At 45.1% G+C, this 63,532-nt stretch overlaps 5 protein-coding genes across 11 annotated transcripts in view; 1 reads left to right on the forward strand and 4 right to left on the reverse strand.

The window, feature by feature from the left end:
- The window catches only part of shank1 (SH3 and multiple ankyrin repeat domains 1), a 66,804-nt gene extending 55,179 nt beyond the window's left edge, over nucleotides 1-11,625 (reverse strand). For 4 of the 5 annotated variants that reach the window (XM_069717549.1, XM_069717548.1, XM_069717547.1 and 1 more), the window contains exon 1: nucleotides 11,214-11,625. The gene's annotated coding sequence lies outside the window, so the exon portion shown is untranslated. Of the gene's footprint in view, nucleotides 1-8,282; nucleotides 8,301-11,213 lie in introns of those variants that run through there. The other variant, XM_069717545.1, reaches the window with a different exon arrangement.
- A 7,529-nt stretch (nucleotides 11,626-19,154) lies between these two features.
- Nucleotides 19,155-31,176, reverse strand: kmt5c (lysine methyltransferase 5C). 2 transcript variants are annotated; one of them, XM_069717477.1, is made up of 9 exons: nucleotides 30,888-31,176; nucleotides 30,318-30,450; nucleotides 28,472-28,637; nucleotides 28,272-28,381; nucleotides 28,013-28,176; nucleotides 26,482-26,501; nucleotides 26,099-26,235; nucleotides 25,870-25,988; nucleotides 19,155-24,478 (listed from the first exon to the last, which is right to left on the reverse strand). In XM_069717477.1, exons 2-9 carry the CDS (start codon nucleotides 30,428-30,430, stop codon nucleotides 19,239-19,241), a joined length of 6,069 nt encoding a protein of 2,022 aa, XP_069573578.1. In that variant the 5' UTR covers nucleotides 30,431-30,450; nucleotides 30,888-31,176; the 3' UTR covers nucleotides 19,155-19,238. The 2 variants fall into 2 exon arrangements, with proteins under 2 accessions (XP_069573578.1, XP_069573577.1); XM_069717476.1 differs by having other exon boundaries at nucleotides 25,816-25,988; nucleotides 30,888-31,175.
- Nucleotides 31,177-37,981: 6,805 nt separating this feature from the next.
- On the reverse strand, nucleotides 37,982-47,274 carry ppp1caa (protein phosphatase 1, catalytic subunit, alpha isozyme a). The gene is made up of 8 exons (XM_069717505.1): nucleotides 47,095-47,274; nucleotides 46,744-46,850; nucleotides 41,181-41,312; nucleotides 40,236-40,466; nucleotides 40,041-40,145; nucleotides 39,733-39,956; nucleotides 39,068-39,202; nucleotides 37,982-38,961 (listed from the first exon to the last, which is right to left on the reverse strand). Exons 2-8 carry the CDS (start codon nucleotides 46,796-46,798, stop codon nucleotides 38,845-38,847), a joined length of 999 nt encoding a protein of 332 aa, XP_069573606.1. The 5' UTR covers nucleotides 46,799-46,850; nucleotides 47,095-47,274; the 3' UTR covers nucleotides 37,982-38,844.
- A 1,537-nt stretch (nucleotides 47,275-48,811) lies between these two features.
- On the forward strand, nucleotides 48,812-52,294 carry cldni (claudin i). The gene is made up of 3 exons (XM_069717486.1): nucleotides 48,812-49,184; nucleotides 50,670-50,802; nucleotides 51,003-52,294. The coding sequence occupies exons 2-3, from the start codon at nucleotides 50,671-50,673 to the stop codon at nucleotides 51,504-51,506; spliced, it is 636 nt and encodes a 211-aa protein (XP_069573587.1). The 5' UTR covers nucleotides 48,812-49,184; nucleotide 50,670; the 3' UTR covers nucleotides 51,507-52,294.
- A 53-nt stretch (nucleotides 52,295-52,347) lies between these two features.
- Nucleotides 52,348-60,401, reverse strand: coro1a (coronin, actin binding protein, 1A). 2 transcript variants are annotated; one of them, XM_069717484.1, is made up of 11 exons: nucleotides 60,297-60,401; nucleotides 59,017-59,220; nucleotides 57,420-57,542; nucleotides 57,200-57,329; nucleotides 56,171-56,352; nucleotides 55,652-55,771; nucleotides 54,879-54,983; nucleotides 54,635-54,780; nucleotides 53,610-53,667; nucleotides 53,300-53,515; nucleotides 52,348-52,698 (listed from the first exon to the last, which is right to left on the reverse strand). In XM_069717484.1, exons 2-11 carry the CDS (start codon nucleotides 59,212-59,214, stop codon nucleotides 52,606-52,608), a joined length of 1,371 nt encoding a protein of 456 aa, XP_069573585.1. In that variant the 5' UTR covers nucleotides 59,215-59,220; nucleotides 60,297-60,401; the 3' UTR covers nucleotides 52,348-52,605. The 2 variants fall into 2 exon arrangements, with proteins under 2 accessions (XP_069573585.1, XP_069573586.1); XM_069717485.1 differs by lacking the exon at nucleotides 60,297-60,401 and adding an exon at nucleotides 59,312-59,390.
- Nucleotides 60,402-63,532: the final 3,131 nt, after the last annotated feature.

Genomic DNA, 63,532 nt, shown 5'->3' on the forward strand with positions numbered 1-63,532 from the left:
GCTGTCGGTGTTGATACGCGCTGGACATCTTCTTGTGCAGTTTGTGGGAGCAGCTTCCTGTCATGAATTTCTGCTCTTCATAGGCACCAATAAAAAACCCTCACGGGTTTGTTTCATGTGCGTCTGATCCGTCCTCGTTCAGCAGTAATGTTTTGCTCTAAACTGGAAGTCTTGAACATATGAATTAATAGTAAAAACACAAAACCTTCATCATCAACTGATACAGCAGCTGAGCACTAAACATGAACAACTTTTTAAATCGAGGCTGAAAACATTTTTATTTGAGCTCAGTTTGAATCATTTTATACTCTGAATTCTTAGTGCACAAATAAATCAGGATTTATTGGGGCGGCACGGTGGTGCAGTGGTTAGCACCGTCACCTCACAGCAAAAAAGGTTCCGGGTTCGAATCCGGTCCTGGGCCTTTCTGTGCGGAGTTTGCATGTTCTCCCTGTGCTTGCGTGGGTTCTCTCCGGGTTCTCCGGCTTCCTCCCATCATCCAAAAACATGCACCTCAGGTCAGGTTACCTGGCGCTGCGCTAGTGGCAGCCTGCTGCAGCATCTCCCCCCTGAGAGCCCCCCTGCTGTAGTGAAGACATTTCCCCTCGGGGATTAATAAAGTGTATAAAATCCTAAAAATTATTTTTTGATTGTTTAATCATGTCTTTTATCTTTTTACATTTTTTTTAATATTTGATTGAATGTCTCCTCATAAAGCACTTTGGGTGGTCGCTTTGTACGAAAGGTGCTTTATAAATAAACTTGCCTTACGTTACCACCAAATCCTGATGTTCAACATCTCTTCTGAAAACACTTTTATCGGAGTCTCTGCTAGTTTTAGCTGATTTTAAGGATCCAATCTTATTTCTTTTATAACCCGTTTTAATTTGTTTTATAGTTATTTATACCATCATTGCGTTGTTGGATGTTGAAGGCTTGTTTGTTTTAATGGCTTATTTTATGTGAAGCACTTCAACGTTTAGAACATTCAAGTTCAAATAGAGTTTATTACTGAGGAAGAGGCTCAAACATCTGGAGCCGACGTCCCGTCAGAAGGAGCCCCCGAAAGGTTAAGACACGTTAGCGTTGGCTGGTCGCCGGAGCGCTCAGATGCATCGTTTGCAGAATTTACTCGAATCAACAACATTAACATCTGTTTTTATAAAAGGACGAAGAAGCTCTCAGGAGGAAAGTGGCACGTTGAGCAAAGCTGCGTTTTTGGCAAAGTGGGAATATTGGATTGTGATCTGTGTCTGTTAACTCGGTTACCAGGTGGAAACGTAATCCGTCTTAAATCCCGTCTCACACAAACAAACAAGTGTTGCGGATCGCTGGAAAGCGACGGGCCGGAGACGAGAGGTTTTCGTGGGACAGAAGTGAAGAATCGGAGGAGACTTGAGTCTCGACCTGCTTCCATCCAGCCGTCTGCGATGCCGTCAAACGACTGAGATCTCCTCCAAACACACGTATCCTCGCATGCTCTCTCTCTCTTCTTCACCCTCCCTTGTTATGTAGGACATAGTGTGGATATAGAGAGATATTTTCAGTGTCTTGGTCCCCAGGAAATTTCACTGGGAAACTTCCAAAGAACAGATCGCCCCACTTTCCTGCCACGAAACTGGAACGGCCAATTTTCCCTCCCCTCCTTGTTTGACATCGAGACACACACACACACACACACACACACACACACACACACACACACACACACACACACACACACACACACACACACACACACACACACACACACGAAAAAAGAAATCGCACCCTGTTGCAAGGGCTCACATGCACCGCCATGCACCCCCCCCTCCCTTTCTCCCCCCATGTAGCAGTAGGATACACATGGTGGAAAAAAAGCTAATGACGCGTGTGAACTCTGACCTCTCCGGTCATCCGGTGGGATCTGTTACGTCACACAAAAACCTGAACTACCCGAACTCGTGGGAGCTGCAGTGAAGCAGAGCGAGGCCACGTGCTCTACGCTCGCTCCGATGCAACTGACCCTCATGCAATTAAACTGGGGTGAGCGCCGGCGGAGGAGCCTGGCTGGAGTTTGAGAGGGGGGTGGGGGGAGAGGGGAGGAGAGGGGAGGGGACATAAAGCAGCGTCACAGCCGGTTTCATCACGCAAACTTGCAGCATCAGTGTCAGGACGACTCCAAAAAAAAGACATTTTGGTGCCCCAGAATCTCCAACGCACCGTCCATCTCGTACGCTCGACCCGCAGACAGGAACACCTGAAGCAGGTATAATCTTTACCATGCTCATAGTCCAAACGTTTGCAAGTAAACATTCACCCATTTTTGCACAACACACAAGTGACCATAGGGGGTCGATGGAAATGTCGACGTTTGAGGAAAATCCGAACAAACAGTTTTCATTTGGAGCGTATCACGAAGAAAACTACTCCAACAGCAGTGGTTCTCAGCTGCTGCTTATTTCAAGTGCATGAAAGCATTTTTCTATTTTGTTTATGAAATGGTTTTGAGTGGCTTAGTGAGGAAGAACAAATGTGAGTCCTGAGTGATAGGACACGATTGTCGAATATTTGAATAGTTGTTATAATATGATAAAAAAAAAACAACTATTAGTATCTGCGACAGTCGGCAGTTTTTACTGGCGCCTGGTTGTAATGCACCACTCCCGTCAGAAGGTGGCGGGAATCAACTAAACGCTGCCTGCCAGCCGCCATCACACAACATGAGAAGAAGAACAGGTTGCTGCCGGGCTCCGGAGATTTGTACGTAAAAATGTGAGCTCAAACGTTCTGGTGCGAAACATCCGAAGACGAGTACAGCTGTCAGAAAAGTTCTGTGAAACTCCTGGAAAAACTCTGCAGGTAAAGCTTATCGAAGTCAAGTCATCAAATCACAGAAGACCTCAGGACTCATCTTCTACCATGAGACGGTAATCCATCCAATACTTGTTGAGATATCTCCGTCCAGAGGTTTTACAGTGAAGATGTGAGTGAGTCTGAAACGACATAACGAGCGGAGAAAGGAAACGGAGCGTGAGCTCCTCCTGAGGGCCGAGACTGACCTCCTAGCCTGTTTTCTCCCTGTGGTTCAAACCGCGGTTACTTCGGGCTACCGAGGCCACGCCGTGACTTTTCTCGGGGAACTTTACAGTCCGAGCCGCGTTTTTATTTCCTCCAGACTATTAAGGTCAACGTGATGAATGTTAACCGCGAGCGACGACGGCGCGGTCGGACCGAAACATAATTAGCGACAGTAATTTATAAAGATGTTTTTTCTGCCCCGCAGCTGGAAACGTGGTGAGGTCACTCGTGATGGTGATTTGTACACAGATGTTTCTAGGAGACGTCCCTCAGCGACCGGGCGGCTCATTTGCTTTCCCCATCGATCACACCGAGGTCGGGTTGTTTACTTGTCAGATCCTGACAGCTGATGAATGTCAGATTCTCCGGTTTCACCGAGCAGCCGGATGCAACCAGAGCGAGTTGTAAAAGGTCCTCTGGTCCTGTTTTTAACGTTAAGAAGCTGAAAGGTTTTACTGCATCTGTTAAGACAAGACACTAAACTAAATATGGAAATGTTTGGCGATTTAAAAAGTCGTGCATTTGCGTTGCATTTTCCAAAGATTCGAATGAAACGTCATAATAAGAAAGTTTTTTTTTTTAGCGTGTAAGATTTTACACTGAGTTTTAGATTGCAGGTTAAACAGCATGAAGTCACACAAGTGTGTAAAAGAGGCCTGCATGTTTAAGAAAGCACAACAGGGAGTTACTTTTCAGATTTGTGCCACTTTAAAAACTCAAAAACACCCTCAGAATGAGATGGAAGCGTGTTTGGGAACCAGGAGATCCTTCATGGATCATTAAAACCATGAAAACACTGCAGCAGCTTTTTCCTATAAATCCATCGGGTGTCACAAGAGAAGAAATTGAAGATATCTTGTTTAATCCCATTTAAAAGAGTTTAAAACTCAAAGATATTTAATTAACAATCACACACGAGAGAGAAAAGCAGCAAGTAATCACCATCCATCAGCTTTGAAAAATGATCGTAGCGATGACTTTGTGTGGATGGATGAACTAAGTGTGACAGTATTTATCTCCAGGATGTGAACGAGGTCTCTGTGTTCGTTATAAAGCGACTCTATTCTCCACAGTCGATCAGCTGAGGGAGCCGCAGAGCCGAGATCGCAGTCAAACAGTCTGCTAATTAATTAGTTTTATTCGTCATCGCCACTAAATCTCTGCGGGACGGTACAGAATCCCATTTCTGCTAGCAGCTATCTGCACCGAGCTGAGTAACATCCCAGAATCACACTGATCTGAGGAGCCCGCTTCGATCTGGGGCCTCGCTGAGGGGCCAATATGGGGCTATTAGTTGGCAGCACAATGGGGGATGGAGGGGGGGGGGGGGGGTCCTGAATAAATAAAGCACAATGGGAGTAGCTGCAGGGGAGGAGACCGCCTGAACATATGAGGGGCCGTGAAATATTAAAAGGTGGATGCTGCTCCGCCCGCTCCGGGCGGCGGGCGGCGAGGACGACCATGTGACCACCTCCAGGTTCTCCCTTCTTTCTCCTTTTTCTAAAGAAAGCACTTCGCCGGTCACGTTCCCCGGAGCCGCCGCTCTGCTTTCTCTCCACGTCTTTCTGAAGTGTTGTCAGAAAGTGCCGAGCGTCAGCAGAGTCGACGTAAAGCGGCGGGGGAACGTTTGTTTTTGATCCGGACCCGCCGGGAGACGACCGGCGACGAGCGCTGCAGCTCGCACCAGTTTCAAAAAGGCAGCGTTTTATACGCGACGCCTTCCGAGCTAAAAATTTAAAAAAACAGGCGGGAAAAGAGGCGCCGACATCCGGACCGAGCTGTCACCGTTTAGTAAGAAAAAAAGTCTCGTCTGACCGACGCGCCGAGAGTTTCTTTAAGCTCCCGTGCGGCCCGAAGCAGCTGAGTCAGCGTTTCTTGCAGGAGGGTCGAGTCGTTTCAAGACTTCAGAACGAGGAAGAAAATGGATTCAGCATCACAAACGGGTCCATTACTGGGACGCCCCTTTAACCCCGACGTGGTTCCACGATCACTCACACCACGCGTTTCATATCCACCTCAAAACCTCTCTGCAGATTTCTACTATTTATTATAACACTGATACGACAATCAAATATCAAACCGGACGTTTTACTTAATATTTCCATGTTTACGTGAGAGGCGATTGTTACACCTTTTACTCCACATGTAGTTAACATCTGTTGGTTTCGTTTACGTTGCAGCATAACTGTTTTTACTAGAATGTGAAACATTTTATTTGCTTATAAATAAATTTAAATATATATAAATATACATATATATGTTGCGTAATAAACCGCTTCACCTCCTCGCCCTGCTCTCCAACACGTCACGTGACGGCTGTTTTAATCTAAGTTATGTAGGCCGATCAATATGTCCTCACATCACACGGCTCCTGTAGGTTGGATCTCCTTTAATGCGTGTCGTCCATTTGTTATCCGGTTTTATTCTCTTCCTCCTTCATGTCGGTCGGACTGAACTTTTCCAGTCATCAGTCGCTCTTCAATGAAACATGTCAGTATGTTGTGTAAATGTTTGTCCACTGAGCATTTTTGGGTATAAGCCCCGCCTCCTCTTCTCTCCTCTTTGCCCGCCATGAGGGAACCCCCCCCCCTCTCCCTCCACCCCCTCCTCCCCGATTCCACTGTTACTATAAATACAGCCAGCTGTGTTTCCATTATTAATGCAGCAAACCTCCTCTGGCCTCAACACCACCGACTCATCATCAAATCACAAAAACAGAGAGAGGACACGTCGCAGCTCGACGGCAGACCGGTTTACAAGTAAAGTGATCCGGAGGCAGAAAGGCCGAGCGCCGGTTCAACACCTCCAGAGGTGGCAGAGGGAGGAAAACTAAATGAATGGAGCACGCTGCATTTTCATTCTTTACCATCGGCTGCGGCCGTCGTCTCGGCGACAAAAAACAAAGGAGCTCGACAACCTCTCGATCACACGGAGAAAGTCACCGGTTGGAAGTTTCGCACAAAAGAATCCGACAAACGACGACATCAGCAGAAATCCCACAACAGCACCGCGAGAAGGAAACCGAGCTGACGGCACAAAACAATCCACAAATCTTAACATTCATTAGGTGACGAGCAGCAACGAGCTTCCATCTCTTCCTGCGTAGCAGAAACAAAGGCTTTTTGATTCCTGCAGCTCACACACACACACGGATCTCACACACTTCACTGTTTGGTTTAAATTTTTTAAAAATTAAAAAAAAGAGGCAGGAAAAGTCGTAGTTTGGAGGCGAGTCTTTTGAATGCTGCTCACGATCCCATCTGTAGTCTGTACCGCTGCACTTCAAGGCTTATGGGAATAACAGAACAAATTTAGGATTTCCAGCAGAAACATGGATGTGTTTGTGTGTTTGAACTCATTTCAGATCAAAGACGAAGAATCCAAATTGAGTTTTTGAGGAGGATTTTGGCTTCAACTTCGCTGTTAACAACAGTTTGTATTTCGCTGTTAATGCAACAAATCCACCGTTTCAAAGTCACTGACTCGTGGAAAATTCATTTACAGGGGCGTTCAAGTAAAAAAAAAAAGAGTAAAGATCAAAGACTTAAAGTCATTCATTTCATTTCGTGGATTAATGTTTCAGCTGCTGATTCCAGGAAGTCATTTTTTACCTCCTGAAAGCTGATAACTAAACAGGGCTTTAAAAGTAGCAGCCTCATATCTGCTGTTTTTCCCACATGACTTGAATGCAACATCAGATCTTCTTGGCAGATGCTTCAGTCGTGCGCACACACACACACACACACACACACACACACACACACACACACACACACACACACACACACACACATTACACCCCACCCTCCGCTCTGATCCGCCGTCGCCGCCGCCATGCATCTGCTGCTGCTGCTAAATATAGCAAACCCATTTTGATGATGCAGCGGTGACTGTGGGGAGGACTCAACCCCCCTCCTCCCCCTTCCCCTGCCCCTCCCCCTTCCCCCCTTCCCCCCTCCGCCTCTCGGTGGTGCAATTAGCCCCAATAAACTGAGAGTGCATTTTATGATGGCCGAAAGTCCTCCACCTCTTCAACCTCCAGAATCTTATTACTGTCAGCGATGTGAGTGTTTGTGACAGATGTGGTCTGTTTGTGAAGGGACAATTTAACAGAGTGGGCTGGGGGGGGGGGGGGGGTTGTCCGACTAAAAGACTTCCCTTTAAAAATATTTCAACAATCCTCAGAATAAATTTTTAAAAAGAGTTTTTGTGTTCCCAATAAAGTTTTTTGATCGAAATAATTAATTTGCTCAGTTCTTTGGTAGCCTGGCTCCGCCCACCTATCCTTTGGTAGCCTGGCTCCGCCCACCTATCGTGACACAGCTTGAGTCTTTGCTGTGATTATGGTGTGGAAACCCTGTTTGCATTAACGTCTCCTCAGCCACTCTGAAGGGAGGACCAATCAGCAACCAGCGCGGTGATGTTGAAGTCAATAGTTGCAGCGGTGGTAAAGTTTGGTCGATGCTGATTGGTTAAAGGCTGCTCCAGTAGTTTGTAAATGAACCCAAGGTCTACGGCCTGAAAGGATCCAACAACTGGAAACGATTCCCTCTGGAGTGTCACCAGACCCAAATATCTAAACAGTAAATTTGGGTCTGGAAACACCAAGTTATTTCAACAATTACGAGTTTTGGGGCAAAAAACATACGGTATATGGTGGTCGATGCTGATTGGTTAAAGGCTGCTCCAGTAGTTTCAACCTGAGGTCAACGAATTTAGGTGATAAACGGGTACTCAATACTGAACACAAGACTCTGACTTCACATCAGCCACGACTGCACTTTCAGTTTAGTGCAAATTAGCAAATGAGATGATGAACATACAAACAGCTCACCAACAGAGGAACGACCCGGCACTGTGGCTGAGAGTCCTCCATCACTCGGCCAATGTTCATCCTCATCAAAACTCTAAATTAGAGAGTAAACCTGTCTCGTAACAACAATGTCCCTGAACCTTTCCTCTCTACCAAATTCAATTCAATAAAAAAGAACCACAGCAAAGCTTCGCCTATTTAATCACTCCTAGCGGCCTCTTCTTGGAAAACGGTGCCACGTTCGGTGACCTTTGAAAAAATGGCTGCATTTTAATAACAGATCAGGACGGCCTGTTTCCAGGAAAAGGAAAATATATTCAACCAGATTTAATAAAACACATTAAAACTGTACCCCAGCCACAGCTCTCATTTCTGTTTTGCACATTTGCCAGCACAGATTCCCACCTACCCGTGATAAGCCGGTCTTAACCCATAACGCTGCTCTGCCAATATATCGTCCAGGAGCTCCAGCTAGCAGAGAAGTGGCTCAAACACGTTCCAACACACCAAAAAAAAAAAAAAAAAACCTGAAGCTGCACTTCCTCTTCGCCGTCACCTCCCTTCAAATCAAAGGGGAGGCGTTTCCTGACCGACGAGCATCAATTTTCCGCATCCCGCCAAATGGAGAAAAAAAAAAGTAGCGCAAGTGATGACAAGCGCCTCGATCTCCCAAACATCCCGCCGGCCTACTAACACCAGACAGACCCATCGCTCCGGAACGACGGAGCCGTCGCAGGACGGGGGGGAAATGATTAGTGGGGACGAGAGGGAGCGACGGGGAGGTACGAGGACGGAGGTAAAAGAGGATATAAAGGAGAAACAAGAAGAGAGGACAAACGCCGAAGTAGGACAGAGCGCAGGGGAGGCCCGTCTGTCCCAGATCGGTCGTTTACCGCCGGCAAGAAATGGAGAAGGAATGAGTGAGATGGAAAAAAAAAATAAAGAGAGAGAGAGAAAGAGGAGGGAGGGAACGAGATGGCTAAATCTGGAGTTATGAACTACATCTCCCCTCTGAGCGCTGGAGCAAATATTGAGAGGGAAAAAGTTGAGCTGCACTCGGGCAAATAAAACCAGGAGAGAGACAGGAAATGATGACCTCGGAGAAAACAGGAATCAGCTGTGTTTCCCGCCGCTGACGTGAGACGAACGCTGAATCGAGGCTCGTTGGTGCCAAAACGCCGTCTGCAGCATAAACGACTCGGACAGTCGAGTTAATCGACCCTCGACGCCGCGTCGGCCCGATGAGTCCAATCAACTCCATTTCCGCCGGCCGAATTCGCTGGAGCTCCGAGAGACACCAGAAAAAATTCAGCTGCTCAGATCTGAACCTCCAAACTTCAGAGTCTCGCTGGAGGCTTCGAGCATCGTGTTGATCGGCCGGTCAGAAGACGAGTTGAACAAACATCTGCTTGTTTCAGTGAAGAAACGGATTCATTAATTCATTAAAACTCGTCTTAAATCAAACTTCCTACTTTTTAACTTCTATCGGAAAACTGTTTCATAACTACACGGCTGAGTATCGTGAAAAAAAAAAGTTTGATACCGACACTTGACTTTGACACTTTTTTCGATACCAGTTTTATAAAATCCATTTTACGATTCAAATCTTAAATTTGCATGCACTTTAAAAGGGGAGACTGAAACATTATTGTTTTCTGTAGCTACAATTATCAAATGTCCCCTGAACGCCTCACAGGGAAGCTATCGGCAGATGCTACAATTCACCGATGTTCCCTAAAGGCCTCGCAGGCTATCAGTAGCTGCTGCTGCACGGAGATGCCTTCAGGTACTGCAGTACAGCTCAGACACGAGGCCAAAAATTATCATGAAAAGAGTGAAATAAAGTGTTCTGGAGAGATTTTATCGAGCAGCTGAGGCTACGTATGATAAACGCTGTCGATCAGTGATGCGGATCCGATTTAACCGTTCACAAATAGATCAATGAAATCATGTTCATGTGGATGGAAACTAGGTATGAAAGTTTGGTGCTAAATAAAAGCACCAATCAGAGCAGAGACTGAGTCGTGTGTGTGTGTGTGTGTGTGTGTGTGTGTGTGTGTGTGTGTGTGTGTGTGTGTGTGTGTGTGTGTGTGTGTGTGTGTGTGTGTGTGTGTGTGTGTGTGTGTTCACCAACATATGATCCATCAACACACTACAAGCTTCTCAAAAAAACAACATTAACGCACACTGATGGTGTTTTTGTTATTTTTTGGTTTCACTGGAATGAATTCAACGCCGGCTGTCTGGTTTGATGATCCGCTCTGCACACACACACACACACACACACACACACACACACACACACACACACACACACACACACACACACACACACACACACACACACACACAGCATGAATACTAGTATGTGTGAGCTACTATGACTGTGTGTCTGTCTCTCTTGGACCTCCAAAAACAACTTAAACTTCACTTCTCACTTCCGTAAACAGAAACATGGAATCATGTTGAGTTTAAAAACCGAGACAACAGACGATGGAGATGATGATGATGATGATGATGATGATGATGATGATGGACCAGAACACATGTTTCCTGCTGGAGGAGGGTGTGTGTGTGTGTGGGGGGGGGGGGGCTCAAAGTGAGAGGACAGCAGCTCCCGTTATGAAATCCAACACATGTTGTGGTGCATCAGAGCGTTTTTCAACGCCGAGGTTCACCTGCGTAAAGTCTGACTTACAGCCACATTTCTATGGTTACCTCTTTTCTTTTTCTTTTTTCTGAACACTGAGCAGCGAGCTGCAGCGTCGCCAGCAACATGCAGATGTATGTGGGTGGAACTCAGTTTGACAGATGAAATCTAAAAAAAACTAAAAAGCTGACAAAGTAGCTTTTATATCTGAAGCTCTGAACGTTCTCATTCTCCTCCTCCTCCTCCTCCTCTTCCTCTCCTCCTCCTCTCCTGCCTGCTGGACCCGGGATAGACGGAGTCGATCTGTTGGCATCAAGGAGGAAAATCCTCTGCAAACAGCACCTCCCTCTCTGAGGCCGTTTTATTAGATTTTCATTCAGTTTGTTTTGTGCTCCTTCTGTTCTCATCTGAAGCTGTTTTATTCCTTCACACAGCCATGTGGCAGCAGAATGAATGTTTCACATCAATGCAGTAAACTTGAACATGCAACCCCCCCCCGCCCCCCTCCCGCCCCCTCCCGCCCCCTCCCCTCCCTTCCCACCCCCCGCTGCACACACATACACCCTTTCCCCGACTATCATCTCCACAAACATCAAGAAAAGAGACGTCACGCTCTCCTCTGCTCTTTAGTTTAGTTTAAGAGAAACAGAAAAAAGAAAAGAAAAGAGAGACAAGGAAAAAGACTCTTACTGTCTTCTATACAATCCCGGATGAAACACGAGAAAACTCCTCCTTCAGGGAAAAAAATAAAAAGAAGTAGAAAAGAGAAGAGGAGGAGTTGGTGTGTGTGGGGGGGTGAGGGGGTCGCCCAGCGGTTTGCCAGTTGCAGAGGAATGAGGAGTGAGTACGAGGAAGATGTAATGAAAAGAAAAAATGACAATCACTGCTGCAACAATGAAGAGCCTTCTCCTCCTCCTCCTCCACCTCCTCCTCCTCCTCCTCCTCCTCTTCTTCTTCTTCTTCTTCCTCCGGAGCCGCCGCCACCACCACGACAAATTACGAGGCGTCCGGCGTGCCGCTGTACGCTGAGGGATGGAGCATTATCCTCGGCTCCCCGTCCTCCTCCTCCGGCAGCAGCAGCTCTGTAGTAACACTTCTATCTCCTCGGTCCGCCGATCTCCCCGTCCCTCCCTCCCTCCCTCCCTCCCTCCTCCCTCCTCCCATCTTGTTCAGAGCGCCCCCCTCTCCTCTCTCCTCTCTCTCTTTCTCTGTCCATGGTTGGCTGCCTCCTCCACCCCCCTCTCCTCCCCCCTCCCTCCCTCACCTCTCTGTCTCTCCTCCATCATTACCCGGATACAGGGCATACCCCTCCCCTCCTTTCTATCCCTACTCCCCCCCCCCTCCCTCCCTCCCCTCCTCGTCTTTGATGTTTTTTCAGAGTTTGACTCTTTTTGCTATGAAAAATAAATCTTCCTTTTTCTTCTTCTTTCTCACAGAATCTCAGAAACATATCAGAGGAAAAAAAAGGAAAAAGAAAAGATTATCCAGCAAATTACCAACAACACAAAATAACACGTCAATTAAAGCGAGCAATGTTTTTAACAGATTTCATTCCTATAATCCAACAATTACACCCCAAAATCAAAGCACGCACACACACACACACACACACGCACACACACACACACGCACACACACACGCACGCACGCACGCACACACACACACACACACACACACACACACACGCTGAAATATGAATAAGGAATGTGTATAAGAGGGATGAGGGAAGCCACTGCTGCAATGCTTATTATCATACACAGAGAGGGGGTGGTGTGTGGGGGGGGGGGGTGTAGGAGGGGGGGGGTGTAGGAGGGGGGTGTAGGGTGCTGTGGGTGGAGAAGGAGCTTTTCTCTTCTCTTTGTACTGAGGAGCTGAAGTGAGTAGCAACTAGAAAAGCGCAACACGCCAGCTGAGCGAGCTTTAATAGTCGGGGACGAGGGGGTTCAACTGGGGGGGGGGGGGTCCTGTGTTGGAGGATCACATGTTCCTCTTGTTGCTCGGGGTGATTAGTGCTGCTGATATATACGAATTAAGAAATACCCTCACGCTTTCCAGAAAAACAACCCGGTCGGTTCTGATCACGATGAAATCAACGGTTCTGGATCCAGTGATGAAAAACAAAACGAGCCCTCGGATTTACTTCGCCTCCATCTCACGGCCTCCGAGAGGACTTTCACCGCTCTTCCTCTAAATCTCACCGACTGTACATCCTAAACTGTTTGACACTTTATTGCTTTTTCTTTATGTGGTTTGGACTCCCTCCTGAAATTGTTTTTATGTCTGATATTGCAGAGAAAATATTTCTCCTTTTTATGGATTCTTCTTCCTTATCAAGAACAATGTGGGAGTTTGGGATCCGTTAACCTCGAACACGGTGCTCTTATTGGATTTAGAACCACGTCTTCCATTTTTCCACATCTTTCTCCTCGATCTTCGGATTTTGTTCGTAGCCATCTTTTGCTAGTTCGGAACAGGAAGTGACCATATTTGGACGAGCTGGGGGAGGAGCTAAGCGGTGAATCTAAGTGATCTGATTGGAAACCTGATGATACTACGTCCCGCCCACTGATAGTTGTAACCTGACTGCACCACAGGCCTGTCAATCAAACAGACACGCCCCCAAAAACAGGTCTTTTTGAAGCTCTAGTGGCACTCGGTGGTATTGCAGAAGCTACGAACACTTTTATAAACAGTCTAACATTCAAACTTTCAGCTATGATCCAGTGATGTCAATATCCACTGCCCCCTCCCCCCCCCCTCCTCATGAGCAAAAATGCCTCCTCACGGCATCGTACCTCGGCACGGTGGCGAGGCTTCCAGCTGAAAGGTCACGAGGTGAACTCTGACGTCGCCGCTCTTCGGAGTGGAAAACCTCCAGCAGCCTTCACTTCATTGTGCCTCATTAACATCATCCATTAGCACCAAGCTGCACATTTAGAAAATGGATGTGAATGAATCGGGGCCCCACACAGCGGGGGCTGTCCTCCTCTTCACTCGGTCCGTGACTCATGCGGACGGAAGTTTTTCTCACAAACACACACACACACACACGCACACACACACACACACACACACACACACACACACACACACACACACACACACACACACACACACACACACACACACACACACACACACACACACACACACACACACACACACACACACACACACACACACACACACGCACACACACACACACACACACGCACACACACACACACACACACACACACACACGCACACACACACTATTAAAAACTATTACACCATCAGATCTATCGGCTTTTTTTAAATTAGGTTTGCTCTGAATTGAGCATCTGCCGGCTCTGACTGATGGAGACCACGTATATCGACGGAGTGTTCAGCAGGTTTTTTTGCTCATCGGACTCGAGCTTCGGACCGACGCCGTTAATTGGATGAGAGTGAAGAAGCAGCGAGTTAAGAAAGGATTCATCAGGACGCGACGCGTGGCTTCTGCACAGGAGCCGGTGGAGTCGCCTTAATGGCCGACAGTCAGACTCAACAAAGAAAGATAGCCACGATAATGATGAGAGCGATATCCTGACATATTTATTCAGCCTCTCTGTGCCAGGACACACCGGGTGTTTTGTTCCACTCATAATTTACACTAATGCACTGACACCTCAGCCGGTAACGTCCCGTCACCTGGGAAATAAAGTGCGACGCCGCGGTCGCACCTCTGCAGCTCGCTCTCCTCTCAGGCTCGGTGTCTTGGGGGCTGAAAAAAAAAACCAAAAAAAACATTTACTTCCTGCTTCCACACAAAATCGCTCTACAGCAACTCAACACTGTCGGCCATTTTGTCGGGTCTACAGCTGCCGTGCAACGCTCACACCCCACGATGGGGGTTTATAATCCCCCGAACGGGAGATACAAAACTGTACATCCACTAGTTAGTGTTTAATGGAGTTGTGAGGTACACGAGATGTGCGGTGACGTATGAATAATTAAAAGAAAACAACTATCGGGGTTAAAATGGCAGGAAAATATTTAAGTGGAATTCCAATGTACTTTTTTTTTCATTAATAAAAAACGCTGCAGGGAGACGACAAAGTCAGAAGCTGTGCTACAAACTTGAGTCTTTATGAAATCTTTATGACTGAAACCAAGAGGTTGCAAAAACCTTCAACCGAAGGTCAACAGCCGACTCTTCATATGTAAATCTGCGACCTCTACTGTATATACGTCTGGATTTTTTTCCAAAACTATTAGGAGGATGTTAAAATACAGCGAAGTGTCACGTGACTACCTGTCGATGGTGACGTGGTGTTTCTAGACCGGCCTACGTTTTGTCACAACACAAGTTTGCTGCCATCTACTGGATTCAGTTCACTTGTGTTGGCATGGTGCCAAATGACAACACAAGTCACCTCAGGGCACTTCATGAAATACCTCCTGCTCTCCAAGAGGGAGGGTCCAGGTTCAAGAGGCGTTCAGGTGCCATCTCCCACTCGGAAGGTTGGAGCTTTTCCCGTCTCCCAGGTGCTCGTGAACACACCATTTACTAGGCCACGTTAATCTATCTAGGAAAGTTAAATGAAAGAAAATTATTCATGGATCTGCCTCGTGATTTGGATCCGCTCCAAAATTTCACAGGCTCTTCTTCAACCTGTGCGACACGCTTCCACCAAGTTTCATGAAAATCGGGCCGGAAGTTTTGCTGTAATCCTGCTGACAAACAAACAAACAAGTAAACAAACTTTTTCCTCTGTTATAGTTACTTTAAATATTATATCTGGACATAAAAAACATGATTATAAAAAAAACACATGGCTGGAGATGATTGAAAACCGTGTCATGTTGATTCATTCTTAGCGGTTCCTGTTTTTGGTTTATTTGCCCTCAAAATTTCTCATATGGTTTCATTTAAATAACAGTTAAAACCCCAGAGTTCAAATTATTGAATATTTTCACAAAAAGGCAAATATGTTTCTAAAAAGAAATTAATTCAACAATGCGTCACTGAACAGATTTGTCTTTCTCGTCCCATGAATCATCTCCCTTCAGATTTATTAACTTTAGATTCATGCACTTGTACTGACTTCATGTTTTCATCACTCTTGAACTAACGGGTGCATAAATCTAAGTGGGAAGCGCTGAAGTATTAAATATTCATCACGGTTATCTTTTCCTTTAACTGAACCGTCTCTGAGACTCTCGTTCCTTCGCCGCTGTAACAGGTAATCTCTCCCTCTCCTTTTCTTTCCGTCCTCATTATGAGAGAAACTGTTATAGTTGGCAACAGAATTAGCCGCTCGGCCGCCACTGAGAGCCAGAAAGAAAGTAAGAAGTGGGTCATAACGCTGAGGGGGAGGAGTGGGGGGAGGGGTGGGGGGAGGGTTGGATGAAAGCACAGGTAGAGAGGAAGTACATGAAGGCTGGGAACTAAACCAGGAGGGTTTACCCAGAGCTGAGGAATTAACCACATGAATATGTTAAAGCAGAGAGAGGAAATCCCTGAGACGTAAACACCAACTCATGATTTATGGATTTATAACGTCTTCTTCTGATTTGTGAAAAGACAACACCTCCTAATATGTAAACAATTCAAATTCATGTCTAATTAAGATTAGAAGAAATTACAGAGTTGCAGCTACAAGTGAAAAAAATCCTGCTTTCAATATATATTTATATATATCTGTTGACTAATTGATTATTGAGTTTGTTGTGTTTCAAGCAGAAATGTCAAAAGGTTTCCTGGTTACAGCTTCTTATTTGGGAAGATTTATCCTTTTTTCTTTCTCTTTTTGTGATTGGAAACTGAATAACTTGGACAAAACAAGCTGTATGAAGACGCTTTTGGAGATGTATCGGAATTTTGCAGCATTTGATTAACTGGTATCAAAATATTTATTAGCTTAATGCCAAATCAGAATACCGGAGACAATTGAAAGAAAGATTATGAGGCCCCAAGTTAAATAATACAGACCTGTGATATAACAACTGAGGCTGCAACCTTTAGATGTAACAGATGACTAATCGGCTAAATGATTATGCAATCTATCGATCAATACAACCTGCTGGTCTCAGCTGAAGTCATTTATATTAATGCTTATGTTTATTTTTACATTCCGATTCGAAACGATGTTTAAAATCATTTACTGCTCATGTACATCTTTGTGTTATTTGACATTATTGTTTTTAAGTTCTTTAATTATATTTCAATTGTTTAAATAATTAATAAAACGGATTGATTTATTATTATTGTTGTTGCTGTTAATATATCTTCTGTCTCTAAACTTGCCCCCTTTTTTAAGATTTATATACAAATATGTCTCTTTATGTTTAGAAAAAAAGATATACAATATTTATACTAACACAATATCCAATACATTTGTAAACAGCAGAAATAATACAATGTAAACAAACAAAGTTACTTTAAAAAGAAAAAAAGAGCCAAAGAGAGAAAATACCAAAAAAAGAATTAACTGTCTTTAATGATATAGGCTACATTTGTACATTTCTACAGCAGACTTTCAGTAAGACTAACTGCCAATTAGATAAAAAGACAGAACATTTTTACCTGTAACAACTGAAAAACTGGATAAGATGTCAAAGGCTTTGAAATTAAATACTCAATGTAAATACTCAGTTCATATTTTGTCCCATTAAATAATAAAAAAAACATTTCATATTTTGAACAAACAATGTGAAATATAAATTACATTAAAGCACCTTTTTCAAGAATGAGGATATTAAAATAAATAATTGGCCTTTCCATAACAAGACAGTACAATTTCATGGTAGTAATATGTAAGGCTGTGCAGTCACTCTGAACACTCCTGCCCGATGATGTAAAAGGGGTTCAACACATACAGTACATCATGACACGTGTGTGTGTGTGTGTGTGTGTGTGTGTGTGTGTGTGTGGGGGGGGGGGGGGGCTCACGTGACATCCACCATCAACCGCCAACAACTGTGGTTACATTAGAAACACCTGTGAACCTATGAATGTGTGGCTGCATCAGCAATATCAAAATAACAAACTATTGCGAGCGATGTACAAAATTTTATCCTTCTGTTCCGTCTTTGACAAAAAAAACAAAAAAAAGACCAAATAAATGTTTAAAGTGAAGAACTGAGAAGATTGTCACTTTTTTAGTTAATTCTTTTTAGCATGTAACTTGGTATTGCTGAAAAATCAGTGGTTCTCAACTGGTGGGTCGTGACCTAAAAGTGGGTCGGGGAGGGGTGGGTCCTGGATTTGTGCATTAAACAAAAAGGAGAAAAAACAAAAACATTGTATTTGGAAATGTAGAGAATTTCTGTTGTAGTGCTTTTATTTTGAAGGGCCCATTGTTTGCATGACGGGTAGTGTTCGCAGCAGTTGTTTTCCTGCCAGTGTTGTCATGACGCTAACGGCAAAAATGAAGGTAGTCGTATGAGTTGTTAGCTCTCAATTAAAGGTTCGTAAACCCCATTAGGATTTAATTAAAGCAGTTTAATTTCAATTCTTGAAACTTGATGAGCATCGCCAGTTAGAATTTCTTTAAAAAGTGCACGTGTAATTTAATACACGTCTTATGTTTTTAAGCCCCAGTTGCACTTCTTTTATACATTTTATGTACCTTAGAGCAGCTCCAAAAAATTTGGGTTGCAACTTAATGACTTAATGAGTCCTGAGGCGAGACCAAGTTGAGAACCACTAGTTTAAACGTGTTGTCTTAGTTTACCAGCTGGGAGAACTTCCACTACAGAGATATCTCGTGTTGTACTTTCCCTCGATCCATTAAGCACAACTGGCCTGGAAAAAAAAAAAAAAAAAAAAAAAACATATTGCAGTTTCTCCCACAGGTAATCGAGACTTCATGAAACACTTCTTCGTCCGAGAACACATCGTTTCGTGTCGAGAAATGAATTTTTCTGTACACTGTTCATGCACTAATGATCTTACTCAAATCTGGCAAAGCAACCGTCACATGATTCGGGGAGAACGACACCTTTCAGCTTTGATCCCTCAAGACCTGCCCGCCAAACAAACAAACAAACACACACACACACACACACACACACACACGCACACACACACACACACACACACGTACACACACACACACACACACACACACACACACACACAGAGAAAAGAGCTTACTGTGAGTATAAAAAAACGAGGGCTTCGACAAGTGCTTCAAAAAGTCACAAGAACATATCAAAGACCGAGGCACAAAGCTGCCTTTTTAAAACCCACCAACATGAGTAGCGGCGACCGGTCGGACGGCGGCTCCCGTCTCTACTGCCTCACACGGAATAGAAAAATTCATACATCTATGTTACAGTACAGTAAGAGGGCTGTCAATGTTTACAGGGCCTGCAAGCTTCAAACTCTGTCACAAATATATTTCAATTCTTTGTTCTCTTAATGCATTTGAAATTTGGTTTTCTAAGCAAATCGTCGTAGATATTCATTTCATTTTTGTTAAAAATCATACAGTAATTAAAACACTCCTGCTTTACATAAAGCCCTGTGCGACTCATTTGTAGATTTAACAGTCCATCAAAATAATGTTTTAGAAAAATGTCAGTCAGGGTGGCTTTAATAACTGGTAGGCTATGAATTATAATGTTTACAAAATAATTTTGTGTGTGTGTGTGTGTGTGCGTGTGTGTGTGGTAGATACTGTTTTTTAAATTCCCCCTCGCGCAAAAAAAACAACAACATCCGAATGTGTTCTGGGATTTGGAAATCAATCGGAGTACTGAAGGTCTAAGTCTACTGTGCCGTCCGTCACCACCAACCTCACTCGCTTGGGCTTGGTGGCCCCCATGGAGTGAGAGGTGGCCACGGGGCCGTAGTGCGACGCCCCCTGGTGCTCGCCGGCCTGGCACTGCTGCTGCATGTCCTTCCTGCAGTGCTCGTCCGGACCCTTGAGCCCCGAAAACCCGCCCAAGGAAAAAGACGGCGGGTTGGAGAGCTGCGGTCCGCAGGGCTCGAGGACCAGCCGGCCTTGCGTGCCCGACGGTTCCATCAGGCAGTGGTAGGTGTAGTTCGTCGGGCCCAGTCCCGAGCCCTCGGCCCCGTCCCGGAGACCCAGGGTCAGGGAGTGGTCTCCGCTGAAGTTCAGCACGTACGGAGGGCCTTGATATCCGTAAGGGAAGGAGGCCGTGGACTGAGTCTTGTTTGCTGGTGCTGGCGTACCAGGAGGTGTGCAGTGGATCACTTGGGGGCTGTTGTGCTGAGACATCGGCGACAGGGACGAGCCGAAGCTGAAATCGAAAGGGTCCTGCTGGGCGTAACATGGCTGGTGTTTGTCCGAGGTGGACGTGGCGGATTTGTCCTGTTTCAGGCTCTTGTCCTGCTGCATGGAGTAACCGTCCGACACTTTGCTGGGGAAGAAGAAGGGTCTCGGCAGCGCAGAGAAGTTTTTGTACGTCATGTTGGTTTCGACGCCGTCGTGTTTGTCGGCACACATCTTACTTTTAGCAAAAGACTGAGGAACAGAGGAGTTGGGTTTGCTGAAATGATTATTGGACCTGCCGGGGATGCCGAGATGACAGACATCCTTCCCAAAGCCGTGATGGGAAACGTTGCCTTTCTGATGGCCGTCTAAATTTACGCCATATTTCAGATTTTGCTGCGTCTTGTCAACAGCAACCGGTTTGGGAGCGAGAGTTCTGGAGGCGACGGTCGGGCTGCCAGCAGCCAGGGAGTCTTTACAAGGCGCACTGTACAAGTTCTGGCTCTGGTTCCCCCCCTGAAACTTGAGCACTCTGTGAATAACTGTGGAGGTTTTCTCGTGGAAGTTGAAAGGATTGTCGGGAGGATTGGGGTTTTTCACAGTGAACAGTTGAGGGGAGAGGAATTTGTTCGACGTCTGAGGTGGCGGGACGGACTTCGTCAAGCAGCTCGGCGACGCTCCTCGAAGCGCGTTCGGCTGACTGCTCGGAAACGACGGGGCTTTGCTGGGAACGGTCACGCGGTGGAAGGGGCCCTGGGGCTTAAAGTTCGCCGGGGGTTTCAGCTGGCTGGTGCTCGGCCTGATGTTGATGGAGGGTTGCGTTAAAGTGACGGGATTCTGAGACGCGACAGAAGACGATGACGAGCCAAACAAACGAGGTTTGCTGGCGAAAGACGAAGGCTGAAATTCTTTCGAGAGCCTCATTCCGGGATTTTTACTAATAATTCGGTCCTTCGCCGTGAAGTCTGAATTGCCCAGAGCTGAAAAACTAAAACTGGCGTTGGGTTGGTTTCTGTCTCTGGAGTTATCCTTCGCTTCACACTCCAGAGGAACGGAGTCACTTTTGGAAGAAATTAGACCTGGAAAAAACTGCAGATCCTCACTGGTGAAGTTGTTCCCCGGACTGGGAGGGCCGAGGTACGGCGTCTCGGTGGTCCAGGTGTCGGTGGGGCTGTGGGACAGGGGGCTGCTGAAAGGGTCCGTGGGCGGATCCAGCGAGCACAGATCCGACGGGGACGATGGAAGCATGTTGTGCGGCTGGTAGTACCCCTCGAAGTTCAGACACTGAAAGTCCAGGAGGTCGTCGCAGCAGTTGGTGAAGCTGGGCTCGCCGGCGAGCATGTTGTCGGCGGTCGGGAACGGAGGAGACTGGGACGGCGGCTGGACGACAGAATTGGAGGCGCCGGAGCAGGCGGCGGGTTTCTCCAACGTCTGAGACGAACACAAGCCTTCGGAGAGCCTGGACAGACTGTTGTCTATTTGCTGCAGAGTGTGACTGAGGCAGGTGGTGGGCGTTTCCACCGGACCACACTTGCGCGCTCGGTCTATTTTGTGCCGCTGCTTCCTTCCCCCGGCGTTCATCTCCGGCCTTTCGGGGATTCTGTCGGCGGCCGAGCATATGACTTCCGTTTTGTTGTCGTTGAGAGGCGACGACAGCGACAGCGGCGACAGAGACAAAGAAAACGGCGGCGGTTCTGTTTTCAGGGGGACGAGGTTGCTGCTCAGCTTCTGAGAAGACGGACACTCCTCCTTCAGCTTCCCTAAATCTAGACACCCGTTCCCTTGTTTCTCTAAAACGAGACCCTTCATCTCTTTCTTAACTTTGGGCTCCATCTTGAGCTCCGCCTGCACGAGCTCGTCTTTGCTGTCCACCTCCCAAATATCCTCCGTCTTCCTCCGTAGTTTAATTACTGGTAACTGGAGATCGTTTAAATCCAACTCCGGCTCCTTTTTTTGTTGCGAGCTGCTTTCGAACAAGCAGCAATTCTTTGAGAAACGATCTTCAATTTTTGTCTCCTGGCCTCCAGCTGACAACGTCTCACTGTCACTTTTTTGACTCTCCATTTTGTCCGACTGCTCTTTGACCGCGACCACCGGCTCCCCGTCAACCTTCCCTTTCGTTTCTACTTTGTTGTTTGGCGCTTCGGCGGGTCGGTGGACATTTTCAGCCGCCTCGCTGTCCTTGTCTGATTTGGTAACCGTGGTTACTTGCGCGGCTTGCTTGTCGTTCGGCTTCTTGCCTCTCTTTCTGAAACGATGCGACCTGCTCTTCGACCTCTTGTTCGCCTGCACGTGAGCCTGCGCCGCCTCCATCTCCATGTTCAGAACCGACACCGAGTCCATGATGGCTTTAAAAGGATCGCACGACACCAACTCGTCTCCCTTTTCCATTTTCAACGCTGCGTTTTCCAACCCTTCACTCTCCATCTCCCAAACTTTCCCTCTCCTCCTCTTGAGACGAATCCTAAAATTAAGGCCCGGCTTCGTGTCCTCCGAACCGCTTTGTTCGAACGCGTCCACCTCATCTTTCTTTAGACATTTATTGTGGGTCTGATTCTTAGCAGGTTCCCTCGCGTCTTCGTCCTCCTCGGGCTTATCGCTCTCCGCCGTCTGAGCGCCGTCGTCCTCGTCTCCCCTCTCCGATTTACACTTTCGAACTTTCCTCCATAGATGACCTCGCTGAACCTCGTTGGCTCGGGAGCGAAGCACTCTGCTGAAGAAGGTTTGCTTTGTGATCTTTTTGGGGGACAACCTCTGGAGTTCTGTTCTCCTATATCTGACTTTACTGTCTCTTTTGGCTTTGCCACCGTCCCCTGAACTCGGGGCGAGGTCCTGCCTCGGTGCTGACGGGGAACTCGATTCTGGGGCTTTTTTAGAAGCTTGACCCGAAGCCGAGTTCAGACTTAGTTCAGAGTCTATTTCCACAGAGCTGCGAAATGTGCGTTTCTTCAGAGGTATGTTGGACTGTATGTGCGCCTGGTTGGTGCCCTTTGCCGAGACCAGCGATCTATGAGGTAGTGGGTTGAGGACGGCGGCCGGCGGCCTCGTTGGCGACTGAAGCTGAAAACTCTCCTCGCTCAGTTCACGCTTAACTGCAGTTGGAAACTCTTTGCTCAAGTGTCCTTTGCTACTTTGCTTGTCCTCTGCTTTTGTCTTCGCTGCTCTCGGCCTCACCTTTCGTCTCCTTACCATCCTCCTCTGCGCCGTGCGATGGTACCGACCTCCATTTATTTCAATTTGCTCTACTTCCTCCTCACTGCTCTGTGTTTCTTTAGAGGTGGAGAACCCTCTTCCCACAATATCTCCCTGCAATCTCTTATCTATTAAGGATTTATCTTTTCTTAATATATCAGAGAGTAGAACCTTCGCCTGCTTTATTACAATATCTTCCTCGTGCCTGCTTACTGGCTGAAAACTCACAATCTTTTGTTCTGATACTTTAATAACTTCTGGCTGCTTACACACATCCATGACTGTATTTTTATCACGCTGGATGTTATTTTGTCCTCCTGTTTCTTCACTATTAGAAACTACTTTGCATTCGGACTCTTCTTCCAGGACCCTGTTGCTTTTACTTTCTACAGCTGGTGGACAACCGCTGTCCTCTTTCTGCCCTTCGATCACGTCCCGCTTCTCTTTTTCTACACAACCTTTCTCTTCTTCTGACACCGTTTGTATTTCGATCACCTTGTCGTTCCTCCCTTTCTCGCCCGCCGTCTCACCCGCAGGCCGCCTCCTTACATTTACTTTATCTACGGCCTTGAAGAACATCTCCCTCACCCCTCTGTTACCTTCAGCCGCGCCGGTGTCCGAACTTCCTGCCTGCCTCTGCTGAGACCTGGACGCTCGCGTCTCGGTCAGCGTCGCCGGTCTCGGCCGCGGGCTCGGCCTGCTCCTTCCTCTCAGCACCGCTCCTCCTGTCCTGTTGGCTCCTAAACTCAGTGGCACCGATAACCTGGTCAGATTGACTGTAAGGTATTGCTTTAGAGATATTAGAGGATTGTCCCCGGCTTTCTTGGGTCCATCTGTGACGCTCTGACAGACTTCTAATACGGACGAAGCTCTGATAGTCTTGCGCTCGGTCTGATTTTGAGCCGCGCCGACGGCGGACTCGTCGTTGCGTTCGCTGCCTGTAGTTCCTCCTTCGGTCGGGTCTTCTTTCGCTGCAGCGCCGATTTTGCCGACCTCGGCGGGGTGACAAACAGTCGTAGTGTTAGCTGCGTTACTGGACTCCGTCTGGCACGCGAGCGCGCCGCGAGCCTTTCTTCTCGAAGAGGTCCTCATGTGAACCGCCTGCTTGTCCGCCACCGTGACGGCGTTCTTGTCGAGACCGGCGCCGCCGACCGCCGCTGCTCTTCTGTTCTGACGGACGGCCCGGGAGGAGTTGAGAGTGAAGGGCTTCAGGTTCCCCGAGCTGCTGTCACAAGGAGGATTCGTTTCACTCGGCCCGTTCTCCTTCGGCTTGACCTCCTCCAGCTGCTGCAGCAGGACCCTTTCTTTGCTTTTGGGATCCTTACAAATCAGTAAAAAATCCAGCGAGTGGCGCCGTACTCTGATACTCAGGTCCCTCAGAGTAACCTGGGACACCGGCGGCACCGTCCGCCGCTGTTTCACCGCCGAGGATTTCAGCGGGTGATTTCCAGATCGTCTCTGCTTCTCGCGCCTCCACTTCTTCGTTTGACTCAGTTTTCTGTTCTTCAAGGCGTTTCTCCGCATCTGCTGGGTGAAGGAGTTCCTGGAGGGGATGGCTACGAAGGAAAGACAACAACACAGAGGCACTTTAACTTTCGCTCGTCTGTACGAACGCATTTCAGGGGAACATATTACAAATACTATGATTCTAATGTATCCGGTTGTTGATTGGCTCATTTGATAAGTTTGAGTGAAACGTGGAAGTTCAGACATCACTTCATCGATAACTTTGAGGGAAATCGAAATATTCTAATTAAAACCAGTTTTAATCTGTTTGCGAGTATATTCTCACTTTATGTTTGTGACGTTCCCCGTCTGTCCCCGAGGAAGACACCGTCTAATCACTCTAAATCCTTTGTTTGTCTGTGATTACATAAGTTCTGTAAATGCATGCTACTTAAAACCAGACGGACGAAAACAAACAGATCATTAGAAGCGTTTCGGTGTTATTTACTTAATAAAGGAAGCAGTAAACGTGTTTGCAGGCTCCATATTATATTCAGTCATGTGGAAGCAACGCTTCTAATATAGTAGATACAGGATACTTTTGCAAACATGTATTTTATAGTTTATGGATAATTGCATTTAATATCTATACAATACTGCGACAGAGTTGTTGACAGCTGAACTTCTTTCTGGTTTATCACTGAACAAACGTGTCCTGTGGACTTCAATGATTTGTCTGCAGAAGATAATGCAGGTTTCAAAGCAGTTTAAACACCACGTTATTGATTTTAAACCTGAAATCGGTCATAAAAGACATTAAAAAAAAAAAAGCTCCCAGTGTCTTTTTATAATGATAATTTAATGATAGCTTTGCAGTTCAACATGTGAAAGCTCCAAGTCACAACAAGATCAAAGCGGTCCGGTTGTATTTGTCTGCTCGACGTCTAAAGGAAATTTGTCAAATTATATTTTTGGAGACAAATTTCGTAAAACAATATTTAAATCATAGTTAATATTCTTTCATCTGCAAACAGATTTAATTTTGTAATACAACAAGTGCTGAAATATAACTTTTATTTCAAATAAAAGGTGCATTTCATTGATTTTTGTTGTCTTATTTTGACGTATTGTGAAAAAAAAAAAAAAAAAAAAAGTGTGATTGCAGCAGTGTTTGTACTAATTTCAAGCTAAGTGAACTTTAATGAACCAACAGTGTCAGTTTTTCCTTCAGGCTTTCAGTTTGATGGAGCATTAAACAAGCACCGAGGTGATGAGCCAGTGATGGCCAGCTTTTACAACCTGCTGGATAACGGCACTGTTTAACTATTATTCCTGGCAGTGATTTTTACACCTCGTATCGTCGGTTTGAATCAAGGTTCAAGTCAATATGTGTTTGAATATTGCCGTTTTTTAAAAGCACTTATCAGTGAAATGTGAAAGCGGTTACCTTTAAAGATACCCGTGTGTATTCCTGGTGTTATGGGCCGTGGAGGTAAGTGACCTTTCTCTCTGTGATGACGGAGATATCTCTCTCTCAGGCGGTACTTCTGGCCCACCGGGTCCTTCGTCTCCTCCACTTCAGGCTGCTTCCCTCGGTGTTTGAAGTGACCCTCTCCGTTCCTAAAGGAAAAAGAGTTCCGATTTGTTTAATCCTTACAAACAAAAAGAAAAATCATCCGTTTAGAAGAAACACCGAGCTCGACGCCGTCTGGTTGGGATGATGGACACACCTCTCGCAGGTGCAGCATTCACACATTTCGTTGCCTTCGCCAAAAAAGCTGGCGCCGTAGTAACACGTGATCTCCTCCCCCGGCGATATGGGTCGAATCACTTCGACGCAGGCGTTGTTCTTCTCACCGGGGACGAACTGGGCGGGTGCAGGAAAAAAAACACAAAACAAAACAGCAAAAGAGAAAGACAAAGGTTGGTTGACCCGTGGGATTCAGCAACAGGAGCAGTCAGGAGACAGAAGAGTTCAATTCTGTGTTTAAAATACAACTTTCACAATAAAAAAATATTTCTAGATTATGCAAATAACACAGATATTCATCAGAGTAAAACATCAGTCACTTCAATTTATACATCCTCAAAATAAAAGATTATTACAGATTACCTTGCAGTTCGGTTTGCAGTCTTCAGACCGGGAGGACAAACACAAAAGAAACGGAGATAGAACACATCAAGTTATTTATTCAATCACAGCGATGAATGAATGAAGGAGGCAGCGTGTTGTCGATCGGCTGCTTTACGCTCAATTCATTTCTGCAAAAGCTCGGCGGTTAAGCTGCTTAACTCTCAAACTCTGTTCAAAGGAAAACGGCCCGAAAGAACCGACTCAGATTTCACCGGAGCTTTTGTTCATTACAACTCGGACTCACACACACTTTGTCTGTGAGGAGCAACGAAGCCGACACCTGTTGAGATCGGCTGTGTTCTTATGATGTAATGCAATTGTGAAATTATGAAATCATACCACACAACAGGCAGAATTTCATTATGATTTGAAGCTCTGAAATAGTCATTGGTCCAAAAAACTGATTCACAACAACCCAGCAAACACTGCACATTTCTTTACTGTGGTGTGAAATGAGTTGGTAATAAATCTGTGTTTTTGATGCACTCCACAAATGAATTAAGAATCTTTTTAACAACTGGAATAATGAAGTCGAAGGAAAAACAAGCAGAGAATCAACTTCAAGTTTATACACGGTACGCCGATGAAGGCCCGACATTTTACGTGACTTCAAAAGATCACAGGAAATGTTAAAAATAAAACGGACTCACAACACCCAGCTGATAGAAAATACACAAAGTCTCATCAAGATCTTAATAAACAAGAAACAGCACAACTCTTAAAGGAGAAGCTCGCCTTGTTAAAGTTGGAGAAATTCACAAAATCTGATCTCTTTATTGCTTCGAAACAATTTTCCACAAACCAGAAAATTAATACTTAAATGTCACAACTTAACTCAGAAAACAAGATGTTCTGCAAAGATTTAAAAAGAAAATTCATAAGTAAAGTGCTCTATTAGCACAGCCTACTGTACTATCAAAACAAAAAAATGCTCTCATGAAACAAGCAGATCTTAAACTTACTGATGGACAAATTCTCCAAAGACAACACGGTGTATTTCATATTAAAGTGTGTCTTCTGATCACAGCAGGAACACGATATACCCCGCAGAACGTCCTCTATACGTCCAACAGAGAGTATACACAGCAGGAGCAGCATGAAGCAGCTTCTGCTAATCCACCTCCGAGCACACGGGCAAAGATCAACAACACAACTTCTCCCAAAGTGGACACAAGACTTCAGGGTTGTTCTACGACCATATCAACGGAAATGTTACGTTTTAACATGCAAAAACAACCTTTGAGAGTCTGTGAAGCGATGAAATAAAAGGCCTCGTTCAGTGATGTCATTAATAGAGCAGCACTGAAAAATGATTCACTCAGGCTCAATTGTCGTACGTGGCCACCGTGTAACAAAGGCGCCGTCGATCAAACTCAAAGCGACAGCAGCTCGGATCACCGACTGTGCCTTAAAATAAAGAAAGAAATAAAGAAAGAAATCTACTCGTGGTGAAATGAAACTCATGAACTCGGATCAGCTGCGAGGAGTCTGAACGGCGCGATGACCTCACCGTGGTTGATGAACGCCGCGGGGCCGAGCCACAGCTGAGCGCAGCGCTTGCGTGTGGAATACATGACGCTGAAGTCGTTGACTCCCGTCCTCAGCACGGCGCTGTCGGCGGGACTCAGCTCGGCGATGCAGCCCAGCAAGACCTCCACCCGCTCGCCTACGAACCTGCGGACACCGGCGTCACACATCCACCATTTAAAACACAGTCGCGGGTTACTGTCGCCGCGGCGGAGAACGAGGCGGCGGGTGCGAGAGGTTACCAGTGGCGCGTGGAGGTGATCTTCGCTCCGTTGGTCTCCGAGGAATATCTGTCGCACGACTCGATCTTGATGCCGCTGTCCAGCAGGAAGGCGCTGAGGTAACGATAGACCTGCACGCAATCACACGCACGACAAATCAAACCACACATCCGGGCGAACTCAACATCAAATATCGCAGCATTTCCCGGCGTGCCGCCTACATGTTGCCTCAGGAGCTCCTGCCGGTGGCTCCCCAGAGCGCTGAAGTAGTCGCCGGCCGGCTCGCCCACCGTCAGCGCCTCGAACGTGGCGTTGAAGTCGTGCGTTCGCTGGAAGCGCAGCAGCGTCTCCTTCAGGTTGCCCCAACGTCGGATCTCCGGTGGGGGACTGGAGGACCAGAAACACGGCAAATAAGAAGAGCTGCGGGACACGAATGCGAACGCAGCCGGAGTCGAACCGACGACTTCACATCAACATCAAAACATTGTCGTGCTCAGTCAACACTTTTTTTTCATACGCGAGCGGACACAAGATTAAAAAAATTAAATAAACACAATCACTTTTCTAAAGCATTTACGTTTCGATGAGTTTATAATTTAACATCTATTAAACAAGATCACAAAAAACACCAAAATCAGTCACCAGTTAAACAATAACCGCTTTTTAGGTAACGATTAATAATTGTTTGTGTATCTTTGCCTGCAAAACGGTAATCTATACCACATATTTTCTATATGACAGAAAACCAGCACCAACTTCAACACAGCGTTTACCGAACGGACAAATACAAAAACTGCTTAAAGTAAAAAACCTATTTTAATCACTAATAATATGTAATTCATATTTTCAACACGTCATCAGATTGCAGATTTTTTTTCCCACCACTAAAAAGCCCAGTGACATCACCAGCAGGGATCATTTACACGAGCTGGAAAGCATCAAATTACAGCACAATCAAAACACACTTGTGTCATGAACTGACTGTGGAAGACTTGCACGAGCATTGAGCCTATTTTTCCCTGTTTGAAAAGCGATTAGTGTTTTAAAAAACAAAAAAAATGTATTGAGCGAGGTGATACGTATTTTTAAATTAAAACTACAGCAAGCAGGAACCGTGCTGAACAACACAGGACAGTTCAAACGCTCCTATCGACTCCCACACGGTCACTTCCCTAAATAAAAGAGTGTTTAACTGGTGTTTAACTGGTGTTTACACCGTGACGGACCACAACACGCTCACAAACACACAACCACACAAAACATACAGAGTCTGAAATAATGGTGTCAACCCCTCCGACGGTCCGCGAACAAGCATCAGACCGTACGTCTGAATGAATATCTCGGCGATAACGCGGCTCAGAAACGTGATTCGGGCCTGAAGCCTCTTCGTCGCTCTGTCTCGAGTGAAAAATGACCATCGTAGAAAAGAAGGACGAAAAAGTTCAACAACTGTTAAAAGTTTCTGCAGCTGGTTTTTGAAAAGTGGCGACGAGGACGGAGAATAATGTTAAAATGAGTGTCCCACAGTAATAATATAACAGAATTCATGATCATCATCATCATTTATTTAGTTTGTTTACAGAGAGGATTCACAGCTGTCACTTGGAGCATCTCTGCAGCAACATGAATGAAAACGTTGCGCAATTACTGTAAATATTTGTGGGGTTTTTCAGCGTTAGTGTGATGAAATAAATACTTGGTTTGAAAAGAAAGAAAAAACTGCTGCGATGCTCATTTTTATGTTGCAAACAACACGAAGTTCGACGTGATGATTCAGCCTCGTTTCATGTTTCTGAACATTTGGTGAAAAGAAAAAACTTCTGTGCAAAACAAAAATGTCATTTTAGATTTTTTTTAAGCGTCTATCTGCTGCTCTTTTCATTTATTCCACTAGTTTTACGAAACAATTCATCCACACGAGTAAAGGAATGTTTTCACTGGAGACTTGAAACTGTTGTTCACGTAAATATGTTAAAAAATAAAGAAAAACAAAAGTCCTGCAGACACCACGAGACTAAATACGGAAGTCACGTGGGAAAACTCCGTGAAGGAGACCGACAGATTTACCTGATGTTCATTTTGTGGGTGCTGAAGCCCAGCAGGGGGTCCAGCACCAAACCGGTGGCCAGGTCATCGGTAGCACACAGCTCCTTCACACTCATTCTAGTGCAGCCGTCCATTGCCTCCCACCATCAGCATGCTGCAATCCCGAGGAGGAGGGGGAGAGGGGGGAGAGATGGGGGGTCAAAGCAGCTCTGTGACAGCAGCAACAACAAACCTCAAAACAAGCTTCTTTTGGTGTTTTGTTTTTGAGCATTTCTGCACATCCAGCCTGCTTCCAGCGACGTCAGCTGCTGGCTAACACCGACCAGCTGGGCACCGACCGACCAGCTGGTCGGTGCCCAGCTGGTCGGTCGCTGTCTGGAATAAACAGCAGCTGACGACGTTAGTTTAAAGTGTTCCTCGTAGCTTCCCGTTAGCTTTAGCTTAGCAGGGGAAATATGCAGCAGGCTGATCAGCTGAAGCTAACAGCACCTAGCGGCCCGCGAGCTAACGTGACTGCGGGATGAAATCCCGAGTTCAGGGAACCGACGCGACGCAGACTGACGTGCTTCCTTCTGATAAAATAAAACCCACCTGGGAGTCTTCTGTCGTCAACGAGCGTCGTCAGGGAGACAACTCCTCCAAGAGCTGCTAGCTCGCTCCAGGGACAGTTAGCCTAGCCAGCTAGCGCTCCGCCGAGCAGCCGCATCCGAAAATGGAGTCCTCCGGGTCACTTCAGGAATTCGTCGGTTTGTTGACGACCGCAGAACTCGGTGTGAATTCTCAAAACGCGGGAACAATGCACCCGCACACGGCAGCAAGACGAGCTTTTAAAAGTGTGTGTTTTGTAGCCGCTAACTAGCTTCGCAAAAGGCTCGTCTAGTAGCAAAAGTTGATGAGCGAAAGGTCCAGTGCAACCGAACTATGCGCGTAGCCACGCCCATACGGCGGCGCGATTGGCTGAGGTCGAGATCATTTTTTTCAAATCGAACCGCGTTTGGAGCTCCGTGATTGGTCGGACGTTTTAATGGGCGGGGCTACCCATGCCGGGAGCTTCACTGTGTTGAGCAGAAGAGACGGTTTGGTGGGGAACGACCGTTTGATGGGGAACGACCGTTTGATGGGGAACTACCGTTTGGTGGGGAACGACGGTTTGGTGGGGAACGACCGTTTGGTGGGGAACGACCGTTTGGTGGGGAACGACCGTTTGGTGGGGAACGACGGTTTGGTGGGGAACTACGGTTTGATGGGGAACGACCTTTGGTGGGGAACGACCGTTTGGTGGGGAACGACCGTTTGGTGGGGAACGACGGTTTGGTGGGGAACTACGGTTTGATGGGGAACGACCGTTTGATGGGGAACGACCGTTTGGTGGGGAACGACCGTTTGGTGGGGAACGACGGTTTGGTGGGGAACGACCGTTTGGTGGGGAACTACGGTTTGATGGGGAACTACCGTTTGGTGGGGAACGACGGTTTGGTGGGGAACGACCGTTTGGTGGGGAACGACCGTTTGGTGGGGAACGACCGTTTGGTGGGGAACGACGGTTTGGTGGAGGACGACCGTTTGGTGGGGAACGACCGTTTGGTGGGGAACGACGGTTTGGTGGGGAACGACCGTTTGGTGGGGAACGACCGTTTGGTGGGGAACGACCGTTTGGTGGGGAACGACCGTTTGGTGGGGAACTACGGTTTGATGGGGAACGACCGTTTGGTGGGGAACGACCGTTTGGTGGGGAACGACCGTTTGGTGGGGAACGACGGTTTGGTGGGGAACGACCGTTTGGTGGGGAACTACGGTTTGGTGGGGAACTACCGTTTGGTGGGGAACGACGGTTTGGTGGGGAACGACCGTTTGGTGGGGAACGACCGTTTGGTGGGGAACGACCGTTTGGTGGGGAACGACGGTTTGGTGGAGGACGACCGTTTGGTGGGGAACGACGGTTTGGTGGGGAACTACGGTTTGATGGGGAACTACCGTTTGGTGGGGAACGACGGTTTGGTGGGGAACGACCGTTTGGTGGGGAACTACCGTTTGGTGGGGAACGACCGTTTGGTGGGGAACGACCGTTTGGTGGGGAACGCCGGTTTGGTGGGGAACGACGGTTTGGTGGGGAACGACCGTTTGGTGGGGAACGACCGTTTGGTGGGGGAACGACCGTTTGGTGGGGAACGACCGTTTGGTGGGGAACGACGGTTTGATGGGGAACGACGGTTTGGTGGGGAACGACCGTTTGGTGGTTTGGTGGGGAACGACGGTTTGGTGGGGAAACGGTTTGGTGGGGAACTACCGTTTTGGTTTGTGGGGAACGACCGTTTGGTGGGGAACGACCGTTTGGTGGGGAACGACGGTTTGATGGGGAACGACTGTTTGGTGGGGAACGACGGTTTGATGGGGAACGACCGTTTGTTTGATGGGGAACGACCGTTTGGTGGGGAACGACCGTTTGGTGGGGAACGACCGTTTGGTGGGGAACGACCGTTTGGTGGGGAACGACCGTTTGGTGGGGAACGACGGTTTGGTGGGGAACGACCGTTTGGTGGGGAACGACGGTTTGATGGGGAACGACCGTTTGGTGGGGAACGACCGTTTGGTGGGGAACGACGGTTTGGTGGGGAACGACCGTTTGGTGGGGAACGACCGTTTGGTGGGGAACTACCGTTTGGTGGGGAACGACCGTTTGGTGGGGAACGACGGTTTGGTGGGGAACGACTGTTTGGTGGGGAACTACCGTTTGGTGGGGAACGACGGTTTGATGGGGAACGACTGTTTGGTGGGGAACGACGGTTTGGTGGGGAACGACGGTTTGGTGGGGAACTACCGTTTGGTGGGGAACGACCGTTTGGTGGGGAACGACCGTTTGGTGGGGAACGACCGTTTGGTGGGGAACGACGGTTTGATGGGGAACGACTGTTTGGTGGGGAACGACCGTTTGGTGGGGAACTACGGTTTGATGGGGAACGACTGTTTGGTGGGGAACGACGGTTTGATGGGGAACGACCGTTTGGTGGGGAACGACCGTTTGGTGGGGAACGACGGTTTGGTGGGGAACGACCGTTTGGTGGGGAACGACGGTTTGATGGGGAACGACCGTTTGGTGGGGAACTACCGTTTGGTGGGGAACGACCGTTTGGTGGGGAACTACGGTTTGATGGGGAACGACTGTTTGGTGGGGAACGACGGTTTGATGGGGAACGACTGTTTGGTGGGGAACTACCGTTTGGTGGGGAACTACCGTTTGGTGGGGAACGACCGTTTGGTGGGGAACGACCGTTTGGTGGGGAACTACGGTTTGATGGGGAACGACTGTTTGGTGGGGAACGACGGTTTGATGGGGAACAACTGTTTGGTGGGGAACGACCGTTTGGTGGGGAACTACCGTTTGGTGGGGAACGACCGTTTGGTGGGGAACTACGGTTTGATGGGGAACGACTGTTTGGTGGGGAACGACGGTTTGATGGGGAACAACTGTTTGGTGGGGAACGACCGTTTGGTGGGGAACTACCGTTTGGTGGGGAACGACCGTTTGGTGGGGAACGACGGTTTGATGGGGAACGACTGTTTGGTGGGGAACGACGGTTTGGTGGGGAACGACGGTTTGGTGGGGAACTACGGTTTGGTGGGGAACGACGGTTTGGTGGGGAACTACGGTTTGGTGGGGAACTACGGTTTGATGGGGAACTACGGTTTGGCAGCCGGAGAGCTTCACTTTTACACTGTAAATGATTGGCAAAAAAAACCAACTGTTATTTCCATAAAATTGTAATTAGTGAGGAACTGATGTCTTGGATTGATGTCAGATGTCTGTTATTAAGATGCTGATGTTATAATATTATAATAAAAGCACAGTTGTTGTTGTTGTTATTAATATAACAGGCATCATTGTGGTGATAATGGTACATGCATGTCATTGTGTGTAGGTATTATTGTAGTACTGGATTATCCACTGAGCCATCTACTATAATCTTTAATGCGTTGGCATTATTGTTAAGCTAACATTCAGGCCAAGCAAACTGAATTAAGTTAAAGGGCCAAGCTGCAGTTTGTTTCTGCCCATTAAGAACCATTTTAAGGTAAAACATTTTAAAAACATCTTTATTTTTTGCGGGTTTCCCAACTTTTAATCGATCAAAACTTAAACTTAAAACTGATGTATCCAAATCTCCACAGCATCAAATACTAAAACCAGCTTATATATTTAGAGGAATAAAATGTTGTAATCTTGTGTGCTGAGTTTGAAGGAGCGGCTACACGTCTGTTTACATTTAAATCACTGCTTGTGCCTTTAAAAGATTCAAAGTTTACTTTAAAAAAACAACCAACAACCTCCACCAGCAGCCTCCCGTCACCAAACAGGCCTCAACATGGAAAACAGTCCAGAGTAGTGCTGCTGCATATTTTATCGTGAGTGAGAGGAAAACACAAACATTCAACTCAGGTATTTTAGCGGTTGAATGCAGATTGTGGTTAAATTATGCACATTTATCAGAGAGGGTAACTTTAAAGCAGCTGCTCCTTTCAGCACCTTTGAGGCTGTTTGTTTTCCTCCCTTTTCCTACATTTGTATAATCTGTTCACACCACTCTGTTTTTAAGAGTACTGCATGCTCAGCATTCAGTGTTGCAGCCCAGTGAAGACTTGATTCATAAATGATGGCGCGATTTACGAGTGAAGAGGTTGGATGTCAGGCTGCATTCATCGCAACTCAGCCACCTAAAGCAAGTTATCATGCATCAGAAAACTAAAGCTGGTTCTGCTGCAGACCACATAGACACCATGACGCATCTCGGTTGAGGAATATGAGGAATTAAGGTGCGGCTGCATTTAAATTTAAAGCAATAGGGTCAATATTTTACCTGTTTTTACCGGTTTACCATCGTTTTTGTCTGACTGTTTCTGTCACTGCATGCTTCACATTTTTCATCCCGCCAAGTGAAAGAATAACAACAAAAGATAAGCAAGAGGGAAAAGATATAGTGGCAAAGTGAAGGAGGCAAACTGCTCTGCACCCCTGCTCCATTTTTGTTTTTATTTTAAAACAAAAGGAGAGTGAGGCGTCTGGGGACAACGGGGATGGAGGAAGTCTAATCTCATCTGATAAATAAAGAAGTCAATGCACACACAGGGATGAATGGACCGCCGAAGCCACTGACTCACTGCAAATGTTTGACAGACAATAGAGGCAGAAGAGATGGAGAGAAGAAAAACGGCCTTTTACACGAAAGATGTGTAAAAAAAAAAAAGAAGAAAATCACACTCCCACTTCTTCTAACATCTGATTTTCATGAGAAATGTTTTCCATGTTGGAAAAGAGAGGAAAAAAACAGACACATGTGTACAAACTCTATGTTTTATTTCTACCTTGAAACAGAGACAATTTTGTAATTGACTTGAAAACAAATGAAACACAAATAAAAAATACCATTAATTTCTGTTATTTCTTATTCTTAATTGTAATAATCTAATGATTTTTTTAAATTTTATTTATATATCTACCCAGCGACAGTGCATGGTGCAAAACATCCCTGATTGATTAAAAAAATCCTACACTAAATAAGCTTGCAGTAAATCTGGGGTTAAATTTGTCAACAAAAACAACATGAAAAAAAAGAAGAAAAAACAGGGAGAAATAAAGCGAGTTGAGAGAGCAGATTCTTAGAGGTAACAACCGTAAATAGAGTAAAAAAAAAAATGTTCAAAGCGGAAGTTTGTACAGCTGAGAATGAGGATGAAAGTGGCCTTTTTTGGACGGTTTATTCAGGAGACAGAGATCCAAAAGTTCAGCGCTAGTTTATCTCATTACAGGAGTCACAACGGTCGAGATCCGTCTCAACAACACAACTCTGAAGCCTTTTATTAACTCTTAATGACCCTGTGAGCACACAAGATTTCCGTGCATTTGCAGATCTCTTTTTCTGGGAGGAGGAGGAGGGGAGAGGGGGGGTGGGGTGGGGGGGTCATTAACCAATCAAAAAACAAAGGACCTTCCAAGCAGCAGGTCGCCCTGAACATCGTTTCCACTCACCGAGGTTGGCTCTCAATTTGGGCCACTTTAAAAGAAATAAAATAAAAAATGTGCATGTATCCTGTAATAATGGTGCTTTATGCATGTAACTTTTTTTTAATATAATTTTTTATCTCAGTATATGAAATATGCTATTTAAACTTCATTTGAATTTAATTTAGATTTCAGTTCCTGAGTTGGTCTTATTGATGTGGAATTGAGCAACGAGCACACAATGAGGTCTGATGGTGTGTTTTTGTTTTTGATCCCCCACCAGCCGTCTTCCTGCACCAGATGCTGAATAAACCTTATATAGGCTAACAGGAAAAATAAATCAAATAAAATAAAGGACATTTTTATTCTAAAGTACCAAGTTGAAAAAACTTCTGGCTGAAGTAAAAAGAGGAAGGAGCTGAAGTCCAGAAAAGGACAAACAGCAGACATTAAAAAAACAACCCAGACACGGCGGTTATGTAACAGGGCAGAAAGTGTGTTTGGGTTTATTTCGACATCCAGAGACCCTGAAACTCTGCAGAGGAAAGATTTGTCACCAGTTGCAGCAGCTGAACTACGGCCTGCGTTCACTGGAGCACCGTGTTGCCAACTCAGACAAGAAATGAAAGAAATAAGCAAAAAAAAATAAAAAAAATCAAACATTTATTTGGAGGACATTCTTCGAGAGGGGGTGTGTGGTGTGGGGGGCAGTTGTTCCTCTTGACTAATCTCTAATATCATACATTTATCTCTCCGTCTATGGCTCTTTTAAATGTTTCTTTCCCCAACAGCAAGAAATTGGCTGAAAGAAAAATGATCCGGATATTTACAGCAAACAGGATGATGATTGCAGTCACAAGCGATGCGAGTAATTCCACATTCTTGCCCAGATATTTTACATAGAGCACAAACTAAAGCATAGAAAAGTATTTACTGGATCGCTGTACAGTTTTACCTGGGAGTTAACTTTGATGTTGCAACCTAAACATTTTTTTAAAGCTGCGAATTTTGTCCATGATTATCTCAAGTATATATATATATATATATGAATGTTTTTCAGACTCACCGTACGCACACTGAAAGGTTGGTATTTTTGTGTTTTTTAAAGGAGTTTGCTTCTAACTTTAAAAAGAAACAAAAATTAAAAGTTCCCCAAACGGCAGTCGTGTTCCCTGTTTGGTGTTTTGTTTTTTTATGTATTTAAATAAACCCACTCTTTCTTTTTTTCTGTTTTTTCCATCACAGGACTCGAGCGGTCCGAACTGGAGCACGCGGAGCTGAAAGGTTCGAGCCGTGACTCCCCGTCTCATCTCCCTTTGAAAAGCGCAAAGCAAAAGACTCGCAGATTTCTTCATGTCATTAGAAAAAGCATTATTATTTTAGAAGATTCCTAATCGATTGATGACTTCATTGATTTAAAAAAACAAAACTACAAAACACCCACATTTGGTGCAGCTTTGTCCACGAAGGTGCACCTCGAATCATCTTTGGCTGAATCGCGCTGAAGCAACACGAACAAAATCCCCTTTTTGTTTGTAATCAGGTGTAAAACTGGACCAAGCTTTTACATTTTTAAATTCTCATTGATAAGAGCTGCTATAATCAATTCAATCACAACGTACCACACTGGAGGACAATAGCAGACATGACAAAGCAATGGCAACACAAAGTGATCAGCGTGATGGCATACTTCAAATAAATGGATATTTTTTATTCATCTTCCAACTTTTTCAGTGAACTAAAAACAAAAGCAAGATAACAGAAGAAGCAAACAAAATAAAATAATAAAAAAAATAAAATGAAACCACGTCGGTTTAATGTATCTACATTTAAAAAAAAGAAAAGAAAAAGAAGAAGCAAAAACTATTTTCACATCCATGATTGTGATTTCAAATCATTGGTTTTTCAAAATGGAAGAAAAAAAAAGTTATTGTGAATTCATTTAAATTCAAGGATTCACCTGCACATAAATCCACCTGTGCGCCCAGTGTGTGGTAATGTGCCGTTACCGTGCAACTCGATCCCGAACACCCCCCACCCCCCATCACATAGACACACACAGACCTCAGAAACAGGATGTACAAAAGCTTGTGTTTAGCACTAAACAGTGCAGGGCCTCAACATAAACAACTATGGCTCTTCTCTCTGCCCCCCCCCCCCTCACTTCCTTCCCCCCTCCCCCTGCAGCCAGGTTGGACTTTACATAACGGGTGGACGTCTCTACGAAACGACAGGACGACAGACCAGAGGGCACAGGAGGAAGAAAATAATAGATATATACATACAGAATAAGAGCAACTTCCTCTGAATCATTCTCACCTTTGACACACACTCAAAAAAAAAAAACAATTGCACGCAAAGAGACAAACAAACGGTTAAAAACTGCTTTAGAGAGGAAAAAAAATAAAAGTGAGTGAACCCTGGACACTTGTGTTCTTTGTTGACGTTTTGGTGACGAGGGAGAAACGAGTTTGGGAGGTAGAGGAAATACAGAGCGTTGGTGGGCCGACGGGGGGGTGGCAGGTCGCGGGGGAGAGGGTACCCAGCTGGGTGTTATTTCTTGGCCTTAGGGGCCTTGGCTGAATTTCGCGGCGGGGTGACTGGCCTCCCCGACCCCATTCCTCCCCCTCCGCCGTAAGGATACAATTTCTTATCTGCTGGCTTCAGAATCTGAAAAACAAAATCTCAGTTTTAGTTTGACATCATCCATTTCTTACAATTTCGCGGTCGTCCATCCCGTACAAGGTCGGTTTGATCCCGGTAAACAGAAACACACCTGGAAGGAGCACATGAGCGTCTCGTCCACGCTCATCATGGCGCCAGCGTTGTCGAACTCTCCGCAGTAGTTGGGAGCCGAGAAAAGAGTGACGAGTTGCCTCTTGGCGAAGAACTCGTAGCCGTCTTCGACCACCTGAGGATGGAGGAAACCGTCATCACTAAACAGAAGCTGCTGCTGTTGTGGTCCAGGTGGGCGAGAAGCATCAGGCATTCAGATCGTTAGCTTGTTTAACAAACACATCTTGTTAACATGGAGGGTTATTCAGAATATTACACATTTGCACTCGGTTCATTTAAACTGAAAGAAATCAACTTTTTTTTAAATTTTAGTTACGCCTGTCAAACCTGGTGAAATCCAAAACAACAGATCTCTCACAAATTCAACATGAAGGAAGATTCAAATGTTTTAGTTTTTGTTGTCTTGTCAGCGACGTCATCGTTGGAGGTAGAAGACGGTTTCGCAGCGCCGCCTTGTATTGAAAAGCGATTCTAAAGTTTTCCCTCTTTGTCTGAGAATCGGCAGAAATATTTAGACGTTCCTCTGCATGTAAAGCTGCAACCTTCAGGAATAAACAGACGAACGCGTCCTCTGACGGTGTCAATCAATGAGCTGCGGTTTAGATTTTAGAGTGACGCTTCGGTGAACTCCTGGACGTCAGTTACCTGATGTGCCCTGCATATTAGGTCCATGTCGTGTTTGTGCAAAAATTTGGCCACGACGTCGGCCCCGAACGTGAAGGAGACGCCGCGGTCGTTCTCGCCCCAACCCAGCACGTCTTTGTCGGGGTCGGCCCACAGCAGGTCGCACAGCAGACCCTGGTCAGGCACGTCTGTGGGCCGCATTACTCTACGGATCTGCTCCATGGACTGGAGGTCAGGAGAGAGGCCTGCAGGGAGGGAGGGAGGACGGACACCTCAGTCTGCTTCTTACCATCTAACCTTCTTACAATAAATAAATAAACGAGGCCTACCTCCGTGGCAGCAGAAGATTTTCTCATCTACGATGGCCGCCACAGGTAAACAGTTGAAGCAGTCTGTGAAGGTCTTCCACAGCTTTATGTTATACCGTCGCTTACCTACCGACACCAAAGACGAGAACAATTAAAGTTACAGCCAAGAAAACACGTTATTGATTTTTTTTTTTTTTCCATTTACGTGCCACTCACACTCGTCATAAAAGCCGTAGATTCGATTGATGGAGGCGCATTCGTGGTTTCCGCGCAGCAGGAAGAAGTTCTCGGGGTATTTGATCTTGTAGGCGAGCAGCAGGCAGATGGTCTCCAGCGACTGCTTCCCTCGGTCCACGTAGTCGCCCAGGAACAGGTAGTTGCTCTCCGGGGGGAAACCTCCGTATTCAAAGAGCCGGAGCAGGTCGTAGTACTGACCGTGGACGTCGCCTGCAGGGGGCAGCAGAGATGCACGGTTTCACACACACACACACACACACACACACACACACACACACACACACACACACACACACACACACACACACACACACACACACACACACACACACACACACACACACACACACACACACACACTTTCACTGCTCATATATCCCTGCATGATTGGTTAAGATCAAAATCCATTAAATATAGATTTCTTTTCTCTTTTGAATGTATAAGATTAGGATTAACTTTGAAAGGACAAACACATTGTAAACATCATCATAGTCATAACCAAATATTACATTAGTAATTGTTGATTTATCTATCTATCTATATATATTTGAACTCTGTCTGAATATGACTTAATTTAAGCCTTGTTGCACCCGTTAGTTGTTTCTTTAGGTTTGTTTGTTCCTTTTTCATGTTTCTCCATTTTGACATGCATTTGTCAAATATGTACAACGTGTTGTATACCAGGAGGTGTGACATTAAGGCACATGATCACTCAAAAGAGAGACTGTCATTATTCTAAGTTCTAAATAGTTTATTTAAAGAAACATGATTAAAATAAAACAACTTTCACTGCTGGGGGGCGCGAGACGCTTTTTGCATGCAGACTTATCAGCTGATAGAAGACAGAAACCTCTCGGGATGGAGCGTCTTGTCCTCTCTTACACTTGACCTTTAACCCCCCCCACCACTTCATTAAAAACTCACCGCAGATTTTAAGGGGAGCCTCCAGCTCCAGCAGGATCGGCTGGCTCAGGAAGATTTCGCGGGACTTGAGGCAAAGGCCGCGGATCTCGTTCTCCGTCAGCTGCACGTTCTTCCCCGGCCGAGAGCCCTTGACTTTGAGAAAGAGAAGACGGGCGATAAAGGTTTTAATGGGAGATGCAGCGACATCCTGCAAAAACACACCTCCGCTCAAGAGCTGCAAGAAAGACTGACATGAAGCGCAGCGCTGAAACGTGATCCGGGGATTCTCTAACACCTCCCACCGGCCAAATGCTGAGAGATTCTGTTCGGCAGCCTTCAGACACCTCAGCAGGTAAAAACACAGCGTTCAGAGGTGCTCTACATTTTGGAAGAAATGCATAAAATCACAAGATGCGCTTCTAATATTCACCGAAACAACAAACGGGACGAGATGAGACTGAAATCTGCAACATCTGAGAAAAAAAACAAAAAAACCTGATCAGTGGAAACTAGCTCGACGTCTTTCTGCTTCGCTCGGCGTTTTGCACAGATGCCAGGAGGAAGAGTTGAAACCCACTTCCTCTCGATATGCGCTGCTAAAGGAGAAGAACGGCACGCCATCGGGCCGCGATAACAAATCAAACATCTGAACAAAAATAAAACTAATAATCACATGGCTTCACCGATTTCTATCTTAAGCATTCAGTACGGTTGTCAAGCGTCTCCGTCATGCGATACACACACACACACACACACACACACACACACACACACACACACACACACACACACCATAATAAATACTTGACTGCCAACTCTATTTGTCCCGTCACCATCAGATACGTGTTGTTATGGATTCTGAAAATGGCAGAAAGAGGTGAGTGTGACGTGAACGACAGGAACAGAAGAACCGGGTTTTCAACTATTTGCCCCGTGGACTTCCTGCCTGCAGGGTGCGACCGTAAGGTGCAGATTGGAGATAGTCGCCCCCCCCCCCCCCACACACACACACACACACACCTCCACCACCACCACCACCCCCCGTACATCTGCAGTTCCCGACACGAACTGTACAAGGCTGCTAATGAGGCGTTTCATTTTCCCACCCATTAAACTCTCCACAGGCTGCTGAGCAGCGTCAGTTTAACGGCCTCCAACCGCGGAGCCACAATTATATTGAAGCGTGAGAACGCCGCGACGTCGAATACCTTTATGGGATTGATTTAACAATCCCACATTTAACAGGCGTCTGCCGGTTAACGGACACACAGGCGAATGCGTTCGCTTGGAAACGCCACAACGAGCAAAAGTGGATGACAACGTCGGAGATGTACATTTTCTTAAACTACACCGATTACATTTTTTAAGCTTAAAGCGAAGCGATTCTCAGACCACCACGACTGATGATCTATCCATTAAAACGAGATATTCCAGTTGGACATCAACAGGAAACTGCCACCGCTCTCACACTGCAGCTATTAAGAGGGATTTCCCTCCCATTATAACACTTAGGGTGCAGCAGCCGGGTGTTTTCACAGCAACCTAAGCCTCCACTGCCAGCTTTGTTTCACCCGTGTTCAGTGGATACAGCAGACGGTGCAGTTTTACAGAATAATGTCATGATAATAGTCCACAATGACAGAAAAATGTATAGTTTTGAGCTCCTAAAGCGGCAGGAAACCCTGTTTTATTCAACCAATGACACTTATTTGAAATGCATTCTGGGTAATTCACAAGAAGGTCAGTGTGACCTGAAGTTTAAATAAAATGTGGTACTCGTTCCACCAGAGCAGCAAACAGACACGGAGCAACTCCACAGAAAAATGTGTTTCTCTGCAAATCAGAACCATCAACCTCCAATCAAACTTTAAATCAGCTGCTCGACCAAATCTATGACACAACATCTTTTATAACGTGCAGCTCTCCAGCCACAGAAAGCATACGGAAAAAACAAAACAGAGACGGTTAAGAATTTGCTGCTACGTTGAGGTTTATGTATTTTGAAGCCGTGAACTTGAGACGGGAGTTCTCGTCTCTCGTCTTTTCAGAGGATTTTTTTTTGACTCCTCTAATAAGCAGAATAAAAACATGAAACTATCGTGCCTGACATTTGAAAATGTCCAACATGCGACACGACAAGCTGACCGTTCCTTTCTCGTCTGAACTGGGTTTCTAAACACGCGTGTTTTAGCCACAATCAGAATTACATTCATCTCCATTATTAAACAAATAATAACACTTGGTTGTGGATGAAAGGGAGGATTAAATTAAATCAGAATAATTTGATACAAATCTCACCACTTTAACACCAGACTAACATTTTAATGGCAATTTCTGTTCACTCAGTCAGAGTTAATACATCAGGAAGATAATTTGGTGACTAGTATTTGATTGTACATGAAAAGAAAAAGAAGGTCAAGATCTTTTCTTTCTTTTTTTTTGCTTGTAACTTTGAGGAAACCACAGATATCCTTTGACGTCGAGTGAACTGTTGGTCCACACGCAGCACCTGACACTTACACACCATCTCTAAAACTAATCCAGCTTTTTAATAATGCTTGCAAAGCACTTGGAAAAAGGAAAAGGGGATGGGGGGCAGAAATGCACAGATGGATGCAGAATAATGGCCCTCATCCTGACGTGGTGACTAAAAGCAGTGAAAAGTAGGTATAAATACTGCAGTGCTGCTTGTCACTTTAAACCTGGATTACAGAAGGCTAAGCCCTGGAAGAGCTTACGCCAAAGTTAGCCACATAGCCAGTGGGCAACAGTGAGCTTATCATGGAGGAGGGGAGGAGGGGTGGGGGGTACAGACAAAAAGGCTTTCCACTACGCTGATCAGGAGCCCCAAAACAAAGAGCTGCACCAGAGCATTGGGAAGAAAAAAAAAAAAAAGCTGTTTGTGTGCTGGAATCAACAGTTGGTTTTGGTTACGTACTCCTGACTCAGTTCTGCTATTCGGGTCGGGTTTATTTGATGTCACGCTCTGCAGACGCGCCACCAGCAGCGCACTCCCTGAGTTCACTGAGCTCTGGATCTACGTAGGTAATCCAATTGAAAACTGCTCATTATCCAAACGCATTTAATTGGTTTGGTGTCCAAACACAAGTCAGCGGGCAGCAGGCTCGCCGTGTCGCCCAGCGCACTAGTTGGCGCCGGCGCCGAAGTATTTATCAACCTTCTGGTGCAACACCTGCAGTCCTGAACGGAGAACATCATCGCCGGCAGTAACACTAACCCGGCGAGCAGTTATTGCCGGCTATAAAACCACAAATGGCAGCAAAAAAAAAAAAAAAAAAGGTCAAGCGAGTTACGCAAGAGGATATAAATACTGCCACTATCAGGCTTGTTTGTCTTCGCCCGTGTGTTAGCAGACAACCTTATCACAGCCGCAGTACAGCGACCCAGGTACAAAACACTCCAGCACAGAGCCCGCACGGTTCAGTCAAAGTCAAACTCGCAGGAGGAACAATAAGTGCACATGCATATTTGTGCATAATCCCAATCACCTCCACCAGCTGAGCTCAGGCTGGTCATGAAGGTAAACAAACCGCCAGCTGAGGTCAAATCATTTAACGCTGCTGGTCCTGGGAAAATTCTCTCCACCCGACGTTCCTCATTCAACGGACTAAACATCATCTGATGCCGTGACCGACGGTGCGGTCTTCATTATCTGCACCTTGGAGCGACCACGAGACCTCGTTTCTCCGTATTAGAGTGAATTCTGGGGAGTTTTTTTCCTTTCTTTTCTCATCCATAAAGCACCCCTGAAGCAAATTTGAGATTACGTGGTATTGGATAATATAACTGAAGGAACATGATGTTGCTCCAGTGAAGATGTTACTGTAACAGCTGGTCCACAAGTGTACGAAGCCGACGGGTTCCTCCGCGCCCAGCGCACGTCTTGCCTTACAAGGACAAGCACAGAGGTCGCCACCCTGTTTCTTGTGCTCTGTAGATGAACTGTAAAGTTGGGCGTGTGGAGATTTATGCTTCTGTTAGATGTCCTCCGGACTCCTGTTACACAATCCTCATGCGGATGTGCAGATAAAACAGCCCTGTTTTCCTTCACGCACCTCCGACCGTGACAAATCTGCCTTTAAACGCACCGTATACAGTCGGCGTTCACACATGGAAATTGTTTGACTCTGGAAAGGTTTGGTACGCAACGCTGATACAGATTCAATTATTTAACTGAAGACGACGCATTTTGATGCAATTTTTGACTATAATCTTACCCTGCCATAAAAAAACTAAATTATCATTACTTTGGTAAAACAAAGCTTGTAGTGAAGAGTTAGGGCCTCAGGTGCTTAAAAAAAACATTTGGCTGCTGCATCTAAATGTCAAATGGAAGAAAAACTCAGCAAAAAAATGTGTTTTTTGTTTTGTTTTTGTGACTACAAGCTCATGACATGACGGCAGCTACAAGCAGTTCATAATGTGCTTGAAGAGCAGCAGAGAAGTCTCAGCAGCAGTCCAACAGTGATACAGTGAGCAATGGGCCAATCAAGGCATCTTCTGACTGTGCACCTCATTAACAAGTCACTCTGGGACGAGTGTAGCTTCAAATTATGAACAGATCCTTCAGCATGCAACTGCAAAACAGTAAAAAAAAAAAAAAATTTTTAAATAGTTTGCAACAGGAAGCATCTGTCAAGAAAAAAATTTAAGTTATATTTTCTCTGCAATGTTGCAAATATCTTCTCAAATCCTTTAGAGTTGGTATTTCTGTTATAATCCATTAAATCAAAGTAATGCCTGGTTAAGACGTCATTCACATAAAAAAAATGTGTGATGCTCCTTAATTTTCCGTCACCACTGACGTCACGTACCCCCCCCCCCCTGATTTGTGGCCAACACAATAACAACCCACCTCCAATGAAAACCATTTAATGGAAGAAACGGCTAAAAAGAAAAAGAAAAATGAGATCTAGATTTAAATACTAAACTTAGCAGGGTTTGATCCAGACCCACCAGGATCCAGACCCACCCGGATCCAGACCCACCAGGATCCAGACCCACCAGGATCCACCAGGATCCAGACCCAACCAGGATCCACCAGGATCCAGACCCAACCAGGAGCCAGACCCACCCAGGATCCACCAGGATCCAGACCCACCAGGATCCAGACCCACCCGGATCCAGACCCACCCGGATCCAGACCCAACCAGGATCCAGACCCAACCAGGATCCAGACCCACCAGGATCCAGATCCACCCGGATCCAGACCCACCAGGATCCACCAGGATCCAGACCCAACCAGGATCCAGACCCACCACGGATCCAGACCCACCAGGATCCACCCGGATCCAGATCCACTCGGATCCAGACCCACCCGGATCCAGACCCACCAGGATCCAGACCCACCCGGATCCAGACCCACCAGGATCCAGACCCACCCGGATCCAGACCCACCCGGATCCACCCGGATCCAGACCCACCCGGATCCAGACAGCAGCGCACCGCCGGCTGCTTTAACTCCAGCTGACCTACCTGCTATATGAAACGCACATTTCACAAGCGCCCACATACATGTGTTATGTTTTCAGCATCCTGCTGGAGGAGTCGGTTCCGTCCTCACCTTCCAAGAGACGCTGAATTATAGAGTCGATGTTTAATTTATCCGGTTCCGCCATTTTCTTGTATTTTCTGACGTTGTCGTCCAGACCTCGGGGTTCGGTGCTGCACCTTCACAGGACAGAAACCAACACGAACGGTCACTAAATTAAATATTCCCGTTCACGCTGGTCAGCTGGCGGATGTTTCCGGGATCTGATCGTGAAATGTCGGAACTGAGACAATCAATGAGCTTATAGCTAGCTGCTAGCTGCTAGCCTGGTAACGTAAGCTAACACATATAAACCGAACGGCGGCTAGTTAGCCACCGTTAGCTCTCTAATACAGCCGACAGGCAGATCAAATGTCGCCAAACCTTGTCTTCGGTTTAAGACCAACCCTCCTGGGATGAAACAAAAAAGCGTGAATATTTGTCCTCGGAGTTCGAGGCAGGCCCTTTGTCCCTCGGTGTGTCCGGGTCGCTCTCCCCCAGGAACTTTAACGGAGGGCCGTTCACCGTCTCCGGGAGCATCGGAGGCTGAATCAAAACCGACTCGTCTTGCGTTTCTCAAAACGTGATTGGTCGGCGGCGGAATTTAGAACCCAAATCGTCGCATCTGATTGGACAGATGCCGAGTCCGTCTTTACACACACGCTCCGCCCACGTCCGTTGACAACGGCTTCAATGGAGGTTTTAAAATAGAAAGCCCGAAGCCCGCCACCAAGTGGTTACATTTGAAACTGCACCGTAAAACCTAAAAACATCCTTTACAGCAGTTTCATCCGACCTGCTCTCTCAAGTGGACACAGCAACACCCACACACACAAATACATGGAGTATTTCTCAGTACTAGATTGAAAGATATTTTTAAGCAATTAACATGCAGCTTCATTTTCATTTCCCTTTTAATTCCGTTGAAGGCCGATCCTAAAATCAAAAGGTATTTAAAATATATATCCTTTTTAAGGAAGACCTCTAAGCAACATATGTTTGTTTCTAGTTTCACTGATCGCTCAGAAGAGACACTGACAGTGGTGTAATGTAACCGGGACAATTTAACAACAACAACTTTACAATAAGGGTCACAAGGAGCATTAATAAATGGTTATTTATGGTTAGATAATGCTGAATTAGCACTCCTGTGCATTTATGAAGTGTTACGTAACACTTTCAACTTCATGATAAGGGTCACAAAGAGCATTTATTTATGGTAAATAATTGTTAGGCAAGGCTTACATAACATATATAATTCATAGTAATTTAAGGAACGTCTCCATGAAGGTAGAGGAACAAGCAGAAATCAACTAAAAGATTTTGGGGCGAGTGATCTCAGCCTCTACCAAAAATAAATAAGTTGAATGATGGACAAGGAAGTGGAAAATTAGTACCCTTATAAAAATATTTTAAAAACAAACCGTTTTCTCTCTATAAAATAGTTTAGCTGTGACATACATGTTGGTTAACATCTTTATTAACCATTAATAAATATTAGTCGGCTGCTAATTAAGTAACATTTCTACTGAAGGACTTCATGTGCAACTAAAAGAAGTAATAAAATAGTTTCCTCGTTGTTGCTGAGGTTCATTCATATTGAAACAAAAATTAAAATAATACACAAAGTTGATGTTCAGTGTCTGTTAAAATACATCTATTCTCAGCTCCATGTGTCTCACGTATTATTTTACAAGAAAAAGAAATCCCTATCTTTGTGCCACTGAAGCCTCCAAACTAAGATCTTAATTGTTTGTATATTATGCAAACCAAAACTATAACTTATGTGTGTCACTGAATGTGTCAACGGAGACTACATTCCTAATAAATTTCCTCATTTCTCATGATCCATGAAACATACAACCTTACGCAAAAAAAAAACAACACTCTGTCTAGGTTTCCAAAATAGGCCACCTCGTATTCGTCATCACAGTTTCGACACAGGTAGGTGTGTTTGTAAGGAGTGTGTGTGTGTGTGTGTGTGTAGGGAGGGTGGGGGGGTGGAAGTCTGGGTGTTTTTTTGTTTTGGTGTCGACTGGGAGCACAGAGCCAAAAAAAACTCTGATGACTCACTCTTCTTTTTGTGCCAACCTGTGATGGACATGACCAAAATAATACAATCAGCATCACATCATCGTCAAACAATCACACAAACATCTGCATGAATATCTCAGCATCTGTCCTCAGAAACTGAAGTTTTTCCACTGATGTGAATCAAGTAAGAGCCGCTCGGCTGCACGGCACGTTTAAGGAGGGAAAAGCGATGGAAACATACGTATATGAGACAAGTCCAGTCTGGTCCTCAACCCCACCTCCACCTCAGCTCCACCTCACATTCCTATATAAATATCCCCATCCCATCACACAGCACAGCTACATCAGAAAACAACAGCAACTTCACAAACAACGCACGGGCGGAAAAAAAGAAAAGAAAAAAGGAAGACACCTCAATTAATTTTCAATTATCAGAAAAGGTAGGAATCCTTTTTTTTTTAATTTTTAAATCCACTTTTTATTCAGATGGATAGCAGGAGCTCTGAAAGGAGATGGGATTCTGCAAAAGCTTGACACGACAGAGGATGAAAGGATTGCTCGAGGATTAGTTGGATACTTTTTTTTAATGGGCAACAACAAAAAATGATGAAAAGTGCAAAAAAAAAACAACTGAGAGCAAAAAAAAAAAAAAAAAGGCTCATCATTATATCCGTCTGTGTTTTATATAAGAATTTACATGCATCACCTCATTTTAAACACTTAATGTGTGTTTATCTGCAATAAAACTAAAAAATCTGTCGTTTTGAGACTAAACTGAACCTTCAGGATGAAAATATAAAATAATTTTAAATCAGGACTCACATCAGATTAGTTTTAAGTGTTTAAGCTGCTCTGAAAGTTTGTTATCTGGGGCGGGTCACATGCTTAAAATGTTTTAAAAGTAAGATATTTTTGTCCCGGACAAAAAAAAACAACAGCTCAAGATGCTCCAACACGGACTGTTTTATTGGCTCTCCTTTGTTAGATCAGATTTAAGGCGTAGTTTGAAACAAGTGTAGTTTGAGACGTTTTATTTAGACAACTAAAGTCGCAAAAAAAATGCAACAGTGAGCTCGTCTGCGTGTTTTTAAAGGTTTTTATATCGATCAGGTGGAGAACAAAGAGAAGGAATTTGATTTATTTAGTTTTTTTAGTTTTTTCTTGCACCTGAGTGCAAGTTTATGTCTTAATGTACTTGTATGTATTTTACATTAATTATACTTGTGGAACAATCCCAATAAAACAGTGAAACATTTAATTAAACTTTCGTGAGCAAAAATACTTCATTAAACTGCAAAGAAGCCTTTTTGTTCCTCAGTTAACTTCTAGAGTTGTTTTACTCTAAATTCTAAACCTTCGTGTGAAGGTGGATGATAAAGTTACACATAAAGAAGAGCAGAGATTTTCCGAGTGAGTTGTGGGCGAGCGGTTGAGGCGTGCTGGGTGGAGATCCAGCAGCAGGCCCGGGCCTGTCAGGACACGAGTTTGTTCTAATAACGTAGCTCCGAGCCACATTTTCTGCGAGGACCCGTCAGAGGCAGCCGGTATTTTCCTGTCTTCAATTATGTAATCAGAGAAAAGAAAAAGAAAAACAACCCACAGATGAACAGAAACACTAAAGTAACAACACTTCAATAACATCCTGCATCAGTTAGGAGGAGATTCAGCTGCTTCTCCTCTTCAACCAGCAGAGGGAGAGTTTTACTCAAAAAACACTGAAGTAAAAGGAGGAATTAAAAGCAGAATTTGAAAAAAAAAATAAATAATAATAAATAGTGTATAAGAGCAATAAAACAAAATCAAACAAATTAGTTCGCATGCAAATATGAAAAAAACAAACTGGAAAAATCCCAGATGGTGGGATAGAAGTGGAACGAAAGCATCTCGCTCACGCCTCTGTTTCCTCTCCACCTGGGCTTCTCCAGGATGGGATCCGCTGGAGTTCAGATCGTCTGCGTGTCTTTAGGGGTCCTCGGCCTGATCGGGGTCATCGTCTGCTGCGCGCTGCCTCGCTGGAAAGTGTCGTCCTTCACGGGATCCAACATCGTGACTGCACAGGTGAACAATATTGATCATATACATGTCAAAATATATGCTGAAATATTAGGGAGGTGGTCGTTATAATGCAGTTTGTATAACTGAAGGCACTTCTTAAGGAGATTGTTTTTACACTGAATTTATCACCATTAGATAAAAACCTAATGTATGTAATATAAAATATGAAATACTGGAGTTTCTCCCTTCCTGTGTGCGAGCAGAGCAATCATGACGGCCTGTGGATGAACTGCGTGGTGCAGAGTACCGGCCAGCAGCAGTGCAAGAACTACGACTCCCTGCTGGTGCTGTCCTCCGACCTGCAGGCCGCCCGCGCCATGACCATCATCAGCTGCATGCTCAGCTGCCTCAGCCTCCTCGTCCTCTTCTGCGGAGCCGACTTCACCAACTGTATTGAGAACGAAGACGCCAAGCCCAAGATCAGCCTGGTGGCCGGGGTGGGCCTGATGGTAGCCGGCCTGCTGGCCATCATCCCCGTCAGCTGGTCGGCGCACCTCGTGGTGCAAGACTTCAACAACCCCCTGGTGCCCACGTCCCAGAAGAGGGAGCTGGGGCCGTGCATTTTCGTGGGCTGGGGGGCCGGCGTGCTGCTGCTTCTGGCCGGAGGTCTCATCTGCTGCTTCAGCAGGCCCAAATCTGGAGGCTCAGGAGGAACCGCCAAGTACTACAGCAACAGCGCCTCGGCCCCGAACAAAAACTACGTGTAGGGCCTTTATTAAAGGGACCGGTGTTTGAGAGGAGGGAGGGGAGGGGAGGGGGGGTCAGTCGGTGAGAGACTGGGGCGCAATAAAGTAGACGACAACAGGGGTTGTTTTTGGGGTAAACAAAAAGTGTAAATATTAGATGCTGATAAGAAACCAGCTCCAGTTTTAATGTGCTGGAGATGTTTTCATTTTGGGCGCTGGGTAAAGCTACGAAAGTAAAAGCTGTCAAATTACAGATGAAACAACATTTTCGTGGCCTTCGAATTAGAACATTTTATTTGAGTTACTGCTTTGGCATTTTTACAATATCAACTATGACGTCCTATAGCTACAAAGCTATTGCATTCTCCTCATTTTTCTTGAAATATTTTTACCTCAAAATTGATTTTAAAAGAACAACACAAGTGTAAAAGAGCATTTAAAAGTATGAAAAAGTGAAAAGAATCCGATGCTGTGAGCTCTAAGATCAAACTTTAAAAATGAAAGAGCCAAATGGTCTTTTTAGATGCACTTCTGGTTCGTAGTTTAAGTAGTTTGCATGTTTAATCACATCTCTGTTTCTATTTCTTTCTTCTTTTTTATTGTCAGTCGTCAGAAATAAAATGTCTGAATAGTCTTTAACCAAACGCACCTCAGTGGTCCTCAGGGAGCATCTATCCATGTACACTTGTGTCTCTGATGATTCCGTTTCATACGTCCATGTCACATTTCATTTTATAAAACAGTTGTAATTGTTTTTGTTTCTCATTTTGTATGATGATGACTATTAATAAATAAAATATTTGCTCTCATTCTAATGTGCATTTCATGTGTTTTGGAAAAATTTAACAAAAAGTCGAAAAAGTACTTTGAAAATACTGAAGACTTTATTTCAAACTAAAAGCATATATTAAAATAGGAAAATTGTTCAAAATTGATCACACAAACCAAATACATTCAAGCTTAAGGCCCAAAAAAAACTAGTTTCATGACATCTACTGTGTTCATTTCTCCCTTTGTCTCACTCCAATGACAAGTTTTCTCCTTCTAGTTTTCGGAGTTTGTTTTTCTCTTGACTTCTGCTCTCGATTTGATTTCTCTCGTTTAGGAAGCTTTTTCTTGTTTAATGGTGGCTCTCCAGCTCACTCACACGCTTGATCAGCTCCTCCATCGCTGCTTTCAGGTCCTTCACCTCCTTCTTCAAGGACTGAACCTCCTGAGAGACAGAGACAGAGTAAGGCTGTGATGGAGGCTCATTACATCTCGTAGCGTCGGTTCATCTCGGCAGCGTTTGATGGACTAATTTTCAAACAAACATCATACAATTGCTGAAGGATTTTCTTGTGCAAAAAAATTATGAAATAAATCAACTTCCAGCTAAATATCAAAACCAAAGCTTTGACATACTTCAGTGCAATTAAAAGTCCTGCATCCAAAACTGTACAGTTTGTAAGGCCTCAAAGAGGAAACATATTGCCCCACTGAGGGTTATAATATATATCTTTAGTGATTTGAATGCGTAAATAGTATTTTACTATTGTATTTGCTCAAAGTGGAGTGAGTTCTGACCACTTTGTAAACAGCACTTGTATTTTCATCAATACAAAACGCACCATATTTGATGTTTAAGTTTAAATTAATTTAATCTCTACATGTTTTACCGATATAAATGTAGTGGAGTTAAAAGTACGACATTGCTCTGAAATGTTGGGAAAAGTAAAAAGCAGCATAAACATGGATATGCCCAAGTAATTAACAAGTAAATGCACCTGATGCAGCTGATAGAGATGTGAAACAGTCAGATTTAAAAGTCTCACCCCGCTGTTGTCCTGTTGACTCCCCACGCAGGCCGTCGTGGTCTTCAGGAGACTCTTGTGAACTTTGAACTCTTTGGCTTTGGTGGTTGCTACGAAGCCGTCCTTCAGGGATATCATGATGGGCTGCGCGTCTTTCCCTTCGAACCACTCGTCGGCTTCGACCGAGGGCTCGGGGCCGACGGTGTCCGGGTACAGATCCTCCTGGAACAGGTCCGACTGCACAGGCAGACGAGGAAAAGGGCACAAATTTTAAAGCTCAAAACCACAAAGTCATTCTCACAGATGAAACTTTACTGTGATCAATATTTACCTTGCGCGGTACCGTCATGACTATCGGCTCACATTTCCTCTCGTGAAGTTTGTAGAACCTGAAGGTAGAAATGTTTGTTCATATTTTAGATTGTTCTGTCGGACCAGATTGAGATAAAAAAAAAAGAAAGAAAAGTGTCCTCTGGAGGAAGTAGACAATACAAACAAGACAAAGCGTCCACAGCTGTGGATACTAGTTCAGGGTGACACAACATATAACGCCTAAGAACACCTTGGTGTCCTCCAGGAGGAGTCAGAAGACCAATGGACGGATGGACAGACGGATGGACGGATGGGTGAACTAACGGATGGACGGACGGATGGATGACCTAACGGATGGACGGATGGACAGACGGATGGACGGATGGGTGAACTAACGGATGGACGGACGGATGGATGACCTAACGGATGGACGGATGGACAGACGGATGGGTGAACTAACGGATGGACGGACGGATGGATGACCTAACGGATGGACGGATGGACAGACGGTTGGACGGATGGGTGAACTAACGGATGGACAGACGGATGGACGGACGGATGGATGGACGGATGAACTAACGGATGGACGGACGGATGGACGGATAAACTAACGGATGAACTAACAGATGGACGGACAGATGGACGCTCACAATGAGTAACATAGCAACATCTTGATGCTACGCTCACCATCTTAGTTCCTGTTAGCGTTGGCTAATTCTTGGGCTGCTGGGACTGAATTTCTGACTAAATCCATGATGAGGGGAAAACGAACGTCTGCACCAAACTTCACCTCCATCCCTGCTGTAGTCGCGGAGATATTTCCCTCAAACACCACGAATTGTGGTGCTAAAGAAAAAGCGGAAAAAACGGATCAACGACATCAGATGGATTCATCATCCGAGGGAACATCTGGACAAAATGTCACGACAATCCATCTGATAAATGTTGAGATATTTCAGTCTGGAATTAAAGCAGCGCAGCGATCGATTGACCAGCAGACATTTTCCACGAGGAGTCAGTTTTTGGTTAGAAAAGTGTGCGTACCTGGCGATCTCACATTTGTTGACCTCCAGGCCCCTCTTGGGCATGTAGCCCATGCCCTTCTGGCTCTCCTTGCTGCTGTACATGGACAGGTAGTGGATGTACGGAGCTTCATCCGTCACCTCAAAGTAACGGATGCTGCTGTCCCCCTGCGACAGAGACGAGACAAACGAGTGGACGGTGCTGTGCGTGTCCGTGAGGGTGAAAGACAGACAGACAGACGGCCGTTTCAACATCTAAGTCCAACCTTGCCACAGAGGTAGACGACGCCGGTGTCCGGATCGTAAAACGGCAGGAGGACGCCGCTGCTGGTGTCCAGCTCCTGCAGGGTCAGCGGCTCTCCGAAGTTCTTCTGTTAAAGAGTTAAAGAGTAAAGCGCAGAGTAAATGCATTAGATCACGGGGAATAAAAAAGGCCGCTGCAGCAGACGGCAGGTAAAGCCGGAGGATTAATCAGATGGAGACTGATGTGGGATGTTGCAGAGCAGAGCCGCCCTGACTTCTGTAATCTGGCTGTTGGGAAACAGGAGTGTTGTAAATATGAGAAGCGACTCCCTCGAAACAAACAAATAACCTTCTGAATACACGACAGAAGTCAAGGAGCTCACGTCATGTCTCAAATCTAAAGTCCCCGCTGGTGTTTTTCTGCTTTTTGAATGATTGACGTGATGAAAGTTGAAGAAGGAAACATCTTGTGTTGACCAAATAAAGATCTGGTGATTTGAATGCTAAAAAAAAAAGTACATTCTGAGGAAAAAATATATTTTTAAATGATTTTTTTTTAATCTATTTTCTACAGAAACACTTCCCTGGCAAAGGTTGGACGTTTTTAGCTATTTTAGTGAACATCATTTTTACAAACAGTCACTTTGCCCGCAGCAGACTAAATAATACATATTTAATATTGTAAAGAAATACTGAAACTGAAATCACACTTCCAGGTTTTTTTTTAGGATGTGAATAAGGATTGTGATTTTTGGTAAAGTAAAGAGGTTTTTAGTCAGAGACAGACGTGACTCACCGGGTCCCACAGCGCCAACTGCCTCTCACTCATGCGACTGAAGCCGGTGGTGAGGATCTTCCCGTCGGACATGAACACAACTCTGAAGGGCCTTGAGCCCTCGTGAGGCTTCTCCTTCTCCTGCAGGAGGAGCAGAGGTGGAGTAGAGGTGGAGCAGAGGTGGAGTAGAGAAGGAGCAGAGGAGGAGCAGAGGAGGAGCAGAGGTGGAAGCATTAATGACAGAACAAACAACAGATGCTGTCAGGGTGGACCTAAAGTCACTTAATATATATAAATACATAAAATAAGATGACACATTACATATTGAAAATTACAGTGATGTAATACTATAACATTAAAAAAGTTGTTTTGCTGTGTTACTATTATGTGAAAGAGATATAAAAAAAAATACAAACGGAGAAGAAATGATCAATTAAATGTGTACAGTTTACAGCTGTGATGTCATTTTTAGAGCTAAAACAAAGTGTCAATCAGTCAATTATTGGTGACGGAGGCAGAGGGTGTGATGATGAAACCTACACAGAGGACGGTGCCCTTGTGAGGGTCCATCACCCGCATGATCTTGTCCTTGCAGGACGTGAGGATCTTGGATCCGTCCCGGTTCCAGCAGACGCTGTAGATGAGGTCGGTGTGCACGCTGTCGATCCTCAACGCCGCCTCGCCGCGAGCCACGTTCCACAGGATCACCACGTTGTCGCAGCCTGCGCCGACACAACAGCCTCATTATAACACATAAATCTGGGGGAATGTGTTTTACATTTCTACCCACTTTGACGTCATCCACTGGTTCGTTAACGGACATTTTGAAACAAAGCGTTTGGTATTTCAGCCGTCGCCAGCTTGGTTATTTGGAGCCAGAAGACACCATATTTGGACGTGTTGGGGAGGAGTCGTGGGCGGATCTGACCGAGAGCCCCGCCCACCTATACTGGCTTATATTTTTAAATACAGTCTACGGTTTTTAATTGTGAAAAAGCCTTGACAGCACTATTTAACTGATGAGTGAGTTCTACTTTTTAAAAAGCCTCTAACATACACTAAAAATGTTTTATAACGATATATTCAGGGCTTAATTTGACATTTCTCTACTTTCAGTGGAAGTGCATCATGATAAAATGATCCCAACCTATTACTAATTTGAAAAAAAAATTATGATTCAGAGCAACTTGTAATTTTAAAATATTCTAAAATGTTTTGTTTAATGTTTATATGCATTTTTTCTGCGGTAACTGTTCTTATTGATGTTTTAATATTACCAGTTTCAATCATATTTCCCAGTTCATGCAGCTCAAAGCTGTTAGTTAAGGTATTAAATATGAGTGGAGTATCTGACAGACAGACTAAAGGTTCAGGGAGTCCAGGAGGGTGGGCGGAGCCTGTGAGAACTTCCTGTTCAACAAAGGTGTGTCTCATTCAACAAAACACCTGTAGTACTTTGTCACGTTCATCCCTGTGTGGTTCCTCTATGACAGAAGTTCTCTGTCGGAACATGTAAATGCAGACTTGGTTTTTTTAGCAGGTCAATGGAGGTTAAATGTGAGAAAATACCTGCAGTCATCAGCACGTTGTGGGCGGTGGGGTGCCAGCTCAGGATGCCGACACGTTTGGAGTGACCGTCCAGCTTGACCACAGGATCCGTGAGCGACGTGGTCAGACCGCCGTCCGGGATCTCCCAGATCTGTCCACCCATTCACGTTATTTTACAGATCACATGACAGCGCCAAGAATTACACGTCATACTCGAAGAGACTTGTGTGTCGACTCGTACCATGACGCTGCAGTCCTCAGAGCCGCTGGCGATGATGTTGTCATTGTGAGGACAGAACTCGATGTCCAGGACCGGACCCGTGTGGCCGCATACGGTGGGGTAGGACATGTCGATGCGTCCTGTCTGCAGAGAGGAAACATCGAGGAGGACGATTACCACAAGAAAAAAAAAAAACTCAAACAGACAGGAAAGAGGCAAAAAGTGATGAAAAAAGGTAAAAAAAAAAACTAAAAAAAAACAGTCAAGATGGTCAGCTGATAGAAATTCCGCAGACAATTAGTCCTAATGTGTAGTAACCAGGTTAGAGGGGAGACCAGGACCAGGAAGTCCTCCCGTGCTCCAGTCTGGGCGAACACGCATGTTGGTAAAAACCAAAGATAACAGAAGCGTGCATCTCAGAGCCGGAGGAGTTTCTCCATCTTCCCACAGTGGATTTCTCTGCAAGTTTTATGCCCAGTGGTTCCTTCACTTATTTCTGTCCTTTGGGAATTATACATGAGAGAAAAGACTGTGAGTAATGTGGTTTCTGCAGAATCCTTTTGAACGCCGCACAGTGATGGAAAAAAAACAAACAGTCGGCATAAAACACAACTGAGAGCGATCACATGTCTGCCTCTTCAGCAATAATTAGTAAAATCATGAATTACATTAACGAATCAGAGAAGTGGCAAAGAACAAGGACGGATGAATTAACTCATGAAAAGGGATTTGAGTGTTTACTAAAATCAAAACGACGAGGAGGCGGACGACGAGTTAGCTGTGATGGAGCCGACCGAAACTTCACAATAAAGGATGAAACGGCCTCCTGCAGCACTCAGGTCTCACAACACACTGCAATCACATCCCAAAATATAGTTCACCTAAATTCACTGATTAACTCAATTCTATTCTATTTCAAGTGTAAATTCTACAGAAATTTACATTTCTATGAAATAAAGAGCAGAAACTACATTAAAATCATCATTATTTAAAAAAAAATCATAAGAAGTTTGACTGAGACCCTGAACTATCCTTAATTATAAGATTTATCAACAGAAATAAGATTTACAGCAGCCAAGAGAAAAAAATTGAGAATTTCTTTAATTAAATTCAAGATTTTTTTTTAACACCAATTCCTTATTTCGTAGTAACTTTCAAAGACTTTTTAAGACCTGCTCAGACATTAAATTCACAAGTTTGCATCACATATAGGTGATGCTTCATCGAGTCCACAGGTTATGTCAGACGATCATTAACAGGGCCGCACAGTTTGCAGTTTCCCACTTTTTAAAGAAGTTGCGAGGCGCCTTAACACCTTCCATCAGCGCCTGCAGAAGAACTGGGTTGAAGCCACATCCTGTCCTCGCTGCGCCGAGCTGACAACCAACTCCTAATATGGTGAAAACTTCTCAGCAGTACGGCGAGTGACGTGTTCACACACTCGGCACCAAACTTCCTTATTCAGCTAAATGTGTGGCGGCGACCGCCGGCATTCAAATTTGAAAGTCATGATTTCTGAAGTGGTTGACACATCCTCAAACAAAAAGAAAAAGGTAAAACATTCAAGCTGCAGATGCATTTTTTTCTTCTTCTCTGTTTTAACATCTCTGAGACTGACCTTGCCCAGCGGCAGCACCATGAAGGCCCCTCCGCCGCTGGCGTCTACGATCATGGCCACGAACTTGGGGTTGACGGAGCAGAAGTTGCTGTCCCAGGTCATCTGGGAGATCCGGATGTCGTCGTAGCATTGGTCCGCTTTCACGCCCTGCCCGAAGACGTGGCGGAACTTACTGGCCCTCACAACCTTCCTGGACATGGTGAACTGAGAAGGACACAAAAGAAGGGTTTAAGTGTGCAAAAACAAAAAAGAAGCATGAAACAGACCTGCTTCAAAGAGCGTGCAGCAGCTTCACCTCTGTATGCTTTATGTTCCTGATGTCAACTGAGACACAAAGCTGATGAAGGTCGAAAGACACGACAGAGGAAAGCTAAAAAAAAAAAAGAGGAAGCAAAAGCTTTCACAACTGCTTCCTCTGGTCTGCCTGACTGCCACTCTGTCTCCTTCTCTTTCAGATATGTTACTGAAGCATTGTGCCTGTTGAAGATAACAGCGTGAAGAATACACGCACCAAAAAATAAATGCTTTTCTCATCAGTGGAGCTTCACATCTTTTGTGCCTAAAAAGGTAGAAGAGCTGCTGAAGCAGCAGTTACACCACATCCTTCAGAGGGAAACCACCAACATCGCTTTCTCCTTATTTGTCATTCACTCACGCCGTCCTACATTTTCCCACACAAGTTTACTTACGTTAAAAACACGCTTTAAGAAGTGAGCTCAAACATATAGAGCGACTGGATCCTTTACAGAAAGCAGGAGTCAGAACGAGATTTGTTTTAAGCCTCAAATCATCGAGAATCAGAACCGGCCGCAAAAAAACTAAACACACCGTGCATCCTTTCCCAAAAACAGCACCACCAATAATACGAAAAAAACCACAGAATATATTTTGCTTTACCTCCATTTGTAGATCTGACTTCCTGAAATCTGCAGCCGCGCCTAAACTCAGACCTAGAAGCGTACAGCAGTTTTGCTGCATGTGCATCACAAGACCTCTCACCTAATTTAATAATCCTTTATAGAGTGAGCAGTAATTTTATCAGGAGCCTAAATGCATGTCAATAATCTGCCTCGGCCGCTGGTCTGATGGAAAACATGACCATCACAAAGTAGGAAACAATTAACTCCCCTTGAAACAGGAGAAACTAAAGATGCCTCAAATCTTCTCTTATCTTCATCTTCTATTTACCTGGTAGATAATAAAACAATATACTTATTCTAGGTAACACGATGCCTTCAGAGGCGTTTGCAGGTGCGAGTACCAGATGTGTGCAGGCCTACCTGGGAGTCGTGTGAGGAGGGGGGCGAAGGGGCGATTCAGCTCGAGGAGAGTTTCGGCAGCAAACACTCTGCCACCAGAAATGAGGAGCTCAGAGGAGACAGCAGGTTAATAAGCACATCACAAAAAAAAAAAAAAACGACAGAGGAAGCAAGTTTCAAATGGAGGTGGAAGTGGGAGGTGTCACATCGGTTCAGGGTTAGAACAATAACACAATGAAATTAAATGTAGACGGCAACTTGAAGGGAAACAGGTTTTTGCAGGTTTCATGAGATCTGTTCAGAGATTATATAAAAATGAATCTCAGATTTTGCTAGAGATGAATCACTTTCCTTTTAACATGAGTAGTGAAAACAAAACCACTCGAGGTCGACATTTCTTGGTTATCTGTGTAGTAAGTAGTTGATATATTGGAGGGCTAATGAGTCTTTATTTAATTTATTTAAGAGTCTTTCCACTCATCTCTGATCTGATCATGGAAATAAACCAATTTCTTTTACTTAAATGCTGCGTTTAAGAACAATTTAGAGCTACTTGTACTCAAATATTTCCATTAGATGTTACTTTATACTTTTATTTCACAGGCAAATATTGAATTTTTTACTCCGCCGTGTTCATCTGACAGCTTTAGTTACTTTTCAGGTGAAGATTTGACGCAATTGATAATATAACAAGCTTTTAAAATAAGACACATAGTTAAAGATGAAACAAATGGTTTTCAACCTGCTTGTCTTCTGATGTCTTCGTCTGAGAATGATGCAACATCTCTGCAAAATAATTAAAGATTCGAGCAAAAAGACCAAAAACTAAAAAAAAGGATTTGTTTCAGCACTTTTTCTTCTTCTTTCCTCTCAGATTTATCTGCTGTCGCTGGATTTGAAACTGAACAGAAAGTATTTTAAAGCAGCTCCAACACTAACATGGTGCTTACATACTGCAGCTTCAGCCTTGATGATCTAATGATGTCGTATATTTAACAGTCAGAGGGACCATACTTGTACTTTTACTTTCATACTTTTAGCTGAATTCCTCACAAAGATTATAACTTATAGATATAAGATCATTATAAAAGGAAAAGAGTGTGATTTGTTGTATGAAAACTTTTTGTCTGTGAAATCCACCCAAATTATACAAAAACTTGCCCCAGTTTTCATAACTGGCCTGTTACCTGAACTTTAACCATCACAGCTAAAAAAAAAAAAACTCTAAAAAAGTTGGACAAAACCAACTTTTAATGCTCAAAAAGCAGACGGTGTGTATCCAGGTTAAAGTTCCCACCGGGATGGGAAAACAGGCACGCGCACGGACGGACACACACACACACACACACACACACACACACACACACACACACACCTTAATAAAAGCAACATAAAGTAATAAATAAGGATGCAAGAGATGGCCCCGCAGGCAGGTTTAAAAATATAGACTTCAGTTTATTGCACAATCGTTGCTGGAGACTGAGGAGTGTGAGAGCCTGTCTGTTACACAGGACGCTGACGTCGGACAGACACGTGAACGTACACGGCACGGGAACAAACCGGTGCGTCGGTGTGCTCGTGCGCGTTTAACTCGCGAGCACGGAGACGGCGGCGGGGGGGTTGGGGGGTAAAAACCGGACAACAACATACATATTTTCATGCTTGCATGGGTTCTGCAGGGAGAGGAGCTCATACACACACGTGTGCACGTGCACGGTCCTGGAAATACAAAAGAAAAAGAAAGCTCAGGGTGAAGAGGAACACCAGCTGACGGTGTCACCACCTGTCAGGGAGCTGCTTCTCTTCTTCTTTTGGCTGCAGTATCGCTACAGTAAAGCCTGCATCAGTGAAACGTGAACTTCCACTAGATGGAGCCACGCGGACCCCTTTTCTTTTTGACACTTTTGAAGACAATGCCAGTGACATTGCAGATATGAGGAGACGTGAACAGACAGACCCTCCAGGAAAAGCTCCCTCCATCCTAAAGGAAAGGGCTCGTCTCATCACCTGTACACATTAGACCAGTGTCATTAATAAGGATCCACAGAATAACAGTAATGATCAGTATATAACAATACAGGTAAATCCATATAAACAGGTTGTTGACAGGCAATCCGGCACCTGTGTAATATAAAAAAAGAAAAAAAAAAGAAAAGAAAAAGAAATTAGATTTTGTTAAGTGATTTTCTTTCTTTTCTTTTCTTTCATTTTAACATACAGACAAAAAAAAAAAGGACAAAGACCAATTTGTCAGGACCAGGTTTCCACTCCTGTAACATGTTTGTTTTAGTTCCAGAGAACCCCCCCCCCCCCCACCTCCCCTCCCTCCCCCGGGGGCCTTGAAAGCAGCCAGGTGAGTCTTGGAGCCCCACGTTTCAGGACCAGCGGAGGTCAGGCCTTTTTTCCGGGGGATGTTACAGCTACTGTTATGGCACCCTGAGAAGTGGGAGACCCCAGGGATGTTTGCAGCGGATCGGAGAGACGGTTATTACAAATGAAATCAAAAACAAAAATAAAACACGAACCGACTTCACTGTTACGTATCCTTCGGCTGATAATGCATAGATAGACCAGTGGTAGTCACGAGGTATTCACATGCCCGCCAAGATCCCCCCCCTCCAATAAATAACAAATAAAGCGTGTTACATTAAATGATCAGAAAGCATTCGTTAGTTTTGGACCACGAAAGGTTGAACAGCTCGACATCAGCACTGAAACCGATGTCGTGTTGTTGTTTCTCTTTATCTCCGTGTTGTTCACGTACACACGGATGTACAAGTAGCTACGCAGAAACACATCGTTGGATATGAATCCGAAGCACCGAGCCGAGCCGAGCCGAACCGAGCCGAGCCGACCGAGCCGAGCTGAGCCGAGCCGAACCGAGCCGAGCCGACCGAACCGAGCCGAGCCGACCGAGCCGAGCCGAGCCGAGCCGAGCCGAGCCGAGCCGAGCCGAGCCGAGCCGAGCCGAGCCGAGCCGAGCCGAGCCTGCTTCCCTCCCTCGTTGGTTCACTTCGGCTGAACGAGAGCAGCTTTAGAAAAAAGTGGCCGAATCCCGTTTTCCCTTTTTGCTTATTTTTCTTCCTTTAAAAAATAAATAAATAAAAAATAATAATAATTCAATCGGTATACTTGTCTGCACTGTATGTATATATAACCTACATACATGTATTTACAGTATTTATATGGACTTTAAATATGTTTCTGAATTATAATTGACTTGAAATCCAAAAGCCCTTTTGGAGAACGATGAACAG

This window comes from Brachyistius frenatus, unplaced genomic scaffold (assembly GCF_029030835.1).
Source record: "Brachyistius frenatus isolate BFR_SWC_R1_liver_20210118 unplaced genomic scaffold, ASM2903083v1 Contig_176, whole genome shotgun sequence".
Lineage (NCBI taxonomy): Eukaryota > Metazoa > Chordata > Actinopteri > Embiotocidae > Brachyistius > Brachyistius frenatus.

Excerpts from the sequence above, each read along its gene's own strand:
- kmt5c (XM_069717476.1), bottom strand. The coding sequence starts at position 30,430 with ATGGACGGCTGCACTAGAATGAGTGTGAAGGAGCTGTGTGCTACCGAT. Across the intron at positions 28,638-30,317 it reads ACCCACAAAATGAACATCAG|TCCCCCACCGGAGATCCGAC; the intron begins GTAAATCTGTCG and ends CTGGTCCTCCAG. Across the intron at positions 25,989-26,098 it reads GAATGCTGCACCTGCGAGAG|GAACGGAGAGGGTCACTTCA; the intron begins GTGTGTCCATCA and ends TTTTTCCTTTAG.
- ppp1caa (XM_069717505.1), bottom strand. The coding sequence starts at position 46,798 with ATGGCGGAACCGGATAAATTAAACATCGACTCTATAATTCAGCGTCTC. Across the intron at positions 40,467-41,180 it reads GGCTCCCCTTAAAATCTGCG|GCGACGTCCACGGTCAGTAC; the intron begins GTGAGTTTTTAA and ends TGCCCCCTGCAG. Across the intron at positions 39,957-40,040 it reads AATCTTCTGCTGCCACGGAG|GCCTCTCTCCTGACCTCCAG; the intron begins GTAGGCCTCGTT and ends CCCTCCCTGCAG.
- cldni (XM_069717486.1), top strand. The coding sequence starts at position 50,671 with ATGGGATCCGCTGGAGTTCAGATCGTCTGCGTGTCTTTAGGGGTCCTC. Across the intron at positions 50,803-51,002 it reads CCAACATCGTGACTGCACAG|AGCAATCATGACGGCCTGTG; the intron begins GTGAACAATATT and ends GTGTGCGAGCAG.
- coro1a (XM_069717484.1), bottom strand. The coding sequence starts at position 59,214 with ATGTCCAGGAAGGTTGTGAGGGCCAGTAAGTTCCGCCACGTCTTCGGG. Across the intron at positions 57,543-59,016 it reads TGGTGCTGCCGCTGGGCAAG|ACAGGACGCATCGACATGTC; the intron begins GTCAGTCTCAGA and ends TCCTCTCTGCAG. Across the intron at positions 52,699-53,299 it reads GTCAACAGGACAACAGCGGG|GAGGTTCAGTCCTTGAAGAA; the intron begins GTGAGACTTTTA and ends TCTGTCTCTCAG.